Source organism: Micromys minutus (genome assembly GCF_963924665.1).
Source record: "Micromys minutus genome assembly, chromosome: 2".
Taxonomy (NCBI): domain Eukaryota; kingdom Metazoa; phylum Chordata; class Mammalia; order Rodentia; family Muridae; genus Micromys; species Micromys minutus.
In genome coordinates this window covers 90,098,757-90,158,591 of record NC_137971.1, presented here as the reverse complement: position 1 = coordinate 90,158,591, position 59,835 = coordinate 90,098,757, and the positions used below count along the sequence as shown (strand labels likewise).

Genomic DNA, 59,835 nt, shown 5'->3' with positions numbered 1-59,835 from the left:
TCGAGGAAAGGACCAAGTGGAGAATGTGAATGGAAAATAAACAGAAATGCAGTACTTGGCTGTATTCCTGTTGGCTTCGGGCCCTGCCTGGGTGGGCAGTGAGGTAGGTCCTAGTGGTCAGATCCCTGACCTAGAACCCATCAAGAGTAAAGAGGGGCAGAAACCCTAAAAGCATTGTCCCCTGAGCTGTGGCCTCGGTGGGCTCTGAACATACTGAACAACTGATTAGAGATTCATCTAAGCACAACAGTGTCCAAATCTAATTCGTTATTTCATCTTGTGTTCATCTTCCAAGGAATTTCCCTGAAGTGAAAAAGTTCTTCCCCCCTCCCCCCACACACATAATATGGATACAAGTTCACGTTATCAATCAATCTCTGGCTTGTTCAAAGCAAGTGCTCCAAAGTTGTCTTTGAATATGTTTTTATTTATCCTGAGGTAAATATAAATGTAAATATAAATACCCTGACACCCAGAAGTCATAAAGGTTCAGCTTTTATGGATGAGTTTGACCATTCATAGATAGGTTCATGATTTGTAGGGTTGTGTGGAGAACAGGTCTAGTATAAAAGCTAATTGTTCTGTGTCTCTTATGAACTTCCCTCTCCTTACCAGATGATGCCCTAGGCCATCTTGGAGCCCCATAGAATCCCAACATCAAGTTAAACCTCACGAAGTGCTCTTGATCTTGGACATTCCCGACTCCAGAAATATCAGTAAAAACCCTGACTTGGGTATTTAGTTATAGCCTCAGGAAGCAGACTAAGGCGGGTGTTGCCTACAGAAGAATGACTGAAGAGATGGAATAGTGAATCAGCTTGAGCCTTATCCAGTCAGTTCTGAACTTCAAGTAGAAAGTCAGAGTGTAAAGCAAGAGAATGGCAGATGTGATCATGTGGTTGTTGAGGGAGAACAGACAGAAGGTCAGTGTTGGAAGGGTGAAAACCAAGGAGGTAAGTAAGGTGAGGCATGGTAAGAACCACACCAGTGGGATTAGGAATGGAGAAAACAGCATAAATTCAATAAATCCAGGAGATAGAATTCACAGAAATTGGTGATCAGTTAATTAACCGGGCATTAGATTGGGGACATGGAAGAAAGTGATTTCTAGACTTTTGCTTTGACCAATGAGAAAAGTCAGAAGTACCGCTCACCTAAAATGGTCCGCCAAAATTTTTTCAAGTCTCATTGAACAAGTAGCAGAGGTATTCAGGAAATATCTTCAGAAAATTACAGACTTGGACAATCTTATGAGAATGAGGAGTCTATATTAGTTATTTATCTCTCTCTCTTTTTTGTTTGTTTGTTTATTTTTTCAAGACAGGGTTTATCTGTTTAGCTCTAGCTGTCCTAGAAGGATGCTCTGTAGCTTGAGACCAGACTGGCCTCAAACTCAAAGAGATCCACAGCCTCTGCCTCATTGGGATTAAAGGTACTACCACCACCTACATTAGTTACTTCTCTGTTGCCGTGATAAAACACCTTGACCAAGGCAATTCATAGAAGCAAGAGTTTATTTGGGGCTTATAGTTCCAGAGGAATAAAGCCCATCACCACCACGGCAGCAGGTTTGGTGCCAGAAAACTGGCTCAGAGCTTCCCTTGGTCCACAGCCACAAGGCAGAAAACAAACAGAAGTGTGTCATGTTTTAAGACCTCAAAGCGTGTCCCAGTGACTCACTTCCTCCAGTGAAGCCACACCTCCTCTCCTTCCCATGCAGTTCCACCAACTGGGGACCAAGTGTTTAATTTTATGAATTTTATGGGGAGGCAATCTCATTTAAACTTCCATAGTCTAAAATAGAGACTTTAGACTATACTTACAGTCTTATAGCACTAGAGTATAAGAAAAGGAAAAGATACATACTTCATACAGGTAGTGTTCTGGTGTGTTAGATTTACACACAGTCTTCTTGAATTCCTTACCTACTCCTAGACTTACAGAATCTCTGACTCACATAGAATCAATATGCATCCTGAACTTGCCTGTTCTGCTCTCCTCTCTCATCCTGTGTTCTCTAAGTCATAAGATCAGTCCTTGCCCTGTGAAATGCTGTGTGGCTCTGACCAAAGCGAGTCCCTCTCAGGTAGAAATCTGCTGTAGTCGTTACCCTGGAACTAGAAGGAAGGATTGGTCAGAAGCAAATCTATCTAAAATCACTTTGAGCAGCCCTGTGTCGCTGAGGCTGGTCTTTGCCTCCTGAGCCTCCTGGGCTGCTTGGGTTCCCCTCCAAGAACTGAGATTGTAAGCACATGCCACCATACTCAATGAATAATGGAGTTATGCTATTAAAACATATTAAAATAGACCAGTTAATTAGTGTTATTTGGCAATTGGTGCCCAAGTAATCTATATAGAAGAACAGAATTCTCATCCATTTTAACACTTTCAGGGCAAATATAACTTAATGCTTTACTACACATAAATATTGGTGATTTTATTACATTTTTTACTCACAAAAACATTTTTACTTATTTATTTTATGTGTATATGTGTATGGGAGCTCATGCATGCTTTGGTGACTGTGTGTAATTTAGGAGACAATGTACCAGAGTTGATTCTCTCCTTCTCCTTCTTTACTGTGTGGGTCCCAGGAATGGAACTCAGGTCATTAGGCTTGGCACCAAGCCCTTACCTGCCAAGCCATCTCACCAGCCCCAATATCAGGGGGTTTTGTTGTTTGTTTTGTTGTTTTTTCCAAGAAAGGGTTCCTGTGTGTAACTGCCCTGGAACTCATTCTGTAGACCAGGCTAGCCTCAAACTCACAGAGATCCACCTGCAGCTGCTTCCCAAATGCTGGGATTAAAGGCATGCACCAGCATCACTCACTGAAATGTTGAATTTATAGTAAACTTTTTCTTTAAAAAATACTTTTCTTAGAATTTGAAGTAATGAACTCTAGTCCTACTAGGTGGTAGCATTTATTTAGAAAACCTATAGAATAAAACATTCCCGTGGGGTACATAAGGTGGAATTCAGAAACAAGATTCCAAGCCTGGCAAGAACTTCCTTAAGACACTTCATAGAACTATCCTACCCAGGTGGTGGTGGTGCATACCTTTAATACCAGCATTCAGGAGGCAGAGCCAGGAGAATCTCTGTGAGTTTGAGGTGAGTCCAGGACAGCCAGGGCTACACAGAGAAACCTTGCTTCCAAAAACCAAAACCAACCAAACAAAAAGAAATCCTAACCCACAGCAGCCCTAAGGAAAAAAGACAAAGGCCTGAGACCTGAACTTGAGAAATGCCAGGGCCTAGAGAGCCAGCGAGGGAAAGGACAGGACAGCAAAGGAAAGGAAGCCAAGAAACTTGAGAGTAAGAGAGGAATTGAGAGAAAGTAACATCATGGATAAGATCCAAGGGAAGGAATTCAAGGACTATTAAATGGTCACAGCATTAACTGCTGCAAAGATTTCCAATAAGGTCAAAGCAAAATACAGCATTCTTTGAATTCAGCATGATGAAGGTCGTGAATCCCCATAGTCTGATCCACATCAGCAGAAAATTAAGGTGCCCAGTGTGATAAATTGAGCAGACAGAAAGTAGGTAAGTAAATGAAGGCTCACCATGTGAGAAGCTTGGGAGGAACGGGAGGTAGAAACTGGAAAATGATTTGAGGTGAGAGTTTGGTTTGGGGCCAGGTATAGTGGTGCATACCGTTAATCCTAGCATCCTGAAGGAAGAGGCAGGCAGAACTCTACACAGTGAGTTCCAGGATAGCCAGGTTGATATAGAGACACCCCATATCAAAAGAAAAAAAAAGGTGAGTTTGGTTTGGGGGACTGGAGAAATCTCCCAGCACCCACATAGTGTCTCACAACCATCTGTAACTCCAGTTCCAGGGAATCTGATGTCCTCTTCTGGTCTCTAAGGACACTGCATGCATGTGGCACACAGACACACGCATGCAAAGCACCCTATGTGCAAAAAAATATATGATAATCTTTTTTTTTTAATTTAAAGATTCTAGTTTTGTGACATGGAGATTCCTCAAGAAATTAAAAACAGAGCTTTGGAGAGACAGAGGCAGGAGGATTTGGAAGCCAGTCTGGACTACATACATCCAGACCCTGATTGAAAATTTTTTTTATAAATTCAAGAACTAAGAAGACAGGAAGAGGATGTCTAGAGAGATTAGTGGTTAAGAATGCTTGCTGCATCTTCAGAAGACCAAGGTTGGTTCTGAGAACTCAGAACTCACACTGGGACGCTCATAAGCACTTGTAATTCTAGCCCTGGGGGACCCTCCTCATCTGGCCTCTCTGCATCGTCATGCCTTTGTGGCATATACTTACATAGACACATATGCTTTACTGGGTTTTGTTTGGGAGGGCGGGGTTTTTGTCTGCAGTGCTGGCTGTCTTGAAACTCACTCTTTAAACCAAGCTGGCCTTGAACTTGGAGACCCAGCTTTCTCTGCCTCCCCAGTGCAGGAATTAAAGATATGTTCCATCACACCTGGCTCAAATTTTTAAATAAGATTTATTTACTCTTATTTTTGTGTACTGGGAAAGGATTGAGGCCAGAGGGGAGCTCTGCATGCCCTGGAGCTGGAGTTACAGGCAGCTGTGAGCTGCCAGACATAAGTTCTGGATTCCAAACTCGGGTTCTCTGGAACAGAATTAATTGCTCATAACCGCTGACCCATCTTTCCAGCCCCCACACACATAAACAAACTAACTGAAAACAAATTGCATCAAACCCTGAAACCCCACTCCTCCGTTTCTCACGTTTTACTAGCAGCACGTTTTCCAGCACTCCAACACTCAGTTATGAGACCCTGTCTGGGAAAGGGGTGCTTCAGAGACACACCCTCCTCGTTCTTTATTTTTACGGGTTCTTAGTCCCACAGCCCATTTCCTGGTGGACTCCAAACTCGTCTCCCATAGTGATCAATTCAGAGATAAGCAAATAACCAAAGAAGCACATGGAAATCAATTCCAGCGTTTTCCCGGAACTGTCACGCGCATAGTGTGAGCTTTGCAGGCATCTTGCCACAAAGAAAGTGGCACCTTCCTGACCATGAGGCCAACCTGAAAGGAGAAGAAGAAGCAAGAGGCCTGACAATATCAACTTAGTATCTGTAGCTGCCCTGCTTGAAGCCATAGTTGTTAACCACGAAGACCGACAATTTCCCTCATTGCTTCTATAACTTCAAGTTTTGTTTTGTTTTGTTTTGTTTTTAACAACTGAAGAGTTGTGGTGGGTGTAATTATGGCAGATGTCACCTGTGTGGTGCGCATTCTTACCCTCATTTCTGTGTAATCCCCTCTGGACCACCTAAGCCCAGGATCTGAAAAACAGCTCTCAAATTTCCTTGTCGGCTCCTTTCCCAGTTAAGTCTGCAGGTGAAGGGAAGGGAAACCTCTCCCGCCGTTCCTCGAGATGTGTCTAGCCACATCAGCCGTGGTTCCTGCAGTCGGCGATACTAGGCAGTCTGGATGTGTCCGCCCGGCTTCTGCATCTTTGGACAATACCTCAGCTCTGTTTTGCTCCTCTAAGCCACAACTGGCAGTTAGCTTCCTAGTGTTTGGATGATACTGTTCTCCCCCACAATCATCTCCAAACCTCAACTTTGTAACAGCTTTTTTCTGCTTTAAATTCTCATCCACTTGGAATGTCCAGAGTGGTTCTGCAGCCACACTATTATACAATGATTGCTATGACACACATTCTAGTCTGCACATGCATGAAGGACTCTCTCTCTCTCTCTCTCTCTCTCTCTCTCTCTGTCTCTGTCTCACACACATACACACACACACACACACACACATACACACACACAATACACACACCTCAGAAAGTGTGGTGGTACATGCCTGTAATCCCAGCACTCAGAAGGTAGAAACAGGAGAAAAGGGAGTTGGCAGTTTAAGGTAACCCTCAGCTGAAAAGAGAGTTTAAGGTCACCCTGGGCTATATAAGACCCTCCCTATCTCTAAAAAGCCAAACAAGCACAAAACAACTCAGAGGAACTAAGTTTCTCAGCAGAGAGTTAAGAGGGTTAGCTGGGGTTTGAAGTCACACATGCCAAATTCTAATGTTCCCGTTCTCTGGCGCCTAGCTGGATGTTTTTATTTCCTTCCCTTTTTATATCTAGATAACAATGACAAAGAGAGAAATAAGAGTAGTTCAAGTGATCAATCCCGGCTGGAAAAAATATTTTCAGGGGATAGAAGACAGTAAGGAAGTAAGAGAGGAGAAGCAAGGGTTGGAATGGGGTGTGTGTGGAAGCAGGGTAGAGGTTGAGCTCACACATTGAAGGGATTTCTTCACAGGAGAAACAGCTGTGAGTGTTAAGGGCAGCTGGGGTAAGGGAAAGCATCTGTGTATAAAACCTTTTTGCCACTGAGAGGACATAGTCAGGAGGGTGGCAGATGACAGTCATAAGAATGGCAGAGAGAGGGGCCGAAGACATGGCTCGCTTCACAAATGTGAGACGCTGATTTGTCGTCACTAGAAACCCATGCAAATGCTAGTGGGTAGAGGCCAGGTGGACTGAGCAGCCTCCCAAAATTCTAGCCCCCAGAGAGCTGGCAAGAATAGCAAAGCTAGTGGGTGGTGACACTTAGTGCTGGGTTCAACTGAGAGAGCCTACCTCCCGGTAAGCAGGAAGAGTGATCCAGGAGGGATCCTGACATTGCCCTTGGGCCTCCGTATGCACACCCAAACAACAAGTACCTGCACCTACACACATGTCCACACATTCAAAAATGTAGGCATCACGCCAGGCAGGCATTCTACCACTGAGTTATATCCACAACCCTCTTTTTATTTTTTATTTAGAAAAAACAGTCTTGGTATGCTGCTCAGACTGGCCTCAAACACACATATAGCTCAGGCAGCAATTCTTGGCTTGGTGAACCTCCTACTACCCAATCCCTCCAGTGGGTGGGATCACAGCACAGGCCTGTGCCAGGTACAACACAGTAGCCATTTTGAAGAGGTCACAGAGAGTTCTTATCACAGAGTAAATATTCAGAATAAAACCTCTACTTTGGGGCTAGAGAGATGGCTCAGCAATTAAAATTACTAGCTTCTCTTCCAGGGGACCCAGGATCAATTCTCAACATTCAAATAGCAGCTTACAACTGTCTAGTAATTCCAGTCTCAGGGGATCAGATGCCCTTTGCTGTCCTCCACCAGCACCAGGCATGCACACGGTATACCAACATACACACAGGCAAAACACTCAAACTCATGTAATAAAATCAAAAGGCAAAACGAACACACAACAGACAAACAAACAAACAAACAAACAAAACATAAAAAACGAATACTCCTACCCCTCCAGCTAGAGTTTAAGGTTTTGGTTTTGTTTTGTTTTGTTTTGTTTTAATTTTAGGTCCTGAAACAAACCAACCCCAATCTCAGCTGAATGTGGAAAGGAAAGAGAATCTCAGCTGAGATCCACTTGTTAGAGTGCTCTAATCCAGTGGGTCTAAGTTTGAAGCCTAACCCTTTCCATTGGCTTCTGAGCAGAAAAGAAGCAAGCATTATATATATATGTGCAGGAGGCATCTGCTGGCCTCTGGGGTGCAAACACCATGGAAGGTAAAGGGGAGTCAGACCACCCACCCCTGCAGGAAGACAGCATGTAGCTCTAGCAGATCCCACAGAGGCTGGCTCTGTCCCTGCAAATCACTGTCCAGCCTTCGTCACTCCTTCTGTCCCCAGCCTGCCTCTGCTGCACACTGGTTTGCTTATCTTCAGCTTTGTCTTCATTCCACTTGTGCTTAATTAACTCAGGGCAATAAAATCCTGACAGCCGACCTCTGCCAGAACCACACGGAACTACAACTTAAGCCACCCACATAGAAGATATTCCATAACAACTCCAAGTCAATTCATCTCTAAGAGTGTAGGTTTCCTACGGCTCCTGATGCCCAAGGGCCACTTGTGGACAGTTTACAGGTTAGGTTAGAGTCTTAGCTCCCTTACATGCTGTGCATACTCAAAACTTTCTCTTTCTACTCTGGTCCATTTTTCTCACTATGTGTAGATAGACTGGAATAAATCATGTTCTGGGATGGAAATGTGACTTAGTTGGTAGAGTGTTTATCTAGCATTCACCAAGTACTAGGTTTACTATCCAGTGTGGTCAAACCTGGGTGTGGTGGCACATGCTTTAATCGTAGCATTGGAAAGGTCAAGACACTAGGATCAGAGAAGTTCAAAGACATCCTTGGCTACATGGGGAGTCTGAACATGAAGCCAGCTTAGGTTACAAGAGACCCTGTCAGAAAAAGAACAGAGGAGAAGGGGGAGGAGCAAGAGGAGGAGGAGGAACAGTAGAATCATAAGAAATCAAAGGGAAAGCAAGCAGGAGAGGGCCTATGGTTTGAATTCATCTGCGCAGGCTTCTGTCTGTTCCCCACAGCCTCTTTGGAGCTTGGGAATCTCAAAATAGTAGCTACTTCATTGGAAAAGATGGCTCAGCTTCTAAGAGCTTGCGCTGCTCTTGACTAGGATCCACATTTGATCCCTAGCACTCATATTGGGTAGCTTATACTGCCTATAATTCTAGCCCCACCCTTGGTCTAACCCCTCCCATTCTGTAGGCACCTGCACTCACGTGCACATTCCCATACATGTCCATATTCTTTTTTTAAATGATGAAATGATACATATTTTTAAAAGAGTTGATAACGTTTCAATACAAATAAAGACATTTACTTCATAATTAGTATCCCAATGATTCATGTAAAGAAACCGTCTGGCTTTATTAGGATGAAAATGGGGAAGTGGGCTGGGCTGGGCTAATTCCCATCAGGGTTTTTTACTGACTGCAGTCAAGGATGCTGTTCACTTTCTGGGGCTGAGGCAGACTCTTGGCTGCATTCAGTTTGTCTATACCACTATAGCAGTACAAATTGGGCCCGTGGATAAGGTACAGGCTGGGACCACTGGAAGAACATGAGACGGGGCCAAGGGACTTTTCCAAACACAGGGCCCCATCAACTTTCTCATGGGGCCAGGAAAGCTCTGCCCATGTTGCCTGGGCTCCTGACTTCAGGTCCAGCCACCAAAGCCGCCGTCCTGTGAACAAGACAACAAAGTCAACATAACTTCTGCATCCGGCAGATTTTGAATTAGCTTTTCTCATGCCCTTCTATTCATCTTATGCACTACAGAGTTGGAAGAACAAGACACCTCTTAATATCCAAAGGCACCTCACCTGATGTGACATAGAGCCTGGAAGAACCAGGGCAGGTAAAGGCTGCATCTATGGTCTCAAGGCTGATCCCAAGAGGGCTCCCAAGTTCCTTCTCCAGTCTCTTTGGATAACCACTTACTAGGTTATTGCCTCCCTTCATCAGGAACACATATACTTGAGTGCCCTAGGGGACAAAGGAGAGTAATCAACATAGACCTATATAGCTTTGTCTCTATTTTTATCTCAAGACTTTCTCCCAATACAAACCTGGATCAGATAGACTTTATCATCCCAGGAAAAGGCAGCATCTACTGTTGAAGGACCCTGAGGCCAGTGATGAGCAATGGGCCAGCTATGCCACCCGTCACGGCTGGAGTCCAGGCGCCAGTAGTGGGAGTCTGTGGGATATCAGAGGTAGTGCCAATGCTGGTGGTAAAGGCTTTCGTAGTGAAGGGACAGACACTGGATGCAGGTTTGAGTCATGAGAGGGATGGAAAGCAACCAGGGGCCCGAGAAGAAAGAGGTAGGGTGAGAAGAGAGTTGTTGGTGCTGGAGCCAGCAGGGGCCTGATAGTGAAGGACTCATGCAGAGCAGCAGACCAGGCTTCTGTGAGTAAGGCACATGCACATGTGTATGGAGGAGGACCATACATGACTCATGCATGTGTCAGTTGTCCTGTTCTGTCATCCTCTGCCCCATCCTCTTGAAAACCAGACCTCCCACTGACCTTAAAGCTAGGCTGGCAGCCCTCAAGCCCCATGATCCCCCTGTCTCTGTTCCCCAACAGTAACGGGGTTACAGGTGTACATCCTGCTTTACCTGGCTTTTTACATGGACCCAGGAGAATCCAAACTCAGTTTCTCACACTTGAGCAGCTAGCACACTAACTCACGGAGCCATCTCTCCAATATCTTTTATTATGACAATAACTTCCTAAAAGAATTAAGACTCCAGGCTGGAGAGATGGCTCAGCGGTTAAGAGCACTAACTGCTCTCCCAGAGGTCCTGAGTTCAAGTCCCAGCAACCACATGGTGACTCACAGCCATGAGATCTGATGCCCTCTTCTGGTGTGTCTAAATACAGCTACAGTGCACTCATATACCTAAAATAAATAAATGAATCTTAAAACAAAGAAGACTCCCATTCCCCCCCCCCCTTTCCCTCATTGCTCTGTAAGTATACTTGTGTTTCTGCCCTGCACTGAAATCGTCCCCATCAAGGTGAGCACTGTCCTCCAAATCGCATTGTTAGCTTCTATCCCTAGGTTCTCAGCAGCATGCTCACTACTTATTCCTCCTTTGAGACGGGGTCTCAGATCTCAGGAACACTGTTCAGTTGTGGGTGGCCTTCATGAACTTCTGACCCTTGTGCCTTCACCTGCCATGGCCAATTTATATGGTGCTTACCAGAGCTTTGTGCTGGTAAGCTGAGAGAAAATCCTAACATTCCTTCTTAATTAAACTTTCACACACACACACACACACACACACACACACACACACACACACACACACAATCTTGGTTCCTATGATCCTAGACTCATCCAATGCACTACTTACCTTTTTTGACTATTCTCTTTGGTTAATAGTCTTCTTTGACTATTCTTCCTTGGACTCTCTTTGAAGCTACATTGTAAGGGTCTAAAGTACTCAATGTTACTTTTGTGTTTCTTAGCACTGGGGGCATCTTCCTCAAATGACACTGAGTCCAGAAGCCTGGGTATAAGGACTAAGTACTTTGGAAAAATGGGGTTCCTGGGAAAAATTAAGGGGAGCCAATGTACTTAAAAAGGCCCGTGTGAGAGTCAATGACATATGGAGGCACAGAGACACAGAGAGACACAGAAGGAAGCAAGAGCCAGGAGTCTCAGCGAGACACACAAGAGCAAGGGGTGCTAGCAGGCATGGATACACAGAGAGATCCAGAGAGCAAGTGACAGTCAGAGGACTCAGCAGAGCAGGGGAAATGTGAGAAATGACTGGGGGTAGAGGGGTCCCATAGAATTCACAGAGAGAGGAGTAGAGGACACTGTAGAACACATGGAAGGCCTGGACAATGAGAGATAAGGTTGAACCATGCATCTGAGGAGTTGAGGGGGGCGGTACATGAAGGCGAGGTACAAAGGGGCAAAGGATAGGATGTGAAAGTGGACAGGCTATGTCAGGGAGGAAAGAAACATGGGGGATCTGGGGGTGGCCTCTCACCACTGAAAGCATAGATGGCACCTCGATCGTCAGATAGCAAGGCAGACAGGCCAGGATCTGGGCTACAACGTCTATGCATAGGATGGGTTCCATTCCCATGAGCAGTTCCGTTTCTCTGTCTACCGTGGCCTGGAAGAGAAACAGGTAATGGGAACATGAACACCCACACACATACATGGGAGGGAGGGAGGAGGAAAGGAGGGAGGAGAGGAGGGGAGGGAGAGAGAAAGAGGCAAGGGCAGGGCAGCTGGGGCCGGAGTAGGGTCTGCAAATGAAGAGACAGCTACCATTAGGAGGAATGTGGGCTTCCCCTGTTTGAGGATAAGGGGAAGAATCCCACCAGGGGTAAGGTGGGAGATGAGCCTATGAAGCCAGCAAGCTCAGTCAGCACAGATAAATTCCGGTAGGTCCCAGGGGCTGGGGCCTTTTTACCTCTGCCAGGGCAGGATACAAAGTAGTCTCGGGCATCCAGAGGGTATCTGGGAGGCACCTCTCCTGTGACAGGGTGGAACCGCAGGAACTTGTTACCCTGGAAGCAGTAGTAGCGTTCAAGCCACCTCATGGCTGCAGTGCAATTTCCGACAGCTGGCCAGGAACGTTCCTTCTGGGTTCTTGTGGCAAAGTCCCAGAACCACTTGCGGTTACCTACGGCCAAGAAGTTTAAAAAAAACAAAAAACAAAAAACAAAAAATCATTTAGTGAAGCTGGGTTATACACACCTTGGGCTTGCACTGGGGTCCAGGAGCCGGCTGGATACAGTGGATGGCTACCTGTATCAACCTGGAGCAAACAAGCATAACAGGGAGGCAGTTGAATAAATGGATCAGGCATCAAGAGCCAGCAGCAAGGTGCACGTGACCAACCCAGTGATGGGAAGAGCTGGGAAAAGCCGGAGAAAGAGGAAACTGAAAGCTGAGGTAGGCATTATATGGCAGACAAGAAAGGAAGCCGAAGACAAATTTGGTACACAGGCAATAGTGTGGAGTTTCTGGAGCCAAGGTCAGTGAGGTTGGAAGGTCAATAGGGATTTGGTCTTGGTGAGACCATAAGGCCAAGAAACACAAGTGTGTCCCAGGGCATGAGGAATATGGAGAATGTGAGCCAGGTCCCTTCATTAGAATGACTTCTAGTCCTTAGTCTATTTGACCTCTAGCCTGTAGCTGACTTTTCCATTTTCTCTCCTTATAAAACCAACAGTGGCTCTTCGGCCCACCATGAGCACCATGATTCTATCTCTGCTTGGTTTCCTGTGTGGACATACCTTGGAAGAAAAGGACTCCTTCGCTCTGGCATTCTCCACGGTGGCATTCCACAGCTGCATCCGGTGGGTACGGGATTCCAGGAAACTCTTCTTGGAACAACTTTGGATACCCATTTTCCTTCTTTTCAGGAGGATACACCCAGACTTTGTCATCCTGTATCCAAAAAGCACTGTCTTGGGAACCGTTCGACCAGATGCACTGTGTGCACATGTACTTTGGCTCTATTGTGCTTATACAGTGTCTCCTTACGGCATCATGCATTTTCAGTCTGGAGGTGGACATGCGGCCCCCTGTACAATACATACTCTCAGCAAACAAAGCCACCTTACTAAGAACGCATGTACACCTGGCTATGTAGAACCAGACACTCCTGTGGCACACCTAATTACAGCTCTCTCAGTTTTGGCGAGCACATCCACAAAGAGGTATCTTCTAATCATTCGCCCATTCATATATTCATTTGCCCATTTTTTAAAAATGGATTCATTCAAGAAACACGTGCTAAAGGACTATTACAGGTTGAGCACTGTGAGAGGCACTGAGCAGCCAGAGATGACAAGATCCCTTGAGAACAACTGACTGATACATCCCCAGCCATCCACCCACCAAGACGAAGAAGGCTACCAAAAGCACATTGAGAATATGGGGTGGGGAGGGAGGTAGTGTCTATGTCTGGAAAAGTCCTGGAAAATTTCAGAGAGGAGAAAAAGTATATGGCCAAAGAGTTGAAAAAGGAGTGCGGATTTTCCAGAGGACAGCGGCATTAAGGGCCCTCACATGTACAAAGTACTCAGAAGACTTTGTGTAAACTTACGGGACTGGTACACAGTGAACGTGGCAGGGGAGGGAAACAGGAAGGCCAGCTCCCTCAGGCCTGCGTGCACCTCGCATATGGCACCCAGGTACACAATAGTACCTCTACTGAATCAGGAAACACACACACACACACACACACACACACACACACACACACAAAGGTTGCGTTGTAAGAAAGATGCTAAATTTATTTAGGATGATGTGCATTTGAGATATCTGGGGAAGAGCTCAGTCACAGATTTTTCAACAAAAAGGCAAAAAGCGATTTCCAAAGCTCAGAAGAGTGTTCCAGATCTAATATCTAGAGCACAGAGCCCTCAAAGCCATGGCAGTGGCTGAGATCACCTGGGGGGGGGGGGTACATAAGTTGCTTGGATCCCCAAGCAACAGACATTTTGGGACTGTTTGTGCTAGCCAACTTTATGTCAGCCTTACACAAGCTAGAATCATAGCAAAGGAGGGAGCCTCAGTTGAGAAAACGCCTCCATAAGTTCTGGCTGTAGGCAGGCCTGTAAGCATTTTCTTAATTGATGGTGAAGGGAACAGCCCATTGTGGGTGGTGCTGTCCCTAGGCTGGAGGTCCTGGGTTCTGCAGGAAAGCATGCTTAGCATGCCATGGGGAGCAAGCCAGTAAGCAGCACTCCTCCATGGCTCTGCTTCATGCCTCCAGGTTCCTGCCCTGTTTGCATTCCTGTCCTCACTTCTTTAATGATGATCAGTTACATGGAAGTGTAAGCCAAAAAAATCCCTTCTTCCCCAAGTTGCTTTTGGTCATGGTGTTTCATCACAGTAATTTAACAAGTATACACATTGAGAAGAGGGCATGGAAAGAGGCAGGAGAAGAAATGAAGCCATTAGTTAGGAGCATCCCAACCAGACACACCCTCTGGCAAGTTAGAAGTTATCTGTTCCTTTGAGCAGTTTGGGCCAGGGCCTGGGGCTTCATGAACAAGAGTTGCTTGTCCCTTTGGCCAGGTGCCATTGTATTAGGAACAACTTGCCTCACTTACAAACAAGACCAGATACAGCCAAGGAAAGAAACTACAGTAAGTTAGAAATGGTAAAGCCAGGCAGAACTAGATTAGAATGAAAAACAGCTATTGTATATTGACTTTTCCTACCAACAAGTGCACATCTTTCTCTCCTCTCTCTTCTTCCCCTCCCTGCCACACATGGAGTAGATGGGAAGACTATTTTTTTCAGGAGAGTAAGGCACAGAGGAAGGAAACTTTGTACCTAACAGGAAAGATGCGCAACCATAGTTTGAATGTCCTTCAAAGTTATATGTAGGAAAGTTTGTTCCCATCAAACAGTGCTGGGAAGCAGTGCCTAATATGACAGTGTTAGTTCATCAGAGCCTGCTTCATAAATGGCTTATCATTATTAGTTCAATATGATAATGGAAGTAGGTTAGCTATCATAAGAATGGGTCACTTATAAAGGCAGGTTTAGACCCTTCTTTCTCTCTCCTTCTTTCTTTCTCTTACCTTGGTACCTTGGTATCTTTCTATAGGCTATTATGTAGCACGAATCCCTTTGCCAGATACCAGCTCTCTGCTCCTGGGCTTCCCAAATTCCAGAACCACAAGCCAAGAAAAATACTATTTATTGAAATTATCTAGTATCAGATATTCTGTGGTGGCAGCAGAAAATGGACCATGTCAGGCTCTGTGCCAAGGACACTGGAGGGAGGGACTTTCATTCCAGCCCTTTCCAGCCCAGCTCTTCTCTCAACTCAGCAATACCTTGATCAGGAAGACACTGTCAGGACCACGGAACGCAGCATCCACTGAGGTGATGGCGTTCTTCCACCTCTCTGAGATTAACTCCCGGGTTCCTGAGTGACCCCTCCACACAAACTCCCCTGAAAGAAACAACACACTCTGAGCAGTTTAGACAGTTTCAAAGAAGCTGTTACTGAAACCCTCATAAAAATCCCTGAGCCTTCCTACAGGTAAAGAGCTCTCTGAAGGGATTGTACTTAGAGACCCAACTAGTTCAACCTTAGCTTCTTTTGTTTGTTTGCTTTTTAGACAGAGTCATCTATGTAGCCTGGGTTGGTCTTGAGTTACTTTCCCCCTACCTCAGATTTCCTGGGGCTGGATGACTAGCACATACCAACATGCACAGCTCCCCTCGATACCTTTAAAGAACAGCATAGTCCCATTGTGATCCATGGTGGTAGCATCAAAGCTCCAGTTATCCGAGCAGTGTTCTGGGTTAGAAAAACATCAGTAAGATGTTAAAATGCAGAGACCATAGAAGACAGAAAGACTCGGGGAACTGGGGTCTCACCTAATACATCTGAGTCTAGCTTGGTCCCATTTTCACCTTTAGCAACATTCTCATGGGCTCTAGAGAAAACACAGATAGAAAGCCAGGTCCGTTGGTTCCTCTTCTTCCTTAGCTTGTAACCTAGAAACTAGTCCCGTCACCCACAAACCCAGACCACAATCCTTTATCCCTAACTCCAGCCCTACTCACGCAGGAAGAGGGTTGGCCACAGCAAGGGACCAGCACAGGCCAAGCAGCACCAGGAAATTTAGTGCTTCTGCAGTCCTAGCCATGCTGAGCTGCAAAGACCACACAGGCAGCACTGGGCAAGAGGCTGACTTATATAGAATTGGTAACAGCACCACCCCCACTTCTCATCCTATTGAGAAAGATTTGTCTTCCATGACTATGCCAATATTGGCAGATGACATCACAGCAAATAAGGTCAAAGTCTAAAAGGAAACCTGAATCTAAGACTATTTTCCCGGCAGCAATCTCTACCCCCTTCAGCAAATTCCCAGCTGTGTCCACCTCATGTCCACTGAGACTCTCTCAAATACTGACAAGAGGTGGTGGTGCTCATAAATCAGAGCCGGGTGAATGGTTACCTCCTCCTGCAGTCCTTCACCTCTACAGTAGGAGGAAATGAATGTACCAAATGTCAGGTCCAACTGAACTAAAGCCTATGACAACTAAACAGATGTTATATATACCTCCTAACACCCGAACACGCAAATGAACTTCCTCAGAAATATTCAAGAGAGCCTTTCCCAAGTATTGGTCATGAAGGCCTTTTCTGTAGAGAATGCCTAAACCTTTTCAGCTTTATCTCTGGACTGCTGGTTTGGGGATACTGTCTCATTATTGCTTTATAATACAAACCCTGTCCCAAACTCAACCCCTGCCAGGAAAGAAAAAAGTTGCAAAAGGTGTCTGTGGGAAGGCCTAACAGTAACAGGACCCAAAGAGGAGGTACCTCTTCTCCAAAGTCTCTCTTGATAGTTTCAACTATCATAGGACATCCTGAACTGTAACTAGGATGCGAATGTTTGCAACCAGTTTCTACTAAAATGTTAGCTTCTCCATACATGCTGTCTGGACCAGCCTTTTCCACTTTTCAGCCTCTCCTTTCCTTACATCACCCCTACCAAAATCTGAACTATTTTTCCATATGCTTATCTGGCTGCTTTTGTTAGTTTTGTGTCTGAAGCAATCCTGGGTTTTCCACATGTTGGCAAGTGCTCTGCCACCCCTGACCCTGTTCTCGTTTTACTTTCATTTTGCTGACTTGTTTCTCCTCTTATTATTGAATTTCTGAGAATTTCCCCTCCTTTGTAGTAAGTGAACATTATTAATGGGGGTATTTCATGACAGATGCATACTGGACTCTCGGGGGTCCCATTTGCTTGCCACTGCCCTTTATCTGGTGGTCCCGTCTCTCCCCTCAGTGTTTCAGCCCCATGCCCTTCGCTTTCCTGAGAAGGAAGGAACCTGCCATTACCAGTACCTTCTCATCACTCCCAGGACCTGTCCCAAAGCCTGCTTCATTTCCACTCAAGATTTGTTGCCAGCTCTGTCAAGATTTGTAGGTTGTACCCACTATGCATGAGCCTGAGTCCCCTAGACATCTGTTCCTCAGCAACCCTCTTAGGTGGCCGTATGGTCCTCACATTCCTCTACACGACTTGAGCAGAGTCTAGAGATAACCTTTTCCTTCACGGGGTGCTCAGATCAACTGTGTGCCATGCTCATGCGGAGCGGGCAAGCTCTGTTATCGAGCTGTTCCTTTCAACCCCAGGCCACTTTTGCATTCTACCAAAGTCCTCCAAATAGAAAACCAGAGCTCTGCCAAATCCCGGTTGTGGTTGGCTCCACTGCTATGTATTGTAATGCTAAAAACATGTAGGCTTGCTTGCAAATAATCCTGTGTACCAGCTTTTGTTGTGCAAGCCTTGTTCCTTAATTTAAAACTATTGATTAAATAAAAATGGTACAGCCAATTACTGGAAGGATTGGCTGTAGAAAGATTTTGAGTCACCTGGTTGGGGGTTGCAGGGTATGGGAGAGAGGTGGGGGGATGGTTCATGAGCACACGGCCAGGAAAAACAGCTAGTATTGGGGTACACTGCTGGGGAAGTAGCCAGGCCACCAGTTAGAAGAGTAGATCAGGGGTGACCCCCAGTAATTGTCACAGCCAAATTAAACAACCATAGTCTCATTCATCTGTAAACTAGACCGGGGTAAGTTTAAATTGGTTCAAATACAATACGCTGTTAGTGTCAGTCCTTCCTCATAGGTCAGTGGGCAAAGCTAGATTCCCAAAGGAAAACACCGAGGCTGGACACAAACATTCTCCCACTGCAAGGCAGCTCTGGTTGGACCTGCACTCGAAGCCGATGCTAAGAAGAGGCTGTAGCCTCTAATACTCTAATATAGGGCCTTTCTGGGATCCAGTACTAACTTGTAAGCCAGTCTCCCTCTGTCTAGCAGAGACCTCCAAAGAGAAACAGCACATAGGCTAGAAAGATGTCCGGTGGTTAAGAGCACACAGTGCTCTTCCAAAGGTCCTGATTTTAACTCCCAACACTCACGTGGCAGCTCACAACCATCCGATGCTGTCTTCTATACATGTATGCAGATATACACACAAAGTACCACATATACATAAATAAGTTTAAAATAAATAAAACGGGAGTTGGAAAGTTGGCTCAGAGGTTAAGAGTACTGACTGCTCCTCCAGAGGTCCTGAGTTCAATTTTCAGCAACTACATGGTGGCTCACAACCATTCATAAAGGGATGTGATGCCCTCTTCTGGTTTGTCTGAAAACAGCTACAGTGTACTCAAAGACATAAAATGAATAAATAAATCTTTCTTTAAAAATTAATTAAATGGAGAGAGAGAGAGAGAGTGAAAGAGAGAATACACAAACACTGATGCTCATATTATAGCTTGGCCTCTTCCCATACAGCTCTGGTCCCCCTTGTATCATTCCTAGATCCATTACCCATCTTAGAATCGTGTTTATGGCCCTAGTTTTATACTGTTGTTTCCTAACTGACTTCTCTACCGTTTGTTCATCTGGTGGCTTAAAGTCATTACCAGAACCTCCATGGACTATTCCCCACCTCACCCCAGTGTTTGACAAACAGGCAAATGAAGTCCAACTTCTAAGCAAAAACTGTGAGGTAGAGAATTGCATCCTTCTGGGAACTCTGAGCTGTGAATTTGCTGGTAACTTTGGTGCTGGTCATAGGTCATAAGTCACACGGTAACTCTTCTAGCACTCAACAGCATTGACCTTAATTTTATGCCCAAGCTTGTCCTGGTACTGTCTGGACTAAGGAACTTGTTCACAGTTATGCACAGGCGCCCCCTGGAGACCACATTGCACTTACACCATTCAATCACAGGTCAGAGACTGGAAATATTTCCCCCCTGCAAACTGGCTTTCCAGACTTCCCCTCTCACTCCTCCTAACCCCTACCTCTGTGGGCTTAGGTGCACGGTCTCCTCTCTGCTCCTTTCCTGCCCTCTGCAAACCTCCACTAATCAGAGAGGTTATAGAGACTTCAGTCCAGCTTTATTTCCAAAAAAATTTAAGCTCTGAAAAATACAATCCTTTCCTTTTTTTGGTGTAGTCTTTTCAATTTTCAAAACCAGTAGCTTTCTTACTTCTTCCAGGAAAGACTGAACACAGTTCGGCAAAAGCCTTAGTGACTAGGACATCCTCTGGCATTGTGAGGTTCTATATTTAACCTGAACATTGATCCCACTATCCCTTGGGATAGCTATGTCTAACCTGCCCTAAAACTAGTCTGATTTCATTCATTCCTCCTGGGACTACTGAGTACTGGGTGTGCTGGGCCTGATGCTTTCGCTGCATACTACAAAGCAGAGAATGGATTCTCCCTCTCCTGGGATTTGAAGGCTTAGGAATAAAGCTTCAGGCCACTAAAAAGAGTTCACTGTCCCCTCCAACAGAAACATTTTCTCTTTTTAAAATTTATTTTCCAGATAGCATCTTAATTTTTATTTTATTTTCATATGTATATGTGTGTGCTTGTTTGTATGTGTACCATGTACATGCAGTTGCTTGAGGAGGCCAGACGGGGTGCTCGAACCCTGAGGTTGTAGTCATAGGCGGTTGTGAGCCCGAATATGAGTTCTAGGAACTACACTCTGGTCTTTTGAAATCTCTCTTCTGCTCCTAAACAACCCACTCTTATCTCCCTGAGTAGAAAAGAATTTACTCACATTTACAAAGCAGCAGTGTCTGCTGCTGTACTAAGCATTTGTTTACATTTCATTTAATCAAATAAATGTTATTTCGATCCTGTAGGTATATTTGGGTATATTTGTCCTTTCCAAATTCACGTACTGGAACTTTATTTCCCAATAAGGCAGAGGTTGGGGGTGGGACCTAATGGGGATGTTTTTTAGGACAATGTAGCTATAAAAAGAGCATGAAGAAACAGGTTCTCTCTCTTGTCTGCCATAGGAAAAGTGGTCCCTCCTCACCAGCACCAGGCACCAAAACCACTAGCACCTTGATCTTGGACTTTCCATCCTCCAGACCTGTGAGAAATACATTTCTTTTAAAATCATTTACCCCGGGTGTTTTGTTTTTGCTTCACAAATAGATGAAGCTGTTTGTCTTCTTTTATAATTGAGGGAACCAACATTAGGTATCTTAGTCAAATTACATTGTTAGCAACTGATGGATTCCTGGTTTAAAGTATGGCTTCCTGATTCCAGGCTGTGCTAAGTTTATGAAGGCACATGCTGGTACATATTTAACAGTTGTTCTCTGGGGGGAGAAAGCCCTGATATGTAATATTTCTGACTTCTGTGGTTTAAATTCTAGGAGAAAACTCTGATTTGTAACATTTGCTGACTTTTATGGTGTAAATTCTATCACAGTTTGTAAAAGTACATTTTATTTGACAGATATAATTGTCATCTTAGGGACTTCCTGCTGAATAAGCTCACCCTTTCTAGTTCTTTCTGAACTCTAGCTGGCTGGTTCAACTCAGTTATTCTGGCCCAAACTCTGCTCCATGCTGACTAATCCAAGCTGGCTTCTCTCTGCTTCTGACTGAATTGCTCTGCTTGGCATCAAACTAACTCTAGCACTTTGTTCTAGTCTTCTGGCTCCTTGTCATTCTGTCTTCACCTGCAACCTGTCTTTTTAAAACTGTGCTGGTGAAACTGCCTCCTCCCACACCACAACCAGCTGTGTCTGTATTCCGGGGGGGGGGGGATTAAAGGTGTGTAATAAGAGCATATCTAGCCAGATCACATAGACCTAAAAGGTCTTTGGATGTTATCCCTTGCTAGAGCAGCCATGTTGCTGGATTAAAACTCTTCTACAACAGTTGATCAAGCTACAAAATGTTTGGAACACAGAGGGAGGAAGAGAAACACCATAATAGAGTTCTATGTGGCCTTTCTACCCAAGAGACATACAGAAATTTAGGCACATGTGATTCGAACACATGTAATGGTAATAAGCCAGGCAGTAGGGGTTTCTTTTGCATATTTCTCAGCTTTAATTTTTAAAATAGATTTAATTTCAAAGTTATAGTTTAACTTTTTTTTTTTTTTTAAAAAGAGACAGTATGTAGCCCATGCTAGCCTCAAATTCGTGATTCTTTAGCTTTAGTCTCCTAAGTACTGAGCACACAGGTTGGGGTTTTGTTGTTTCGGTTTTGATTTGGTAGTTGTTTTGTTTTATTCTGTTTTTCAAGATGAGGTCTCTCTGTGTAGCCCCTGATGTCACAGAGCTCATTCTGTAGACCAGGCTGGCCTCAAATTCAGAGATCTACCTGCCTCTGCCTCCTGAGTGCTGGCATAAAAGACAAGCAGCACCATCACCTATCAGCTTGTGATATGACCAGAGGTCCCCAGGAAACCTAGGTGTCCATCAGCAAGGAAAACTTACACAAACTTTTGCTAACACATATTTTTAAAAACCCTAAATTTACCCTTAAAACAAAATTTAAAGCCTGGAGAAATAGCTGGGTATGGTGGTGGCACACACCTTTAATTATAGCACTTGAGTTGGAGGAGCTTTTTTGTGAATTTGAGGCCAGCCGAGTCTTTATAGGAAGTTGTGACACCTGACTACAGTTTAATATTGGCTGGCTTTTAGCAACCAGGTCTCAAAGTCCCTGACAATCACTTCTCATTAGGCAGAAATAAAGGAGCTACAGAATTTACTAGTCATATTATCTAATTGTGCAGAGAATTTTTTGGTTTTTGTACTGGAGAATTGAACCTGGAGTCTGACACACTCTAGGCAAGTATTCTACCTTTGAGCACAAACCCAGCCCTGGGATAAAGATTTCATCTGTTTTTCCTATTCCCCCACCACTGTATCTTCAGCACATGAAACAATGTCTAAAATACTGTTACATAAATATTAAATCCTGTCAGTTCTGCTTTGTAATTATACATGAACTCTGTATGTTGCTGGTCCTTTAATGGTATAAGCACCATGTTTTCTCACCGGCCCACTGAAGAACTCCTCCTGTTCTTCGGTAATCAGTCTGCCCTCTACATCCATTCTCACTGCCACGGTGACTCCAAAAGGATACCCGAGGTTACCTCTTCTTGCTTAAAAAGACTCATATATAGCTTTGTCATACACGCTCCACCACCACCACTTTTTTGAGGCAGGCTGGCCTGGAACTTGCTATGTGGACCAGACACAGACATAGAGATCCACCTGCCTCTACCTCCCAAGTGCAAGGACTAAAGGCATGTGCTGCCACACCTGGCTCTTCTCCCATTCTTGCAATATCTTCTCTAAAAACAAGGATCCAAGTGAAGGAAGCTTTTCTTCCACAGCATACTCCACACATCAGCACTTCTGTTGTTTTAAGACAGGGTCTAGATGTATGGCCTGTTACTCATGGTATAGCCTAGACTGGCCAGAGACATCAAGCAATCTGCCCATCCCAGCCTCCCACATGCTGAGAACTTGGGCTTGTAAAGACAAGACTATACATTGTTATTGTCTTTTGGGGGCTGAGTCTATATCCTGGAACTGTGGCCTAGAACTCACATAGATCCTCCTGCCCCTTGCTCCTGAGTGCTGAAATTAAAGGTACCCGCCATCATGCCCAGCAGTTTCTCCAGGGTTTTTTTGTTGTTATTGTTGTTTTGTATTTAAAGGTGCAAATAGGAAATTTAAAAATAGGTATCAGTAAAAAGTTAATGTAACTATTCCATGCAGACATGGAGGACAGGCAGGTTTCTCTGTAATGTTTTCTACTGAAAAGCTATGCTAAGCATTTGGAGCACACACTCCTTTGTATTTGTCCAATTTTTCCATAGGCTACATCCCTAGAATTGGAAGGCAACAGATGATTTTAAAGTACCCAGTGTTCCAGAGGAGTTTAGAGCTGTCAATCCCTTTCTTGTCTCCTCCCACCCCACTCTCCAGTCACCAGTTCATCTAACCATTCCTACCACTTCCGTCTTTCCAATGGTTTGCCGTTACACTTGGACCAAATTTGGCCTTAATTAAATCCAGCTCAGCTCTCCCTCTTCAACCTGCTTCTTTCCCTCTCTCCAACCACCATTCTGAAGCCACTTTGACTTCCTGCAGATTCCAAATCCATCCAGACCTCCTCTCTGGATATCTCTGACTCCTTTACTTACAATGGCTAGTCCCTTATCCACTCTTAACTTCTTCAGCAGGCGGATTAAGAGGCTTTCCCCGTTTCTCCCACTTAGCACTGTTTCTGTCCCTGCACTGTATTTCTCTCCTTCATACTTGATCTCGAGTTGTCATTGTACCTTTAGTTCTTTGTCACAGCATGCCTCCTTTCCCACTACTGTAACCCCCATAAGGACAGGACCATTTCTGCCTAGTTTTCCCAGGGCTCACTGTTCAAGTAGTGAGTGTCCAGTAACACATATGCCCATAGAGCAGAGATCTAAATCTGTGAGCACCGACTCCTTAGGGAGGTCACATATCAAATATTTCCATTATTATCCATAACAGTAGGAAAATTACAGCTGTGAAGTAGTGATGAAAAAAAATTTTTTTTGGCTGGAGGGGTCACCACAAATGGGGAACTGTATTAAAGGGTTGTTAGGAAGGTTGAGACCCACTGCCATGGAGGATGACTGAACAAGCAGGATTTGAGTTCATGCAGGACTACAAACTTTCTGATCTGTCCTCACGAAGGTTTCGCCCCATGTACATGAAGATCATTTGAGTCATACCAACTGAATCACGACATGAGCTCCGCAGTCGTAGAAACCATTTATACCTACTCAGACCTCTGATCAGAACTAGGTAGGAAATACCCAGGGTGGATCGATCTAGGAAGAACTAAGCGGCTTGTCTTTGAGACACCTCTTGCATGGCTCAGGAAGACCACCTAATCTAGAAACCAGCTCCAGGGTCCTGTTCTCTGGCTGGCATAGGGGATATTTAGAACTTCCTATCCAAGGAAGGCCACCTTTACTCCCACGTTACTTCCCTCTTTTGCTTTTAGGCATTCCAAAAGAGACTGAGGAACTTGGGAGCTCCCACTCTGTTGTAGCTGGTGCTTTGCTCTGAATGGAGGGAAGGAAGACTCTGCAGACACAGCCACTGCCTCTTTAGGACGGTGCATGGCCTGAGGTGGCGCTGCCCATCAGATCCAGGTGTGTACCCTGGAGAGAACACTGCCCTACAGTTTCAGGAAATGTCCCTCCACCTGCCTACCATGTCTCAACCGACAGGGATGGAGAGGCCCAGAGAGGTTAAGTATAACCAAGGTTTTCATGTGCTCCAAGTAGTACATCTTTAACCTCTGCAAAGACTTTGTGATGTTCATAGTGCCTCCAATCCAATGCCCAGGAATTATATTAGACAATATCTTCTCTCTCTCATAACCTCTCATGACCAACCTCCTCAGATCCATCCTCAGACCTTGTCTACCTTCTCTGCCAACCATCATGCTAGGTGCAAGGAGCTCAGGATGAAAGACACTGTAATCTACTGTTAGAGAATGACAGCCACAGATCCAGCTCTGCTCTTCAGTCAACGATGTGACCTATTCCTTTGAGGGCCAGTCTCCAGAAGAGAAAGAGAAATTGTAGTCCCTACCTCCCAGCTCACTGAATACTGCTTTAATTCTCTCTGGGATTAGCCATCCTACCCTGAGAGATTATAGCTCTGGAACACAATGTGAGAATCTCCATTCCACTGTGGGAAAAGGGCAGCAACCTTGGAGCACAGCAGTGGAAAGGGTGAGGGGTCCAGGCCTTTGGAATGACTTCTACCAGTAACCATGGAGCCTCTTACATCCAACCTCCACTTGGACAAGCCTCGGGGAATGTTTTCATATTTAAAGCCCTTGTAGCCGTGACTATGTACTGGATAAGAGTCATCTTTTCCCATTTTGTAATCCCATGAAGGGAGGGGGAGTCTGTTTCTACAGCACAGTGAAGAGATACAAGACCTAGGAAAGAGGAACTGGCAAGTGGCTGGAGTCCCAGAGATTTACTCTTTTTTGTCCTCGGAGCCTGAAGTGGTTTGTGTTTGTTTGCTTCTGTTGTTGTTTTACGCAAACCAGGAACTGGACTCCGTGGGTTATAAGAGAACACGAGGGCAGAAGGACATGTTGCGGGGCTTCAGGAGGCGTAGGAGGTAGAAATGATCAAGATACATTTTACACACATGGGACATTGTCAAAGAATAAGTAAAAATATTCTCTAGGGGCTAGAGAGATGGCTTAGCAGTTAGCCCCCTTTGCTCCTGAAGAGGGCCTCGGCCTGGTCCCCTTCACCCACGTGATGGCTAACAGCCATCTCTACTCACATCCGGGGCCTCTGACACTCTTCTGGGCTTCACAGGCACTGCATGCATGTAATGCACACAGATATGCAAACACAGTACCCACACTAACAAAATTAAAATGAACACTTAAAACAAGACAAAAACCATTAAAAATATTCTTTTAAAGTGTCTCTTGTTGCCGATACTGTGTCATCTGCCTGTCTTCTTGACCACCTTGTAGTCCACAGTAGATACTAACACCCCAACCCTTCAGAGACCCGCCCCACAAGAACCTAGCAAGAACACCGTGTGCGAACACATTTATTTAATATGGGGTGGGGTATTGCTGTCTCTGTCAGTGTGTATAGGGTGGTAGGGAGACAACCAGAGGGACTTCTGAAGTGAGAGGCTGTTCTGGCCCCAGGCTAGGGGTCAGAGGGCAGACCGAGGGTGTAAAAGGGGGTGTGTAAAGGGGTTAGGGTGAAGCTCTGCACACATCCTTGGGACCAGTCCAGGCCCACCCAGTCACCAAAGCAAGAACCGAATAAATAAAGTGCAACCGTGGGGATGGGGAGGAAGGGAAGGGCACTGGGCACACCCACGCCCACAGTCCACATTCAGTGCTGCTGGGTCTGGCCCACCTCTTAGCCAGACCCTCTTGTCCAATCACCCCTATGTCCGTCCCTCCATTAGCCAAGCAGGGCCCTTGTTCAGCTACTGGAGGTACCGATAGGCCTTAAAGCAGTGGTTGCCAGCGTCAGCCACTACCACGTGGCCATCCGAGGTCAATGCCAAGCCCTGCGGGCCATATAGTGGCTCTGCAGACGTGTTGATATAGGACAGGAAGGAACCAGAGCTGTCGAATACCTGGGGAAGACGTGGAGAATGCAAGCAGAAGTCAAGTCAGGCAGAGAAGAGTCTGTGCTGGGGAAGGACAGAGGCACAGAGAAAGCCTCGCTCTCAAGCTACCCCTGGGCCTAACTCACCTGTATGCGGCTATTGCCCCAGTCGGCCACGATGATGTTTCCATTGGAATCCACAGCTACTCCCGTGGGGGCATTGAACTGTCCGTTGCCCTCGCCATGCGAGCCAAATTTGAAGAGGAACTCTCCATCGGCACTGTATACCTGGTGGGGGAAGGGGCTAGGGACTGGGGACCTGACCTCAGGCAGAGGGCAAGGCCTTGGAGGGTGGGGCAAAGCTCCAAGGAGAATTCCCAGATCTGCACCTTAGCCCAGAAATTCTTCCCAGGGATCACACTCTGAATCCCACTGCCCAGTCGATGCTTCTCTGGGGGAATACTTCTCACTTCTCTACTTCAGCAGTGCCACCGGCCTGCTGGGACAGACCGTTCTCCATTCCACCTTCTTCTCAGCCTGACAGACACACACGTCCGTGGGTCTGTCTCAAGTCTGTCTTTCGTACACATACTGCTCTGCCTGTCTCAATGCCTGTGTGCTCTCCCTTCTCATCTAGACCGTCTCTCACTTTGCCTTAGGCAGAGTGACCTTTCTGAGATGCACAGGGGTTCCTCACACCCCTACCTGCAATTCCTTAAGCACTCCCCACAGCTCTTAAAGGGAGCCAGCCCCTTCACAGGGCGCACAGGTCTCAACCTCACCTTGCAGCAGCATACCTAGTTTGAAGTACCCATGGTTTCCAATGCATCATAAATGATACCAACTTCCATGCAGGTCTTTTCCTGCCTGTCTGCCTGCCTGCCTGTCTGTCTGCCTGCCTGTCTGTCTGTCTGTCTCTACCTGAGATATGGTAGCACATAACTTAAGTAGTCCTTGAATTCTTCATGTAGACAGAGGTGACCTTAAACTGTTGATCTCTGCCTCCACCTCCAAGTGCTGGGATTACTGCTGTACATCACCACACCTAACCTCTTTAGTGTCCTTCGCTTCAAACTCCCCCCCACTATTTTGTGGTTAATTCTACTGGTGCTTTAGGTCTTCCCTTATACCGAAGCCTTCTGCTCAGGCCTCCCACAGTTTCCTGTACCTATCCCAGAATCTATCACTTCAGACTGTAACTGCCTGGTCGTTACTCAAACCAAGAAGACAGGGAATGTGTTTGTTTTGCTTACATTGAATTCCCAGCTTCTAGCATAGCGCCTGGGACAGAGTAGCCATGCCATAAATGTTTATTGGTTCAGTGAAGGATTTCAAGGGGGGTTGAAGGAGGAGAGAAGGGAGAAGGGAGAAGGATGCTTTTTGAAGAGGAAGGGTGACTGGGACAGAGGTCACAGCGCGGGGAGGACACTGACCTTCACTGAGTGGTTATGGAAATCCGTCACTACAATCTCATTCTTGTTGTTCACAGCCACAAAGTGAGGCCCTGAGAACAGAAAGGGGGGGGGGGGTGGGTTCCAAAGCCTTAAGCTGAGACACTGTCAGGTGAGGAGTAGGATCTCTGGGAGGCGTGAGACACTCCGTCTCTGGGAGGATGGAGCTAGGTAATAGGTAAGGGGAATCAGGGTCAAGATATAGAAGGGTCTTTACATCTGCAGGACCCTGGGAAGTTCTATGGAACTGGAGCATCTCAGTCTGGATCTTGGGGTTGTTTCCTTATACCTGCAAAGTGGCGGTCAGTGGCCCCACGGCCTCCAAAACGCCCAACAAGCTTGCCATTGGGCTGGAAGGTGAAGACACAGCAGGATTTGTTATCCACCACAATGATATGTCCATTCCGGTCCACAGCCACTCCCTTGGGTCCCATAAGGCGGCCAGCTCCAATCTTGGTCTGTAGGAAAGGCATACCATAAGGACTTTATCCCGACTAGTATAGAAGGGAGTAAAGTCTTGGCCTGGAATCAAAGCAGATCTTGAGCTGGTGACAGACCACTTCAGGGCCTGACCTAGTAGCATAGCCCTCTGAGCAGGTTGCTAGGGGTTCAGAGTACAGCAACAGCAAGCTTCTCACCTTGAACTTGCCCTCAGGAGAGAAGATGCTGACCCAACGGTTGTCATAGTCTGCCACAATAATGTCTCCATTGGTGTCCACTGCCACACCCGTAGGACGCTGTAGTTGCCCAGGTGAGCGCCCACGGACCCCAAATCGGAACTTGAACTGGCCCTCATTGGAGAAAACCTGGAGTAGAGGAGCAAGGGAGGGTGCAGGGAGGAGGGGAACACTGTGGGTACAAAGGAAAGGGCTCTGGATCCTAACAAGGTCCCATTTATTCAGCCACTCAACAAGTATTGTGCTGACAGAATGCCGGGGCAGAGAGAGATCTCGTGAGAGCTACCTTAAGGACATGCAGTAGAGGTGTGAGGGGTGTGAAAACACAAAAGGAACCAAGGGTATGGTGGGAAAAGGCACCAAGAGAAGAGGTATGTGAGCCAACAGCCAACAAAGATATCAACTGATGAACCATCCACAACAATCTGTGAAAGGTACAGAAGCTAACTAGCACGAGCCCAGTTTGAGGACCTCACTGGTGTGGCTCGAGGAGTCAACAGGAACTACATTTACCCTGGCTATACTTAAGAGCCACTGACAATCTGTGGCCAGAGAAGCAACACGATCAGATTTGCTTGTACAGAAATAGTCTAACAGGACTGGAAGCTAGCCAACCAGTTAGAAGCAGAAACAGGAATCTAGATGAAAAACCACGAAGGTTTGGACCAAGGAGACAACCTAGAGGGAAGCAGATGGATTCAAGAGAAATACAGGAGAAAGGCCCAACAGAATTTCCCAGCCAACTGGAAAGGGGTAGGTAAGGAGAGTCGACAAGAATTGTTCTACTCGGGCTGATAAACAAGGCAACTCTATGGACAGAATGCATCCCCTTTTAAGGATTTTATTTTATATACATGGTGTTTTGCCTTCCTGCATCTCTATAAGCCATCACTGCAGGTGTCCATGGAGGCCAGAAGAGGGCAGAATTGGAGTAGTAGATATTGGGAGCTGCCACATGGTTGCTGGGAATTGAACCCTGCCCCCCTGGAACAGCAGCCAGTGCTCTTAACCACTGAGCTGACTCTCCAGCTCTCTAGAATGAATCTTCCTTCCTTCCTTCCTTCCTTTCTTTCTTTTTAGATTTATTTATTTTATACATGAGTACACTGTCGCTGTCTTCAGATCCACCAGAAGAGGGCGTCAGATCTCATTACAGATGCCTGTGAACCACCATGTAGTTGCTGGAAATTGAACTGAGGACCTCTGGAAGAGCAGTCAGTGCCCTTAACCACTGAGCCACCTCTCCAGCCCAGAATGAATCTTCCAATCTCCCCTTTCCACCTTAGCCTCACAAGATGCTAAGATCTCTTCATTCTAATGTGTCTCTTTTAATCTTCCCCTTCTTAGATTACAGCTTCTAATTTAACAGCTCCATTACTCATTGCAGAATTCTCATACACTCCACTTTGTTATAGCCTCTGGGGACACAAGATGGATGGATCAGAGCCAAGAGGCTACCACAGAGAGCTCAAGTTTCTGAGCCTTGGACTTGATGTTCAGTTCAGCCCTGCTCTTCCCCTTGTGGGCTGAGTCACCCAGGGACAGGTCTCCCAGATCTGTCTGATCACAGCACGTCACTTCTCCTGACAGGGACTTGTAGCAAGCCTTCACCTGGTCAGCCAGCATAGCACTTGGGATCTGCAGTGGTGCTATGGAAAGTCAGAATTGTCAGCAAAAGAAAGGAAGTACCAGAGGGTAAAGACCGGAGGTGACAGGACTAAAAAGAGCAGGTAGGTCAGCAGTGAGGTGGTCCATGACCCTCCCACTGCTAGCAGCTTCGATTCAGACTCACAGTGAGGTTTGGGAAGCCTCACTCTTCCCAGTCTTTCTCACACCCCCTATTAGAACTGGCCAACTCCTATTTATCTTTAGAATTCTAAATTTCCAGGTCACTTCTTCAGAATTTCCACTTTGTTCAAATCAATACATGCATGTAGTTAGGGCTCCACAGTATGCACTTTATAGCTTTCTTTGTAACAACTGTCCCTTTGTAGCCGTATCTGTGACCTGCCCCTTCTAAGGATGCAAGCCCTGCTTGGAGCTGGTGCTGCGTCTGTTTTGTCTGCCACTGCATTTCCAGCCGTGTGTAGCTTCTGGCATTCGCTGGGCATTCAACCAAAAAAAGAACCCCCGATTCAATCTCAGGCCTGAACTCAATGGACAGATCCATTTGGAAACCACACAGCAGCCTCAAAACTCAATAGGGATAAAAGTGAACTCTTCAACTTAAAAGGGGCCTGCTTCTTAATGGGAACACTATGCATGCAGCCCACCAAGTCCCTTCCCCTCCATTCCATCCCTCTTTATCATGACATTTGGTACTCAGTAAAAGCTGGCACACTGTTTCCTTCACAGCACTAAAACTTGCTGGACTCTTTAGTTCGGCCTCTACATCTCTCTGGGCAACATTGGATCTCTGACTTCAAGGATCTCAGTGCAAATGACAATGAAAAGAGACAATAGACAAAACCAAAAAAACCAACCCAGAGAAGGAAACGTATGAAAAGCACTACAGCTAAGGGCTGGAGAGGTCAGAGGAGAATGTGATCAGCACACAGCACAAAGGGTGTCCCCAGAAAGAGCTCATGACGTTTTTGGACTAAGATAATGATTATTCAACGCCAACTATTTACAAATTAAGTTCGTCATTCAAAATCACAAAGTGTTTTCTTGCTGGTGTGTGTGTGTGTGTGTGTGTGCACTCTGTCAGCAGGATTCCACCTTGCCTGACTGAATAAGCTCACAAGAATCCCCAGCCTCATGAGCAAAAGTCGGGGGTGTGTGGCTGTCATATCTTATCATATACTGAGTAGCCCAGTGTAAGAGGCAAGCACTCAGCTTTGGAATCCAAGAAGCTTCCAGCAGCTATGATGTCAGGATGGACTTGGGAATGAAGAGTGAACATGGACTGATACAGAATAGCAGGTGTCTGGAAGAAAGGACTATGCCAGGTCTCCCTCACAGCCCTTCACTAGACGGTCAAGCAGCACCAGCGTTTCTGCATGTGTGGTAAGTACCCAAGTGTTTGCACAACATGGCAGAGGGCCTCAAATCTCAACCTTTGTGCTAGTAAGCATTTCCAGCTTAAAGGGAAGGAGGAGTGGGGTTAAAGGTGATCCTGAGTAGGATCCCAGCATTACACCAGAGCTCCCAAGTTTCCCTTCATCATCTAGGCTGGCCCCAAATCCCTTCCTGGGTTTCTCTGTTCCTCCACTCTAAGAAAAACTGAGCCAGCAGGCTTGATAACCTGGCTGCAAGAGCTTCTGCTAGGTGGAGTGGGGACAGGAAGCTGAGGACAGTGACAAGAAAGGCAGAGCTGGATTTGTGACAAGACTATCCAGGCAGGGTCAAAACTTTTAAAGCTGTTTTAAAATAAGGATCTTCAGGGTTAAGATTTAGCTGCCCAATAATACATTTCTAAGAACAATAGCAAATCGCACATGGTAAAATCAAAATTCTATAATCATTTCTTAAACAATTTACAATCTGACTTCAGCCACCTCATGCTTTGAATAACAAGCTTCTTGGAGCCAGGATAGGATGGGAGCTTCCCGCTCTGGCACTTTCCCACCTCCTTGTTGACTTTGTTTACAGCCCATACCCAGACAATGATCTATTTAACAACAGCTAGGTGTTAGGTATAGTACATTTAATACTCTCAACAAGCCTGAGAAATGTGTTTCCTAATTTTACACATTAGTTAACTACAGTGCCAAGAGGTCACATGACTTGCTAGTACAGGGACAGCCAGGATTCAAGCTGAGGTATCTGGTTTCAGGGCCTAGGCACTCAATCACTACACTATCTACCACGCATGCCCACTGTGTTAGGATCAGTGCGTTCTGCAAGGGATGTAAAGAAAGGAAGCCATGTTTCCTGGTTGTAGCAAGGAGCTAGATACATCAGAGACTGAACTCTGAGTATGACTGGCATCTAAATCAGTTTCAAGAGTACAAGCAAAGGAAAAACAGGTCCCGAACCACTCAGGTTGTGCCTCTTGCTGATGAAAGGCACTCTAGCCAAGCAGATGGCTGCATTCTCCAGGCAGGATAACATGCTCTGGAGCCAGGTCGGAACGCTTGCAGATAGCTGGGAAGGGCAGATCTCTAACCTAAACACCAAGACAAAGGACACCGGCAAGCAGAAAGCTCAAGAACAGACAGAGAGGAAGAGTGGAGCCGCCGATCCAGGAGTAACCTCAGTATGGCTGGAAAGGAAAGGCCACAGCACAGGAATCCTGGCCCTGACTGAAGGTCCAGCACTATTCTGGCCTGGGTGGGCAAGCGGTGCTTTGATTCACTGCTCTTTAATGACGGTACCGACTATGGGCTTCATCTTCCAGAGAGTGACCTGGAAGGCCATAGAGCGTGAGCTGTTCCTGGTACGGAAGGAGCTAGGCAAACAGGCTTACCTGAATACATTGGTTGTTGCTGTCTGCTACCACTATGCGGCCACTGCTAGCAGCGGACACACCTTGTAAATTGGTGAATTCACCCTTCTCCCTTCCACGACTGCCTGTGGGTAAGAGGTGAGAAGGAAAACATGAATGAATGAATGCTGAGATTCGTTAGAGCCTTGCTTCCCCCCTCTCCAAGCCCCCCGCCTGAACAAGCTCCCACCATCCTTCCCTGGGCCCCCACCAGCTTCTCCCTTCAACCTTCATTTAACTCTGCCCTTAGCCTTCATTTAGCTCTGTGCTTGGCCCCACCCCCTACCAACACGAAAGACGAGTTCATCCTCAATGGGATTGTCCTTCCGTTTGCCTCCAGTGCTGTACATGGAGCTCGGCCTCCGCACTGCCTTCTGGCGCACGTGACTGCCAGGACCACCGGGAGACTTGACCCTGCGCTTCACATCATCTGGGGAAGGTGGCAGGTCCCCGGGTCTCAGGGCACGCACCCGGAAAGGGCTGCCACGCACCGGCTGTCCATAGAGCAGCACTGAGAGGAGCAGGTCACCTTCTGTACGAGCGGTGTACACCAGCTCATACGTGCCATTTTTGTGGTCCACCACGGGTACTGCAAGGCGCACGCCATCGGGGCCAGTGATCTCTGCACACAGCTCTGCGCTGCCTGTGCGCACCAGCCGCCCATCCTTGTCTTTGGTGGTGACAGTGAGCGAAGCAGGCTGGCCAACCAGTGCCTGGCGCAGGCCCTCGCCGGTGGCCACTGTCTCGTGTGCAGTAGCACTGGTGGTGAGCAGTGCACCCAGGTTGAGCACTGATCTCCGCAACCCGTCTACTTCAAGGACCAGTTCCAGCTGCGCATTCTCGTGTGGCCTTTCTGGGAAGGCCTGAGCTGCCAGAGCAGCCAGCCTCTCCCGCATGTGCTTTCTCACCAGCAGGACCTCAGGGGCAGAGCCCAGTCTCAGTGCCTGCTCTGCAAAGCTGCAGCTGCTGCCAATGTGCTCCTGACCCTGGCGCAGTGTGTCTAACTGTGTCTGCAACACCTGTTGAAGAAGAAGAGAAGCTGCTCAGCGTGCAGACTGGCAAAAGAGAAAGGCTCGGGGATTACTGATGAGCTTGGAGCATCATGGCAGGAAGGAAATACACCGAAGAGATCCATGTGGACAGGGAGACATAATCTCAGCAATGACAGACCATGTGGACAGAGACATGACCTCAGCAATGACAGACCATGTGGACAGGGAGACATGACCTCAGCAATGACAGACCATGTGGACAGGGAGACATGATCTCAGCAATGACAGACCATGTGGACAGAGACATGACCTCAGCAATGACAGACCATGTGGACAGGGAGAGATGACCACAGCAATGACAGACCATGTGGACAGGGGGACATGACCACAGCAATGACAGACCATGTGGACAGGGGGACATGACCTCAGCAATGACAGACCATGTGGACAGGGAGACATGACCACGGCAATGACAGACCATGTGGACAGGGAGACATGACCACGGCAATGACAGACCATGTGGACAGGGAGACACGACCACAGCAATGACAGACCATGTGGACAGGGAGACATGACCACAGCAATGACAGACCACGTGGACAGGGAGACATGACCTCAGCAATGACAGACCATGTGAACAGGGAGACATGACCTCAGCAATGACAGACCATGTGGACAGGGAGACATGACCTCAGCAATGACAGACCATGTGGACAGGGAGACATGACCTCAGCAATGACAGACCATGTGGACAGGGATACATGACCACAGCAATGACAGACCATGTGGACAGGGAGACATGACCACAGCAATGACAGACCATGTGGACAGGGAGACATGACCTCAGCAATGACAGACCATGCCAAGAAGCAAAACGCAGACTGGAATAAAGGAAAACCTTATGTGGACAATGGAGGCATCGTCACAGACCCTGGTTAGCAAAGGTGACCCGACGCACCTTCTGCTTGGCCCCACAAATGCTCTCCAAGTCGCTGACCAGAGCCTGCTTGCGCTGCTGCAGAGCCTGCTCCAGGTCCTCAAAGGCTGCACTTATCTGGGCCAGGGCCTCCGCCTTGCGCTCTTGCAGCTGCTGGCTGATGCCCCCAACCAAGGCGATAGCTGCAGACAGCTGTGGCAATCTGAGGAGGTGAAACATCTCATACCAGGATGGCTGGAGGGTGTCCTGGCCAAATCAGGCCTTTTCAAAGAGCGCCTCACTGTCACCCTCTGGGAGATCCCCTCCTTGACCTTCTACTTCTGCCTTTCCCAGACCCCCCTCTCTCCCCTCCCCGGGGCCCCTGCCCTGTCCCTGCTGAGGCGCCAGTCCCTAGAGGATGCCTACCGGCCACGCACAGCTTCAAGCTGGCGCTGCAGAGCTGCCTTGTGCTGCTCCACCACGTCCCGCAGCAGCACCGTGCCGTGTTCGCGGTGCTCCCCTTCGCGGCACTCACCACACATGGCTGTCTCACAGGCCTCACAGTAAAACTCCATCGTCTGGTGGTACAAGGGCTCCTGTGAGGCGACAGCCGCACTACACTTCTTTGTCCCCTCCCCTCTGGCCCTCTTCACCCCTGCAGAACCCCTCACCCACCACAACCCTACCCTTTCCACCTCTCCTTCTCCTCCCACCCCAAGTCCTGGCCTCACTGGGCCTCGCTTGGGCCCACCTTGCCTTCATGGTTGGGGCAGGAGAGAGGGCGGCCAGCCACTGCGCTGAGGGGGTGGGGGTCTTCAGGGTCGTGGGCCCCATCAGGTGCCTGCTGCATGGCCTCCATGAGGCTGCTGATGAAGAAGTTGTTTTGTAGGGCCGAGACACCCTGCTCTGGGAGGATAGATGTCTGCCGGCACACTGGACATGAAAGTGTCAGGCTCTGAGGAGGGATGTAGTTCTGGAGGCATCTGGCCAAAGAGAAGGGAAAGTCAAAGGGGGAGTGGCCAAAGCGCCCCCCCCCCCCCCCCGTAAATGCCTCAACCCCTTTCCATGGGTGTACGACTAAGATTTCATTTTGAAGCATCTTAGTGTGGCCCGCTCAGGTGTCATCCACCTGATGGTGGTAAAAGGCCTCCAGGACTGAGCAGAAATTCATCCCTGGTCTCTCTAAGAACAGACGTCTACATTCCTCCGCTTGAACAAACAGAGGCTCACCTTTCCACAGGTGTTTACCAAACCTCCTCAAGAAAATATGTAACAAGCCCTCATCCTGCTAGTCCTGGCCCCTTTAACTCATTAAACATTTACCAACTGCTTATTCCTGTTAAATCTGTGCCAAGCTCTGGGGATAAAAAAATAAAGCACAGTGCCAGCCTTTAAAATAGTTCTAGTCTTCAGAGGGAAAAGCAAAGACATAGAATTAGAGTTTAAAGGTTAAAGACATTGGTCCTATAGCTAGTGTGATTCAGCCCAATTTCCAGGCCAGGGACCTAATCCACTTGTGACCCCTGACAAGTCACTCTCACGAACCAAGGAGTCTCCCCTTATAAAATGGAGTCAGTACAGAATTTGGTCCCACATGGGACGAGACTTAAGGTGTGGCCCACAAAGGCACAATGCACAAAGAGCGCAGGAGATGGGGAAGTGCACATGTCACAGGTGGGTGGAGAAGAGGCCAGGAGCTGCTTCAGAGGTAAAGGACATCTGTGGAGAAGTAACTGTTGGGCCAAGCAGAGAAAGGTGGAGGGAGGAGAAGAAGGGTACAGAAAGCACCTTAGCAGCCTAGAGACAGCAGGGATGAGGAGAGAAGAGGAGGAGCCTAGCCATGGATCCCAGCAGTGGCGGGCAGCCACAGGAGGGCGAATCTGAGGAGGATATGACAGCAGATAAGGCAGTGGCACCATCACAGAGTTTACCAAATAATGTGTGTTGGATGCTATGCTTTGTACTTCATGTGACGGGGCACAGTAAGTGGTCAGGGTAATCAAGCTAGTGAGCACTGGAGTCTAGATGTAAGTGCAAAGCAGGTGTGTGTTTAGCCAACACACAATTCCAGGCAGGAGGTGAGAGAGACTGGATTTGAGGTATTTGTGGAAACATTTAGATGGAAGAGACATGGCTAGGTGTGGCAGCACACGCCTATCATCCCAGCACTCTGGAGTCGGAGTAAGAGGACTGTCTCCATTACATGATCAGCCTGAGCTATGCCATGAGACCCAGCTGGGGTTGGTGTGGAAGATCAGATATTGGGAGTAAGGGAGAGGAGAAGCAGTCAGTGGTGAGTAGGTATGGAGAGTAAGGGAAACCAGTCTTAACTGGCTCCCTGCCTCCTAGCTTAGGAATCTCAGACAATAATGGTGGCACCCATTAAAATGAAAACACACACAAGTACAGCACTGGTGGGAAGTGGGGTTAGGAGACAGAATGGGGGGGGGTGGCAATCAACATTAGCCAAGACAGAGGAAGACAGCGGAGAAGATGTAGAAACTGGTAAGAGAGAGACAAAGAATTCAGCGAAGATGAACGTGAAGAGCAGAGGGCATGAGGCATGGGCCGAGAGGCTGGAGGAATGACTGTGTCCAGTCACCGACGTGGGTCTGGAGGAGGGAATGACTCATAGGGTGGGAAGTGGCTCAGGAGTGGAAAGTGTCCACTGCATTTGGCAAACATGAGGGGACTTTTCTCTGGGAAGGCGACAGCAACTGCTGCTGTGGGGTGGGGGTTTGGGGGACGGAGAGTCTGAATGATTCAAGTTGAAGGGTGGAGGGGAGCTGGGCAGTTGAGTGGAAAGGGACTGAAGGACTGGATGGTGTCACAAGGAGACAAGAGGATAGTTTTTCTCTGCTAATACGGGGTGCTTTTTAAATTTTGCAGTCTATCCAATCTACTACCGAGTCACATCTTCCGCCCACTATAATGGGGATTTGAGATTCTCTTTAAGCTAAAGTTAGCAGAAGAGAGGGAGCAATGGAAGAGACTAGGAAACGAGTAAGAAAATGTCTTGGTTGGCCTAAAGGGGAGGCATGGACCCCATCCTTTGGTGGGGGGAAGGAACTCAGGAAGGGTAGCTTTAGCAGAGCAAGGGTGCCTAACATCTCAGGCAAGCTCCACCAGAGCAAAGAGATGATGGCTGGGATTAGTCACCAAGGGAGGGAAGCATGGTGATTAGTAGAAAGAGACAGCAGACTGAAGGCGGTAGTGCTTGGAGATGGTGAATCTGCAGAGGAAAGATACCCACAGTGCACACTGTCCTGTGGCCCAGACTCTTCTCTTGCTCTTTCCCATGCCTTCTGTTCCTAACTAAAATGTAACAAACATTACGTGTCGGGGATGATCTTAAGTGCTTTACAAATAATAACTGGTTTCTCTGTGACCTACTTCTCCCGAAGGCCCTCCCAGTAGAGAGTGGTTTTTGTTTCATGCTCCACATTCCTTAGGGCCAGAAGGTGGGGCAGACTCCTCCTTGTTCCCAACCAGAACATTCTATGTGTCTGCAGTGCCTTTAAAGCAGCTCCCTTCTGCCTATGCCCACCCCCACCCTTCCTGCTGTCTCTGCTGACCTAAGAGTTGTTTCTTCACTTACTGAGGTACTTTTCCTGACTGTTCTTTCCCCTCATTCCCTCACATTCTGCACTGTTCTCAGTGTCTCTGGTGGCAGCAGATCACCCATCTCCATCACCTTACTCCATCCTTACTTTTCCTTCGCTTCACCCCACCACCCACATCTCGCCAGCGACTACCTCTTGACTCTGAAACCTGTCCCTAACAGCGCTCACCCCACTATTCTACCTCTATTCCTTCCATGCACCTTGGAGCTGCTAGATAACTTCTATTGGTCAACATCCCTGGACTGCCAGTTTCCATCTGGTCTTGTTTCTTCTCTTCCTCCTTTAAAACTCACTCTCTACACAACTAGTGAGATTCAAAAAAAACCCCAGTCCATGATAACATGATGCCACACACCTGTGGTCACAGCACTTGGGAAGCTGAGGCAAGAGGGTCACCTGTTAATCGCCAGCCTGGGCTACATGGCTGATTCTGATTCCACCACCTTCTAGCTCCTGCCTCACCAGCACACACTGCCTTCTCTTGTCTGCTTTTCTCTTTTTATGGTTCACTTCTTTTCCTTGTTATTATTTTGTATTTTTTCCCTTTGAGACACAGTCTCAACACATAGCTTCTCTGGCCTCCAGACTGACAAAAATTAAAGGTGCATTCCATCCCACCCAGATGTGCTCACTTCCGGAGGCAAACGTTTTCTATCACCAGCATCCTTCTCTCCTCTCATGTCCCTGTTATATGTTGGGTAGCCTTGGCTATATTCCTTGGTAATTGAATGACTCAATCTTAGTTTTCTCCTAAAATGAGAATGATGTATCTTTTGGAGCTGGAAAGATGTCTCAGCTGGTAAGAGGACTTGCTATGCAAACATGAAGGCTTGAGTTTGAATCTCCAGCACCCACATAAAAAGCACATGTGTACACCCCTAGCATTGGGGATGTGGGGGGATCCCCGGAACCCACTGGCCAACCAACCTAACCAAACAATGAGCTTCAGCAAAAGACCCTATTTTAAGGCAATAAGGCAGAGAGTAATAAAGGTAGACACCTGACATCTTCCTCTGATCTTTACATGATGTATGTGAACTCACACACCTACAAAATGCACCCATGGGCTGGAGAGATGGCTTAGCAGTTAAGAACACTGACTGTTCTTCCAGAGGTCCTGAGTTCAATTCCCAGCAGCCACATGGAAGCTCACAACCATCTGTAATGAAATCTGATGCCCTCTTCTGGTGTGTCTGAAGACAGTGACGGTGTACTCACACACAAAAAATAAATAAATTTTAAAAGAAAAAAAGAAAATGCACCCACTCATATACCATACACAGCCAAAAGGGGGAAAAAAGACACTTCTTAAGTAAAATAATACATGTAAACCAAGTAGAAAATCCGTGTGCAACAGTAAGTAGTCCCTGATTTTCCCCAAAGTGCTCAGTGATCTAGGCATATGAGTGCAGAGATATCCAGTTACAGCTGTGGCTGCACCGAGTCTGTGACACGCAGCTGTGGCTTCACTGAATCTGTGACACGCAGCTGTGGCTGCACCGAGTCTGTGACACGCAGCTGTGGCTGCACTGAGTCTGTGACACGCAGCTGTGGCTGCACTGAATCTGTGACACGCAGCTGTGGCTGCACTGAGTCTGTGACACGCAGCTGTGGCTGCACTGAGTCTGTGACACGCAGCTGTGGCTGCACCGAGTCTGTGACACACAGCTGTGGCTTCACTGAGTCTGTGACACGCAGCTGTGGCTGCACTGAGTCTGTGACACGCAGCTGTGGCTGCACTGAGTCTGTGACACGCAGCTGTGGCTGCACCGAGTCTGTGACATAAACATAGGTTTAGCAAAGGACAAAGGTGTGAGGGAAGTGGGCCTGGGATAGTTAGACAATCAGCTGTAGGGCTGAGGATGGATAGAAAAGAAAGGGAAGCCAGGGGAGGCGGTTTGTGGGAAGAAGCCTAGGCTTCAGAGCGAGAGGTGTCATAGCAATAGCACGGTAGAAGGAGCTAGAAGAGGAAGAGCTGAAGTTCACAGCCATGGAAGTACTACTTTCCAGAGCCAGACAAAGTTGACTGATGGAAGAATCTGAATGAACAAGAAGGCCAAGATCTCTGCCCACTGGTAAACAGGAAGAAGACAGTAAAGCTGGAATCTCAAAGGGCAGGGCTGTCAGGGTAGCAGGAGATAGATGGAAAGTTTGCAAAGACTCTGGTGAGAAGACCTGGGGACTATGACCTATAAGACACAGCCATGAGATTGGAGGCCAGAGAGAAAATGCTGCCGGGACACAGTGTGAGCATGCAGAAAACTACGTAGTGGTCTGAGTGGTTCTCAGGTAAGATGACTTTCCTAATGGGTTTATGGAACCCACCTCCCAGATCTCTGCCAATCACTCACTATGCCCCAGCTTCACAAGGTTTCTCACGAGCCCCTTACCGAACACATTCCCCATGCCACATGGCCTTGCTGAGTTTTCCATTCTGCCTAGCCTGCTCTTAAATTCCATTTACCTAAAGATGCGACAAACTTTAACGGGTCACTAAGCTCACACAGTTGAATAGTGTATCTGCAGGAATTACTGTGAGTGTAATCCATGGGTCTACAATGCAGCTCTATAAATATCTCATTGCTACCTCCCTCATTTTACTACAAACCCTTATATCATAAAGGTCACATATGGAGCTGGAGAGATGGCTCAGCAGGTAAGAGCACTGACTGCCTTTCCAGAGGTCCTGAGTTCAATTCCCAGCAACCATATGGTGGCTCACAACTATCTGTAATGGGATCTGACACCCTCTTCTGGTGTGTCTGAAGACAGTTATAGTGTACTCATATATCTAAAATAAATAATCTAAAAAAAAAAAACAAATAAAGGTCATATCTGTAGGGCTGGATATGGTGGCACGGCACATGCCTTCAATTCCACCACTTGGGAGGCAGAGAAGAAAAGATCTCTGTCCATTCAAGGTCAACCTGCTCTACATAGTGAATTCCAGGCTATACAGTGAGATCTCAATAAGTCTGTAAAATGAAATCTTATTTTTAAATTTATTGTTCCTTGGTGCATACTCAACTGCTTCAATAGGACACATAGCAGTTACTCAGTAAAGAAATATTAGGAGAATGAAGGCAGGATGCATGGAAGCCTAGAGGCTGAGCCTCAAAACAGGCAGGGAAGAACAAGCCTAACTTCAAATATCCATCCCTCCGTCAGTCACAAACTACGCTGGCCCCAGTGCTGCCTGGGAGTCTCAATGCTAATGTCTCCCCTGGCTGCCTTGAGATCAGGGAAGGAACTGACAAAGCCTGATTCCAGGCAACTCTCCAGTCCAGTGTTCAGAGGTCCTGATTCTTTCATAGCTTATTGCAACCAAATCCTTATCTCCTGCAGGATGGGGTTCATTTGCCCCTCTCTCCCATGCATGCACATTCCCTTGCTTATATGGGTTTTCCTTGGAGGGTCAGGAGAGGGTCTGCAGGGTCCTCGTCCCTCTCCAGTAGCTCTCCTCACCTTTCACAGAAGGTATGTAGACAGGGCAGAACTTTGGGGCACCGGTACCGATCCAGGCAGATACTGCATACCAGAAACTGCTTGTCCATTGGCTGCACCTCCGGGCCAGGGCTGTCCTCCCTCTTTGCCATGGTGACACAGATGGTTCCTGCCACTCACACCAGCCTGTGTACAGAGAGACAGTCAGCAGCAGGGAGGCCAGCAGTCTTTCTCCCTCTCCCCACCAGATCTCCTGCAGAGAAATGTGCCCCTTTCGTCCCTGCAGGGACAGGACAAGCTGGTGGCGAACGTGCGTGGGCTGAGTGATTCCTGAGCGTACATTGGCACTATTTACAGCACAGATTTGGGGATATACTGGATTTTTGGCATTCTGGTGACCCCAGATTATTCATATCCACAAGCCTCAGTGCCCAACTTTTAGTAATGCAAATACTAATTCCCATCTCACACGCTTGTCTTAAGAGCCCAAGAGAGGTGCACGTCAAGTGTACAGTACAGGAATGACTTTGCACCAACACCCCAACTCCTGTTCTACTCGGTGTGCCTCATTCAGGTAGTCCATCCCCCTACCACTTAGCACAACAGCCTGGGGGGTGCTCTTTTCTCCACACCACCACACTGGCCAGTATTAAAGTTGAGGATGACTCCCAAGCACTCCTCTCTCCCAAATCCCAAACTGTTGCTCCTGTCTCGAGCTCTCTACTAGGATCCAATAACTGGTGTTCAGCTCCTAAGCCTGTGCCTTCCCACCCCCACCCCTTCTAACCCCAGGGAATTTTCTGAACACAGATTTGACCCTACCATTATTCCTCTTAACTTCCTAACATGGTTCTCCACTCTCCGGAGGAGAAAATCCTTAAACTGGCCCTAGAGACTGAGTAGCAACACTGTTGTTCCCAATTCTCACTCAACCTCTGGTCTCACACTGTATGATCTGTTGTAATGGTTTCACTTCCTAGAAAACTCCAAGTTCTCTTTGTTTCTGTTGTTATTATACATTCTGGTCCCCTCTGCCTTTGACATCCCCTTGCCTAACTTTCATGTAAACGTCACTTCCTTTAGGAAGGCCAGACTTCCCAAAGTCTGCATTTGGTGCTACCACTGTTCCTTGTATTTCTTCCATCCTATACCTCACCCTATACTATAATTTTGTTATTTCTCTACTCCCTTCCTATGCAGTGTTCCTGAAAGCAAGCATAATATTTTACTTCTCCATTTCTGGAGTACTTAGCAAGGACTGTGTTACAAAGAATGATCTATCTTTACCAAACTGGATAACTAATTCAAAATATTTATTCAGTAAGTGCCTGCTGAACATAGACACTGGAAACGCCCGAGCAAAGGTGACAAGTGACACTGGGCAGCTGGGTGCGGTGGTGCACACCTTTAATCCCAACACATGGCAGGCAGAGGCAGGTGAGTAGGTCTCCGTGAGCTTGAGGCCATAGTGCTTTCCAGGATAGCCAAAGCTATATAGAGACCAGTTCTCAAAAACAACAATGAGAAGAAAGTATTATAAGCCATAGGTGGCAATGAGTACTATGAAGAAAAATGATGTCAGGAGAAATTAAATTCTTTACTAAGTGATGACAAAGGACTGGGCAAGCCGAGGATGTAAGTATGGGTATTAGTAGGAACGATGGGGAGATGGGGCAGGGCTGAAGCAAAAGCACATGGTATGAGCTCATACATAAATGGACCAGGTACTTACAGCAAAGTGAATGCCAGCAAGTGCTGAGTGACTGGATGACTTGCAGGCATGGTAAGAATATTACTTTATCGTAAGACAGGCAAAGGGGTGAGACAATTTACAAAGGAAGGAAAACAAATCAGAACACTCTTCTGGTGTGACAATTATGGTGCAACAGAGTGAGGGAGGATATCGGGAGAATACCCTAATCCTTCAGGTGACACCATGTTACAGAGCCAGAGACAGAAAGGTAGACTAATGCAAGTAAAGTCTGAGAGGTTGGATCAGGACAGTGTCATGGACTAGCTGTCAGAGGGAAAAGGGGACACTGATAACAACTCCCTGGTTTCTCAACTGCACAAATAGAGGGCCATGGCTAGATAGAAAGAGCTAAGGTGGGGGGGGAGGCTGTCTGAGGGAATGCTGTTCCAGCTGAGGTAAGTTTGTTGAACTACCAACTTGATGTCTAGGTAGAGCTGTTATGTGGGAAACAGAATACAGGTGCTTGAGAAAAGCCCGAGCTTGTTTTTGATTTGGAATCACTGGCATATTAATGGCCCTTAAAGCAAGAAGAATGGATGAGAGGGCATCTTGGAACGGAAAGTGGAGAGTGATGGTGGGTGGGGTGACATAGGTTAAAGACTAGATGTGTTCACTATGACTGGCTGCGGCAGAGGTCACAGTGATGAGCAGTGAAATGAACTAAATAGGTGTAGACAATCCATGACAGGAAGTTATCCATGAAGAGGCTGCAAAACAGGCAGTGACCAGGACCCGATCACCACTGCTGTGCCCAGCTTCAAGCACCATGGGCTTCTTAAAGACAGTGAATAAATGGCCCATAGGCCTCTTCAGGTTTGGGAAGGTAGGGGAGGAAACCGAAAGTTCGTTGTCTGTGTGTTTGTACTGGTAGGTGTTGGGAAGGTAAGGAAGGACTCATTTGAGAAAATTCTCTCCTGATATAGGGACTGGCATTTGGGGGCACTTAATACCAGGAGATCATTAGAGGGAAGGAGGGCAGTTTGGGGGCTGGCAGGGCAGGAAGGCTGGAGGAAAGCTGAAGCCTCAGTCTGTAAATAGGAAGGCTGGGAGGTAGAGTACCAGTAGCGGGGCTGAGCCTGGCAGGGGCAGCTGGACATTAGGCTCCGCCCCTCTTTAAACCCAGGGGATCTCCCAGCCTGACACACAGAAGTGGGAATTGGGCTCTGTCCAAGGACCAACAGCTCCTCCCTCCCTTCCCCTTCCTGCTTCAGCTTCCCTCTCTGATACACGGGGCATCACATCTGCTGTGCTCCAGCCTGAATCTAGGATCCGAAAGATTGGTTCCCTAGGCTCTTCCCTCTCCTGGGTTACCTCTCTGTTCAAGAGATGACGCTTCCAACAAGCCAGGACTCAACTGGGCTGTTTATCACGGATACTATTTGGAGGATTCTGGACACAACTAGGATGCAACCTCCTTCCTTGGGCATCTTTGTCCTTTATCCCACCTCTTTTATCAGTTCTAAAGGCACTTCAGTCCTCATCCAGCATGCAGTGGACACCTCTGCTGGGACACAAAGATAAATGAACACAGCTGAGCCTTCATGGATCCCACAATCGAATAAACAGACTTCTGCAATGCAGTGTGGTGAAAAGCATAAAGAAACAGATTGTTCTAGGAGCACAAAGAAAGTCCCTGACCTGGACCTGGGGCAGAGATGGGCCCTGAGGAATGGAGACTGAGGATGGGTAAGTTACAGAGCCCACGCTGCCTTCTGCCTCTGGAAGCTGCATCACTCACTGTGGTGGGAGAGGGCTAGAAAATGAGATGAAGAGCTAAGCAGGGGCCACACCACACAAGGCTTTGTTGCCCTTATTAAGGACTTTAGACGTTACTCCCTTCCCTGCTAGGGGATTAAGGCTTTATCCAAAGTGCAAAGGAAAAGTTTGGTGATGGTTGGCGGGTGGGGGTTAAGACCAGAATGACAAAAGTCGATTTTGGATTGCTGTGTGGAACATACAGAGGTCAAGAGTGGAAGTTTAAAGAAACCGGCCTGAGGAGAGAGTGGTTGCTAAGGGGGTTGAAATCATTTTCATGGGCAGAAACCAATAGAACCTGGTAACTGCTTGGTTTTACATGAAGAGACAGGGTAGAAGAGGGGATTAGAAACGCTCAGAAACTGGAAGAGTTTAGATGACAAGGTGTAAGTCTGTTATGTAGCACAGTGACTCCACGGTGCCCATGAGACAGCTGAAGTGGGACAGTCCAGCTGTTGGTTAGAAAGGCAACCTCAAGTGTGGGAAAGAGAAGGCATGGATTTTTTTTGTCTTTGGCATAGGAATATTTCTGAAGCCACATGGAGGTGGATGAGACCAGGGTAGAGTGAGAAAGGAGAGCCTGCAACTCAGCCCCCAGGAATGCCAACCTTTAAAACAGAGGCTCAGAATGCAAAGTCTGCAGAGAAGATTGAGAAGGGCACCGGAGACAGGAATGGCAGAGAGGATGCACGCTATGGAGACCAAGGGAGAGGAGAGCCTTACCATCAAGGCAGTGCTTGTCACTGTGGAGTATAAGAGACCAGGGAATTAAAGACCACAAAGAAGCTGCTCTAGCCTCAAGGAGTGTGGTTTCAGGGAGCTGGAGAAGAACTCAGAGCGTAAAGTTGATTCTGAACAAATGATGACATCGAGTGCTGAATGAGATGCTGGACGTCTGGGGGGAAACACGTTCCAACGCTTCTCAGTTTTTCCACCCTCCCCCTCCATGCTCTCCTCCAGTCACACAACACTCCCACCATGCAGGACTCGCACAGCTGTGATCTGGAGGTGACCACAGGCACTGTTGAGGTGTGTATGGGTGTAGGGAGTCAGCTAGGCTCACCGGCTGAAAAGGTACACGCCTACTCACCAGCCTCCAGGTATATCTGATCATTTGAGGCTCAGAAATAACAAATGTCTGTTGGTTGTAGCCTTCGGGCTTTCTCCAAAAGAAAAGAGAGACAACAATGGATGGGGGAAAGCCCTAGGACCTAAGCAACCCTTCCCTTTCCAGGGACGGGAAATGATGACACATTACTAATCTCCCCCCAACGCCTAACAGAGTAGGTACAAGAAATGTCCCTGGACAACACTCTACAGCAACTGTTCCTTCTCCTAGGAACCAGACACACAAAGCTGGATCAAGTGGCTCTTTACTTTTTTACCCACGGGAAACTCACGTGCACATACATAATGACAAAGCTATAAGGACTGTGGGACTGACAAGTTCAAAATGCTAGGGCACGGCATTTCTAGCTTGGTGGAGAATGAAGAAAAAAAAAACAACGAGGCAATGTTTGAACTGGATCTTGAGGGGAAAACATGGGTTTGAGATAGGAACCTTGGGAAAACTGCATAAAAGAACAGAAATATGAAACATTTACAAACGGGCCGAAGTGTAAGAGTAAGACCCCAAAGGGAAGCATCTGAATTCCATGGTTTCATGATCTAAGTACCTCATCCATGGTCCCTCACTGCCCGTTTCTTACACGTATAGTTCATGGGGTTTTGCTTTAGAGACTCTTCTCTGTTTCCATACTCTGCCTGGGTAATCTCATTTTCTGCCATAGCCCTAATTCTCATCTCATTCTAAAAACCCCAAAACCTTGTGCTGAAAGACTCCCTTGAATTCAAGACCTGTACGTCTGATTGCATTTCTGCACATCTTGGCCTGGATGATGAACAGGAATAGTCCCAAACTGAACTCCCTTCCTCCTGACCTGCTCTCCCGCTGTGCATCTCCCGTCTATAAAAGACTCAACCATCCCCCAAGCCTCAGCAGCCACATATTTACACACACATATTAACAATAATAACCAAAGAAAAAGAGGCTTTCGACTTAAAGATGAGCATGGGACGGGTTAGGAGGAGCACACCTGGGAGATGGAGGGAGGAGAGGGAGGAGGCAAAGTGATGTAATCTATTTTAATTAAAACCAATTTTTTTTAAGCCATAAAATTTAGGATCTAGTCCTGCCACTAACTCTACCACACAAGATAATATCTAAGCAACTTTGTACCTTATACCCTTGTTTATATAATGGGAGAAAGAGGGTCTTCTTGTTTTCAAAAACACCAAGGCTCCTTTGGACTGCAATGTGCCCATGCCCAGACCCCAACGCAAACTACACTGATGATTTGACTGCTGATTTCCATCACACGGTCAAGCCTGCTAGACAGTGCTCACAGGCTGCCCTCCTCCTTGCTTTCCAAAGTCAATGTGTTCTGAGCTTGTCACTTGCAGCAAGCGCCTATCTTCTGAACATAGGTGATCTATCCCACCTATGGTTCTTTCTTTCTCAAGTTCTATTAGCAGAAATGCCACTGTCCCCTAAGCAGCTGAGTTGGTAACTACCATATAGAAAGTACTCGATACATGCTGGTGGCAGAGGAGTTATGTTTAAACTCTGCAGGTCCCTCTCAGCAAAGAGAAGCAAAATCACAAGCAGAAACAAGACAAAGGAACAAAATTCCAAGGAGAGAGACCTCTCTAACACAAGGTATTATTCCCACAGCATAAGTAGTAAGTACTCCATCACTGGAGGCAGCCACACTGAGGGAGGCAGGGCACCTGTCAGGCCTGCAGCTCACATTCTCGGCAGCAAACCAGACCCCTGCCTAGGAGATAGGCACAGGTGCTGCACAATGTGGCTGGAGACCTGGATAACCACTGCACCCGCCCTGAAATCTCAGATCTTCCCTCTGGGGCAAGTCCTGGGTTCTTGCGGTCCACACTGGACTCCCACACCAGGAACATGCACAGGAGGGTCTGCTTTTCTTTCTTTTTTTCCTTCCTTTTCTTTTTAGTCAGAATGACCTCCCTGGGGTGCAGCCTGCCCTTCCAACCTGCAACCATCTGTCCCTGCAGATTTGTGGCCCAGGTTCTGAAACCAAGTCCAGGAGGAAGGAGGTGGGAACCAGGGAGGGGACAGGAGTCCTCCAGTCAGGGCCCAGGCTGAGGGAGAACTAGAGGGGTCCTTTCCTATAAGAAACAGCCTCTGCAGGAAGCTTCCTGTCCAGCAAGCAGTGCCCGCAGCGGAGGAAGGATGTCCTCCATCCTGGCTGGTGGGCTTCTTGGTACCTAAGGAGGACGGAGAAGGGAGCAGGGGTGGAGACGTCTGCACCCGGGAGAAAGGAACCCTTTGGAAAAGCGGGGCCACAGAATTCCAGAGTGCCAATCAGCAACCCCACCCACCCACCATCGGCCGCAGCTTTGGGTACCCTCCGCCAACACACAGGCTCCCCAAAACCCGCGCTCCTAAAATGAACCATCACCCATCCACCCGCGCCTCCCCCCACCACACCGCCCGCAAACATGGACCTCACGTGAGCAGCCACAGCCCAAAGAATCCCCCGCTGCTTCTCACAGACACGGACACGCCTCACGTGGACAGAGACAGGAACAGCTTTTGAAAAGCATCTGCGCCCCCACCCAAAGACGCTCGGACCCACACACAGTCGCTAGCACCAGGACCCGCACCCCGATACACAAGAGGACCAGACGCACCCTTGGGGCTCGCGCAGCGCACTCACGGCGTGGGAGCAGGATGGGAGGGCAAGGCCCGGACTGCAGCCACTCGGAGCGGCCCGCAGTGCTGCCTCCGCTGCCAGCGCCCGTCCGCCTGGCCCTGCCCGCAGCGCCGCCCCACGTCCCGCGCCTCCGTCGGTCCCCGCGCCAGCGCCGCCGCCGCCGGACCCGTCGTACAGGCCGGAGGGAGGGGCCGGGGCGGGGCTGCGGACCGGTCGGGGGAGGGGGCGACTCCGAAGCCGAAGGCCCGCCTCAACCACGCCCCCACCTCTCAGACCACGCCCACCAGCCCCTCCCCCCCGCCCGCCCCTGCAGCTTTTGGCTCTCCCTCTGCGGTGCTGTTGGGAGTTGGCAAGCAGATCCCGGATCCTAGATCCGGGATCCTCTCCTGCTGCCTCTGGCTCATGAGGTCTAAGAACGAGGGCGATAGTTAGCTAGGCTCTGATAGTGGCACTTGGTGCCTTCAAGTAAAAGCAGCTAGAACCACCTTCAGTACTCCGAGAGCCCGTTTAGGCTGCTTCTGGTTGTTCCTTCCTTGGCTTTCCCGAAGGCTTCTGTGAAATCTGCTAGTTCGGTTTCCACTGAGCAGGGAGGGGGACCACCTGTACCTCGGTTCAGAACTCTAGGAGAAGGGGTTTGCAGGCTAACTGGGAGACTTTGGTTTTAGGTGCCTCAGGAGCCGCCTCGTGAGGAAATTTGGTTTAGACCATCCAGCGCGATTCCTTCCTTACACCAAAGACCCAGAGCAATTCTCAGAATCATCGCATTATGGAAAAACAGCCTTGGTAGAATACAATAAAAATTGTACATTAACAGGGACTGAGTGTTTATTACGTGCCAGACAGAGCTAATCACTTTACATACATTATCTCATTTAATACGCATAACCGTAATAGGTAGCTGCTTTTATTAGCAGCTTTACAACGGAAGGAGCGGAGCGTATGTTCCCCAGGCATTAATCCTAATCAGCTAGAAAATGGTGGAACCATGTTTGGGCTCTGCTTTCAGATTCTGTCTCTAACCATTTGCAGACTCAGTACCTCTACAATGAAAAATCCCCAGTGGCTCATAATGAAGGGGGCTGGTATGAAGACCAGCACCTCTAATAATCAAGGCAGACAGCTGACTAGTGAAGGCGAACCAAAGCCCAGGAAGCCTGGCTGGGGATTGCAGTTACCAACGAATGAAGAGTCAAGTCAGACCGGTATGCACCCTATGCCATGAGACCCTGCTGACTGGGTTGGTCCTCTTTCTCCCCACTCCAGAGGTGAGAGAATGCTGAAGAAGCCTGCAATTGTCCTTGGACCTGTAGTTGATGGCACTCGAGCCCTGACTGGAGTGCTGCTGGGAGTTTTCTTGTGACTTCTTATATGAAGTTCAGGTTTGATTTCCACAAGAGCAGTGCGGGTTACAGCAGGCACGGAGAAACTGCCTTTATCTCTGCACTAGCTACTCCCTGGATGTGAAGCTCAGGTGGGGGCCACTAGGCTGCCCAACAGCCCAGGAATTATGTTCTCAAACTATGCTTCTCCCTCCCATGCTGCCAAACCTCTAAGAGGTTTCTTAGTTCCATTTCTCCAAAGATCAAAAGTCCTGTCTCTTGTCACACCCACCTAATTTTTTTATTCCGGACTGAATTTTTATTCAGACTTTATGAACATTGGCCTTTCTTCCAGAGCAGCTAACTACTTACTTTTCAGATGTCAGCTTTTAAACTGGCATTGCCATCTCTACCCCAGTATAAGCTAGATGCCCCTTATCTGGTGCTCCCACTGCATCCCGTATCCTAGCATTTCTCATTGTATTGTAGTTGCTTGGTTACTTGTCTCTATCCCCCACTAGGCCTTAAGCACTGTGAGCAGGGACCGTGTTTTATTCACTGATGTTCCCCCAGGGCCTAACGCAGTGCCTGGCAAATAAAAGCACTCAGTAAACACCGGCTGTATGATTGAATGCATGATGGTTAGCCAGCCCAACCCCCTCTGGACCCTATGCTCATCACACACATAGACTGCCTTGGTGCTAACAGGAAGAGAAAATAAAGCTTTGGCTCTGAGACTGAAGGGGATCAGGCCTTCGGCAGCTTCTCAATCTTAGCTGCAGCTCTTCTGAATTCATAGGAATTGAATGCAAGATTATTGGGCATTTCTTACCAATCCACCCTCCTCTAGTCCCCACAAATTGACCTCACTGGGCCTGCTTTTATGAAAGGTTTATTCCTAGTGCTAGAACCCAGTCTTCTGGGGCTCTAAGCACAGTTCAACTGGGCAGGTGGATGAGGGGAGGGCCCATTCAGATGCTGGGCCACAAGTGGGACTCCCCAGTATCCCCACCCCTTTGGTCCCAGTTCCCTTCTCTGCAATGGACACACATTGAGGAGGGACAAAGGGAACTGGAGGCAACACTATTGGCCCAGGGGAGCCCAAGAAGAGCTGCCATTGGCTGACAGAGCCTTTTGAGGTCCTGTCTTTGGTCAGGGGCACATCCCAAGAGCTGGGGATAGGCCTGAGGAGTGGTGCCATTGGCCAGGGAGTGTTTTGTCATAGCCTTTGGCTGTGGAGTGAAAGAAAAAGATCTGGGAATGAAGCCCAGTGGCTGGGAAGATAAAGGACAGGGCAGCAGCTTCTGGGCCTTTAGGCCCTCTTCAGACCACAGCAGTATGGGCAAAACTGGTGTCAGACCCCAGCCAGGAAAGGGGAGCCCAAGCCAGCAAGTAAGTGGCAAAGGACATCCCATGTCCAATCTCCTCCACCCTGGGGCTGCCCCGCCCAGTGTCCTTCTTGATAGCCAAGTTGGGCTGCTCACTGCTCACTGCTCCTCTAACCAGGAAGGCTTCTCAGCTCCTGGAGGCCGCAGCTTGATGTTGAAGTGCTGTAGAGTCTGCTCCAGTTGTTTCTGGTTCCCAGCAAAGTAGGCAGACACGGCATTGTGGAAGAGCAGCAGCTGTTTGTGCATCACCTTGATCTGGGGGCCCAGCAGGGTCAGCTAAGGCTGGACTCAGGCACCCTTCGGGAGGGACTACAAGCCTAAGCCCAGACATGGCCCAGAGCGTATGGGTTCTGTTCACAGTGCTTTGGGGTGGGACCTTTCCAAATAGTCAAAAGAGAAGGGGCAATATGAAGAAAGAAACCTGACTTGATCTGCCGGGTCTAGGGTTCTGGAACCCCCAGCCCAAGGGGCAATGTTTTCTCAGTTATGCTACTGGGACTAGTAGTCATATCCTCAACAGAAAAGGCCAATGAGCACTAAAAAGTGCTCAGGTATCAAGGGGCAATGGGAACAACCCACTCCCTAACCAGGGGCATCTCCCCCACCGAGCAATTAGGAGGGTCTGAAAGGAAGGGTACTGTGACTTAGGACCAAGGGAGTAGGGCAGCACCTTGTTTTCTTCCAGGAACTTCAGCTTGATGGCCACATCTCCCCGCAGCTTCTCATATTTGTCCCGATGGGTCTGGAAAGTGGCCTGGGCACTCTCAAGTCGACCACGAGTCCCTGCATCCCGGGGCCCTAGGCTCAGCTCTTCTAAGTCTGTCCGGTAGGCATCATATTCCAGCCTGGGAAGGGGGTGATAAAGGCTGGTCGCCATCTCTTCATCCACACACAATTCCTTTCCTTTCTATATGCCCCTAATGTTTGCATTTTGACCCATGCCAGCCAATTTCCCAAACCTTGAGCCCACACCTGGCAGCCTCATACTGTTTGACAGTCATGAGTGTGTCTTCCATGGTCTTGGTGACCAGTGTGTTGATGCTAGAGACAAAGAAGTTCACAGCCCCTAGCAGCGTCTCCCCATTCTTGCACAGCAGCTTTTGTGTCTCTGCATTATAGCCAAATTCCTCCTAAGGGCAGAAGGGAGGCACAGGCATTGAGTAACACTCCTTACCTGACTGAAGCTGTAGAGCCCTTCATTTCCCTCCATCCCAAAGAAGAAACAGCCATCAAAACTACAACACCCAGACTGCCTCTAGCAAGGCTCTCTTAGACACAAAGTTAGTAGGGTCTCCTTGGCGATGCCTGAGGTAAGAGTGTGGGGTAGGAGATCTTAGGTGAGTTCACAAGACAGGAACAGGGAAAGCTAGTGCAGCAGGCAGGGAGGGAGTCTGGTTAGGCCAAGCACCAAAGGCATTCTTGATGATATGGAGACAGGTTACTTGTGAGGTACTGGTGAGCCCTCTCCCACAACCCCTCCAACTTCTGGACCTCTGTACAAACCCCTTAGGCTGCCTCCATAGGTGAGTGATGCTGGGGGCAGGACTGGGCTCACCCCAGAGGGGTTCTCCCTGGGGGCTGCAGGAGGGAGGGAGGGAGGGAGGCTGAGGAATGCCTGCCTGGAAGGACCAGGGCCCAGTACCCCCACCCTCTTTGTTTTGGCAGAGGCACCTGAAGCTCTGGGGACTTCTGGCTGAGGTCAGCAAAGGCATCACCTAGTGCATGCTGGGTCTGCAACAGGCTGTAGAGGTGGGCTGTCAGTGCCCGGCCCAGCTGCAGGACACTTTCATACTTGCGCTTCGTCTCTCGCAGCAACTCAATCTGCAGCTCTAGCTCCAGATCCACAGTCCGGGAGCCTCGGCCAAATCTCTCTGATAACAGCTGCTTTGTGCACTGATTGGAATGGGGGGGGGGGAGGTCAGAAATCTAAACTCCATCCCAACAAGGAACTACTCCAGTACCCCCATTCTCTTAGTCATAGCAAAGACTGTATATTAAGACCCAGGGAAAGGGAAAAGGTCCCCATGGAGAGTTTCTGAGAAGAGGCACTTGAATCTTACCTTATATGTGTTGATGCCCCATTTCTTGACAATGTCAAACTTTTCTCCAGCGATGCCCCGGGCCACCTCATCACCAGGGCCAGAAGGTGAGGTGCTATGAGATGGGTGACGGCCAGACCCTAAAGGACCAAGTTCTCTGACACTAATTTCTCTTAGATATAACCAGACACTTCTGTGGCCCACTTCCCTCCTAGCACTTGACATGACCTTTCTGAAGAAGGAAAATCTAGACAGACAGCTGCATTCTTCTGGACAACCAAACCAACTCAATGTGCACAGCTGGCATTCTTGGGGTAGGGCAGGAGTGTTGGTGTATGTGTGAAGGATGAGAAGGAATAGAAGCAAACACGATACGAGTGATTGGTAGGATCCAAGACGGTGGGCACAGGAAACAAGGATGTTGGCTGATAACTTCTAGGTAGAAGTCTAGTTAGTATAAGAGTCTAAAATGAAACTCTTGAGAAGCCCCACAAAGCTCCAAATTGGCTTTAAGCTCCTGAGCGCTCATAACCTCAAGGTCTTAACTTGGCTCAGGTGGTGGCAGAAGGGAGGAAAAGACAAATGAGATTATCTTAGAGACAAGTGGCAAGTGGGAAGCACACGGGCAGCTCTGGGAGCTGGTCTGGGACTAGGCAGTCTATGAACTTCACACTGGCAGGTCTCAAGATCTCCAGTCCATGAGTCACTTTCCTGTATGTGTCCTATGTGCCTGCAAACTGTCTTAATGGACCACCCCACCCCAAGCCTATCTCTGCCATTCATACCTGTGGGGATGAGTCCATCACCAGAGCCCCCATAGCCACCAGACACAATGCTAGTTTCATTGAGGTTGGGTCCTGACACCATCACCTGCTGGAGGTCCTATAGGTCAGAGAAGAGGGGGCATCTCAGGAACACAGGGATGGATGAAACATTTTGGGGACGGAGACAGTGCACAGCTAAGTCTGTACAGAACCATAAAGAAGATTTGAAAAGTCTGAAGGAGTTTAGTTAATGGAAGGCTATCGGGATCGGGGCAAGTAAAAGGGTTGTAAGTCAGGACTGCATGAGACAAACAGAAGAATCAAACAGAAGCACCTGCTCCAGCCCATCGTCTTCAGGAAGCTGCCCAGCTTCTCCATTTCCATGGATGGGAATCTCCATTGTGGCTGCCTTCCCTAGAATCCCGTCCGTCATGGCTAGGGAAGGGACTGGAGTCAAGGTCTCCACCCCAGCACGCTGTAAAGCCCAACACAGACAATTCTGGAAACTGGCCAGCCCTCCAGAACAAGGAGGCCTTCCCTGTGTTCTCAGAGGTTTCAGGGGTTGTCTTAGGGATTGGGTGTCCCACCAGCCACCACTTCTTTCCTTGAGTATGTGTATTTCTTCTCCTCTGAGTACATTATTTCTACAGATGCATGCATACCAAAGCCCCGGGTGTCTTCTCATAACCCACAACCTCGCCTTTAGTAACCATTCGTGCATTCAGCCATTCAACAAACATTTAGTGAGTGTCTCCTATGTGTTAGATACCGAGGCAATGGAATTACAGCAGTGAGGACCAGAGGGAAGATCTATGCTCTCTGGAAACTTAACCCTGCACAGGCATGTTTACCAAAACTCTATCCTAGGCTCAGATGCTCACTTGCTGCTACTCGGGCATGCTCTGCGATCCTGGTCTTTCACATCCTTTGGTGTTTCTTCCCCTCTTCCTTCAGACGGTCTGGTCTCTTCCTTTCTCCATCTCATGCACCTGACTCCCTCAGGCCCTCCCCACCAGGCCTTAGTTGAAGCAGTTAGTGAATGTTCCTGGTGTCAGGTGAAAGCCTCACTTTCCCGGGGCACAGGCAATCCCTTCCAAAGTCAGCTGAAGCCTCCCAGATGTGAGAGGCTCCCCCCACCCCCATACACCTGGGCATCAGGTGTGTCCTCATCCTTGCCAAGGGCTCAGGGCATCTTGCCCTCAGTATATGTTCGTGCATTCAACTTCCCTTCATCCAAGTATGTCCTTCTCACCTGGGCCGGGCCGCTCTTCCCCTCAGGGCGCGAGGCCCGGACCGCGCGGGGACCTCGGGTTCCAGTTCCCGTCGCGATCCTAGCAGCAGGTCAGAGATTTGGCGGAAGTGACATGCTCTCAGGGCAGAAGAAGCCGGCCACGTCGCAGAGAAAAAGGGCGGAGGTGACGTTTGCAGTTGTGGGCAGGGCGAGCCTGGAGCTACGCCTTCAAGCTCTTGGTGAATAGCGAGAGTTTACTTCCGGGGCGACTCCTAGAACACCGCCCCCTGGGCGGAAGTGGCATGGGCCGTGCGCCCTGGGCGTGATGGAGCAGCAGCAGCAGCAACTGAGAAACGTGAGTGGGAGCTAAGTTGCTCTCTGGGTTACACGCGCAGTTTGTTTCCAGGGGTACACGCAAGAACCCCCCCCCGAGGGGGAGGCGGGCTGCGCACCCCGGGAAGCCTCGGCGGTGGTGAAGTCTTGGTTTCTTTTTCTCTCAGTTGCGAGACTTTCTGTTGGTCTACAATCGGATGACAGAACTGTGTTTCCAGCGCTGTGTGCCCAGCCTGCACCACCGAGCTCTGGACGCTGAGGAGGTGGACACAAGGGGGCGGGGGGCAGAGTTGACAATAACGTGACGTGACACTCCCTTCCCCCCATTTCCCCTCTGTTTCATGACCTCACACCTAGGCTGGGGACCGGGAAGGGTAGAGGAGGGCTTGACAGGACTCTTTTTAGTTTCTACTTCCGTCCGTCTTTTTTTCCAGGAGGCCTGCCTGCACAGCTGTGCTGGGAAACTCATTCATTCTAACCACCGCCTCATGGCCGCTTACGTGCACCTCATGCCCGCCCTGGTCCAGCGACGCATCGCGGACTACGAGGCTGCCTCGGCCGTGCCAGGCGTTCCTTCAGAACAGCCCAGAGACTCGCCATCGGGCAGCTAGCGGTCCCTGACGCCAGGAGAGAAGGTGCTCTATGGACCTTGGGCTTGTCCAAATGTGTACAGAGAGATTGAGCTTGAAAGCTGGATGCTGTTGCTCCTTTTCTTGGAGCCAATAAACCCGTTTTTGTATTCTGGTTAATTTACTGGGAAAAAAAACTTTTGTCTATTGGCACCATCCTTTATTCTGTCATCTAGTGCCTGTATACTGCCTTTAGCCCTGGCAGTTGATGGATTGCCTTCTTGTATGTAGGAGGACAAATTTAGCATTCCCAGCACCTCAGCAAAAGCAGGGATTAAGGGTTTTAAGGTTGGTAATAGCAATGGGAAAGTAGTTCCAAAAGGAGAGCCCTTAGTGGCTGTCCTTGGGTCTAAATCAAGTACCTGAATAGACATTGGCTCATAACTAGTTTTTATTCTCAGCTGTCAAACAAAAAGAATTGCTGTGGATCTAGGGGAAGAAGGTAATAACAAAAGCAGGAAGAAAAACAGTACCCCCTTAGGCTTTAGACACCGCTTCCAGGGAGATCAGTTACAACTGAACAAAGACACGCCTCTAAGGCTTCAGGAATGTTGACCATTTCCCCAATTTACTTTCTTAGTATTTCCTGCCTTTGTGAAATTAGCAATAAAGACCTGAAACAAAGAAGGGCTTTCTTGTCCTCAGAGTCAGTCAGGAAGACAGCATTAGTCAAACCTCAAGAAGAGAAACTTGAGGGGGAGGGAGGTGGTATTAGGGAGGTATGGTTAGATACAATCTGTGATTCCACCACCCCCTGCGGCCTCCTTAGTGTTTCACTGCTTGTCTACCCTCAAGACAAGGGTTTTCAGCTCTCTGTCCTCTACCTCACATTGCTCTCACTATAACTACTTTGATGCCAGCTTCTCCATTCTTGTTTCTGTACACACACACCCCCGCCCCCTTTGTGGGATTCACATCCGTATTCAAGAGGAGTCCTTTCCTGACAGCTGCCATTTCTGTGACTTCACTGCTAGCGTGGAGATGGGGAAGGAAGGAGAATGTGGCATATACACCATGTGGGCCCTCAAGGATCACACAGCCTGCAGGGCAAGCGACAGCACAGGGTCTGCACTGATTATTATTTTACAACAGATTAAACTCTACCACTTGTGCTTGCCAGGCTGGAGCTTTTACCAACTAAGCTGCCTACTTCCTCTTCGCTGCTTCCCATAATTCCATCTGCTCCAGTGTCGCAACAGGTGGCCAGCTTTCTTTCTTTCTTTTAAACAGAGGAATTAAATTCCTAGTCAAAACCAGCCATTCACAGAGCAGATTTTCTGCCCCCCCCCCCCGTCAGAAATAGGCATTTTATTTATTTGTTTGTTTGTTTGTTTCTTCATTTAGAGATATCTCATGTACCCAAGACTGACCTGGAAATAGTAACTAAAGATGACCTTAATTAAACTCCTGATCCTCCTGCCTCTACCTCCCAGTTGTTGGCCAGCCAAAAAATTGAAAATCTTAAGACTCTGTATTGAAAGGCAGATCTTGCTCCAGGGCTTGCTATACATGCCTGTAATCCTAGTACTAACAGGCCAAGTATTGTGAGTTTGAAAGCAATCTCAGCTGTTTATATCAAGACTCTATCAATAAAGTACAGCTGGGACATTAAGCCTGATAGTCTTTGCACTACAGCATGCTGCTTCTCTAAATCATGTCTGTTGAGTTATTTTGTATAAATTTATCACATTTACTCCTTTTAATTGCAAAACTAGGATGTATTGTTCTCTATTAGGTGAAGAAGCAAGAAAACAGAGACTGTAGGAGAGCCTTGTCTTACACAGTTCTTGAAAAGCAGATTCTGGGGCTGGAGAGATGGCTCAGTGGTTAAGAACACTAACTGCTCTTCCAGAGGTCCTGAGTTCAATTCCCAGCAACAACATGGTAGCTCACAATCATCTGTAATAGGATCTGATGCTCTTTTCTGGTGTGCCTGAAGACAGCTACAGTGTACTCACATACATGAAATAAATATTTTTTTTTTAAAAGAAAGGAAAGAAAAGCAGATTCTGGTGTGTCACTACTCTTTTTTTTTTCTTCCTTTTTGTTTTTTTTTTAGGTGGTTTTGCTGTGGGCACATTGGCTTTCAACTTGTGATCCTTTTGTCTTAGCCTCCCAGGTACTGGAATTACAGACATGGGCTACAACTGGTTGCTAGATAATTCTTTATGCTTATAAACATTGCTGACCAGGAGCTTCCCCAAGGAGTGGTCTGTCTACATGATTAATTTCACTTCTTGACAAGTACAAATGTGAGTAGAGCAGCTTGTGAACTTAATTCCCAAACCCAGGAGGGTTAAGACCCAGGATATTGTGTGGCTGCTGAGAGAGCTCTACATGAACATCTGTATGTATCCCTTCAATAAACATGTGCTGTGAGTTGTCTGTGTTTCCTTTCTTCCCATGTCACACATAATTAGTGATTGCTGGAAAAAAGGCTAGGAAACAGAAATGCCTGAAGCCCACTCTAAACTACCTGAACTTCTTTTGTTTTGCTTCATTTTGTTTTTGAGATGGTCTCAACTATGCAGTCTCACACCTTGGATTCACATTCGCTTGCTTTTACTTCTAAGTGCTGGGGTCACACCTATGCCCCCCACACTCAGTCCACAGAGCTTTTATACCCAGAATTATCTGTACCTTGTCTGCCTTCAATAAAAACAAATGTGCCTTGATTTGATCTGTCATTCCTTTTCCTCCTTTCAGTCTCCTCTCCAGTTTCTTCCCTTCAACACTTAAGAGAAAGCCCATTCCTGCCCTTTCTAGAGTTGCTGATTGTGTTCAGGTCTTGTCATAAAGTGATAGCCATTGGCATAGGAAGAGCAGGACTGTTCTCAAGCATAGCATATAGGAATTGAGAGTTTCTCTAGGATTGGCTGTGCTGAAACTCTGTAGACCAGGCTGACCTCGAACTCACAGAGATCCACCTGCATCTGCCTCCTGAGTGCTGGCGTTAAAGGTATATGTTATCACCACCTGGCAGGGATAGTTTTGTTGGTTGGGTTTTGTG

General features: G+C 47.8%; 4 protein-coding genes across 9 annotated transcripts; 1 reads left to right on the top strand and 3 right to left on the bottom strand.

Annotated features, from left to right (window-relative positions):
- Positions 1 to 8,779: 8,779 nt before the first annotated feature.
- Positions 8,780 to 16,007, bottom strand: HPX (hemopexin; the record flags this gene model as incomplete). The annotated part of the gene is made up of 10 exons (XM_080911600.1): positions 8,780 to 9,039; positions 9,179 to 9,341; positions 9,425 to 9,555; positions 11,363 to 11,491; positions 11,795 to 12,007; positions 12,624 to 12,777; positions 15,186 to 15,304; positions 15,584 to 15,655; positions 15,736 to 15,794; positions 15,925 to 16,007. 10 exons carry the CDS (start codon positions 16,005 to 16,007, stop codon positions 8,780 to 8,782), a joined length of 1,383 nt encoding a protein of 460 aa, XP_080767726.1.
- Positions 16,008 to 25,835: 9,828 nt separating this feature from the next.
- Positions 25,836 to 51,999, bottom strand: TRIM3 (tripartite motif containing 3). Of its 4 annotated transcripts, none has more exons than XM_080912527.1 (12): positions 51,926 to 51,999; positions 41,887 to 42,051; positions 35,550 to 35,781; positions 35,225 to 35,394; positions 34,841 to 35,021; positions 33,177 to 33,909; positions 32,873 to 32,976; positions 28,423 to 28,590; positions 28,074 to 28,242; positions 27,767 to 27,837; positions 26,481 to 26,621; positions 25,836 to 26,361 (listed from the first exon to the last, which is right to left on the bottom strand). In XM_080912527.1, the coding sequence occupies exons 2-12, from the start codon at positions 42,015 to 42,017 to the stop codon at positions 26,209 to 26,211; spliced, it is 2,253 nt and encodes a 750-aa protein (XP_080768653.1). In that variant the 5' UTR covers positions 42,018 to 42,051; positions 51,926 to 51,999; the 3' UTR covers positions 25,836 to 26,208. The 4 variants fall into 4 exon arrangements, with proteins under 4 accessions (XP_080768653.1, XP_080768651.1, XP_080768654.1 ...); XM_080912525.1 differs by lacking the exon at positions 51,926 to 51,999 and adding an exon at positions 49,100 to 49,269; XM_080912528.1 differs by lacking the exon at positions 51,926 to 51,999 and adding an exon at positions 49,100 to 49,269 and having other exon boundaries at positions 35,225 to 35,376.
- ARFIP2 (ARF interacting protein 2) lies at positions 41,975 to 55,997 on the bottom strand. Of its 3 annotated transcripts, XM_080912530.1 has the most exons (9): positions 55,885 to 55,997; positions 54,967 to 55,107; positions 54,654 to 54,750; positions 53,890 to 54,008; positions 53,501 to 53,722; positions 52,802 to 52,959; positions 52,500 to 52,674; positions 51,926 to 52,084; positions 41,975 to 42,051 (listed from the first exon to the last, which is right to left on the bottom strand). In XM_080912530.1, the coding sequence occupies exons 2-8, from the start codon at positions 55,063 to 55,065 to the stop codon at positions 51,929 to 51,931; spliced, it is 1,026 nt and encodes a 341-aa protein (XP_080768656.1). In that variant the 5' UTR covers positions 55,066 to 55,107; positions 55,885 to 55,997; the 3' UTR covers positions 41,975 to 42,051; positions 51,926 to 51,928. The 3 variants fall into 3 exon arrangements, with proteins under 3 accessions (XP_080768656.1, XP_080768655.1, XP_080768657.1); XM_080912529.1 differs by lacking the exon at positions 41,975 to 42,051 and having other exon boundaries at positions 50,038 to 52,084; XM_080912531.1 differs by lacking the exon at positions 41,975 to 42,051 and having other exon boundaries at positions 50,038 to 52,084; positions 54,967 to 55,067; positions 55,885 to 55,942.
- Positions 55,998 to 56,130: 133 nt separating this feature from the next.
- Positions 56,131 to 59,393, top strand: TIMM10B (translocase of inner mitochondrial membrane 10B). Its single transcript, XM_080911472.1, has 4 exons — positions 56,131 to 56,218; positions 56,364 to 56,459; positions 56,631 to 56,831; positions 58,885 to 59,393. Exons 1-3 carry the CDS (start codon positions 56,189 to 56,191, stop codon positions 56,805 to 56,807), a joined length of 303 nt encoding a protein of 100 aa, XP_080767598.1. The 5' UTR covers positions 56,131 to 56,188; the 3' UTR covers positions 56,808 to 56,831; positions 58,885 to 59,393.
- Positions 59,394 to 59,835: the final 442 nt, after the last annotated feature.

What these genes read in the sequence shown, in the direction of transcription:
- TIMM10B (XM_080911472.1), top strand. Translation starts at nt 56,189, where the DNA reads ATGGAGCAGCAGCAGCAGCAACTGAGAAAC. An exon ending in AGCAGCAGCAACTGAGAAAC is followed by an intron (nt 56,219 to 56,363) that starts GTGAGTGGGAGC and finishes TTTTTCTCTCAG; the next exon opens with TTGCGAGACTTTCTGTTGGT. An exon ending in GAGCTCTGGACGCTGAGGAG is followed by an intron (nt 56,460 to 56,630) that starts GTGGACACAAGG and finishes CTTTTTTTCCAG; the next exon opens with GAGGCCTGCCTGCACAGCTG.
- TRIM3 (XM_080912527.1), bottom strand. Translation starts at nt 42,017, where the DNA reads ATGGCAAAGAGGGAGGACAGCCCTGGCCCGGAGGTGCAGCCAATGGAC. An exon ending in TTTGTGGGGCCAAGCAGAAG is followed by an intron (nt 33,910 to 34,840) that starts GTGCGTCGGGTC and finishes CTTCTTCAACAG; the next exon opens with GTGTTGCAGACACAGTTAGA. An exon ending in TCCATAACCACTCAGTGAAG is followed by an intron (nt 26,622 to 27,766) that starts GTCAGTGTCCTC and finishes TTCCCCCACCAG; the next exon opens with GTATACAGTGCCGATGGAGA.
- ARFIP2 (XM_080912530.1), bottom strand. Translation starts at nt 55,065, where the DNA reads ATGACGGACGGGATTCTAGGGAAGGCAGCCACAATGGAGATTCCCATC. An exon ending in TGATGGACTCATCCCCACAG is followed by an intron (nt 54,009 to 54,653) that starts GTATGAATGGCA and finishes TTGGTCCTTTAG; the next exon opens with GGTCTGGCCGTCACCCATCT. An exon ending in AGTTCCTGGAAGAAAACAAG is followed by an intron (nt 52,085 to 52,499) that starts GTGCTGCCCTAC and finishes CTGGGCCCCCAG; the next exon opens with ATCAAGGTGATGCACAAACA.